At 36.6% G+C, this 72,089-nt stretch overlaps 4 protein-coding genes and 2 pseudogenes across 9 annotated transcripts in view; 5 read left to right on the top strand and 1 right to left on the bottom strand.

The window, feature by feature from the left end:
- The window catches only part of LOC116125081 (putative ATP synthase protein YMF19), a 2,657-nt gene extending 483 nt beyond the window's left edge, over nt 1-2,174 (top strand). The window contains exons 1-3 of the mRNA XM_031410812.1: nt 1-72; nt 1,939-2,031; nt 2,127-2,174. The exon at nt 1-72 is cut by the window's left edge and continues 483 nt beyond it. Coding sequence (XP_031266672.1) covers nt 1-72; nt 1,939-2,031; nt 2,127-2,174 — 213 coding nt within the window. The remainder of the gene's footprint in view (nt 73-1,938; nt 2,032-2,126) is intronic.
- Nucleotides 2,175-27,888: 25,714 nt separating this feature from the next.
- On the top strand, nt 27,889-29,497 carry LOC116125070 (probable pectinesterase 29). Its single transcript, XM_031410805.1, has 4 exons — nt 27,889-28,245; nt 28,403-28,615; nt 28,975-29,222; nt 29,341-29,497. Exons 1-4 carry the CDS (start codon nt 27,889-27,891, stop codon nt 29,495-29,497), a joined length of 975 nt encoding a protein of 324 aa, XP_031266665.1.
- Nucleotides 29,498-30,804: 1,307 nt separating this feature from the next.
- Nucleotides 30,805-45,448, bottom strand: LOC116125925 (protein arginine methyltransferase NDUFAF7 homolog, mitochondrial). 5 transcript variants are annotated; one of them, XR_004127403.1, is made up of 15 exons: nt 45,359-45,448; nt 45,196-45,275; nt 44,998-45,109; nt 43,425-43,507; nt 42,577-42,642; nt 41,409-41,509; nt 40,072-40,190; nt 39,661-39,701; nt 39,306-39,394; nt 38,559-38,730; nt 38,280-38,396; nt 37,565-37,609; nt 37,045-37,173; nt 31,226-31,411; nt 30,805-31,098 (listed from the first exon to the last, which is right to left on the bottom strand). XR_004127403.1 is itself a non-coding variant. In XM_031411642.1 (14 exons), the coding sequence occupies exons 1-14, from the start codon at nt 45,426-45,428 to the stop codon at nt 31,277-31,279; spliced, it is 1,359 nt and encodes a 452-aa protein (XP_031267502.1). In that variant the 5' UTR covers nt 45,429-45,448; the 3' UTR covers nt 30,805-31,276. The 5 variants fall into 5 exon arrangements, 1 of the variants encoding a protein (XP_031267502.1); XR_004127407.1 differs by having other exon boundaries at nt 30,805-31,045; XR_004127408.1 differs by having other exon boundaries at nt 30,805-31,038.
- Nucleotides 45,449-58,914: 13,466 nt separating this feature from the next.
- LOC116125060 lies at nt 58,915-59,820 on the top strand (annotated as a pseudogene).
- Nucleotides 59,821-64,855: 5,035 nt separating this feature from the next.
- LOC116125053 lies at nt 64,856-65,619 on the top strand (annotated as a pseudogene).
- A 3,863-nt stretch (nt 65,620-69,482) lies between these two features.
- Nucleotides 69,483-72,089, top strand: part of LOC116124805 (protein PHR1-LIKE 3-like) — a 5,113-nt gene continuing 2,506 nt past the window's right edge. For both annotated transcript variants that reach the window (XM_031410548.1, XM_031410556.1), the window contains exon 1: nt 69,483-69,681. In XM_031410548.1, coding sequence (XP_031266408.1) covers nt 69,483-69,681 — 199 coding nt within the window. The remainder of the gene's footprint in view (nt 69,682-72,089) is intronic.

The raw sequence follows: 72,089 nt of genomic DNA, 5'->3' as shown, positions 1-72,089 counted from the left end.
ATCTCTTGTTTCGGAGAAATAAGTGGCTCACGAGGAATGGAAAGAAACATATTCTATTTGATCTCGAAGTCCTCAAGAAAAATTCTCTTCTCCACCAAGTGAAAAACGTGAGAGAGAGTGAGGTGAGTGGCTTGGATTTAATTAATGTGTTCACCCCTTTTATTTTAATTTTAAGTTGCCTTTTATATGCAACAAAAATTAAAACCCTAATCTAGTTAGGAATAAATTTATTCCATGACTAGAACAATAAATCCTCATTACCAAACAAGGTAATAATTCACATGACATCTTACTCAAATTCAAATATGATTTTCATATTCATATATTATATTTATTAATATCATCAAATATTAATATTGAATATATTTTTAAATTCAAATATGAATTTCATATTTCATATATATTATCTTCACTAATATTAATAGTAAATAATATATATAATATTTAAATACATAATCTCACTAATTTTAATTTCAATATGAAATTAAATATAGGCAACGGCCTCAGCAAATTTAATTGCACTGTGAGATCACCAAAATGCCCTTTAATCTCAAAAGACAAAAATATCATTTCCATCATAAATGACAAAAATACCCTTTCTTACCAATTCATCCTTAATCTGTTTTCTATATGTGTGATCCGAAGGCTCCTCATCATATCGGCAGTGAGTAGTCTCGCGATTGACACTAATCAATCGTCTCACTAAACATAGACCAAGATTGGCCTCTAGCAAGGCATAATGACCACCCGATAGATTCAGATTTAGCGAAACAACTTGCCTATCAACGATATGGTTATCATGCAAACCGATCATTTCATCATCTGTTATATCATCGAGGCTGAGGTACAGAAATAGTGTCAACCTCAGTTATCTTCGATATATTTGTATTCAGTTACTAGACCAATGACCGAAATAATAAATTGGATTGAGCAACAACTCAATTTCACTGTGGCCACAGCTATAGTGTCATTGTCATTCACTGAATTGCGTCGTGAGATAACTTATCCCGTACCCGAGAGTGATGAATCCTTTGATGATCCACCATAGTCTTGATACACTTCTCAATGCAGTCAATCACTACCATATTGATAGCTTTGAATAAAACTACGTTAGGCTGGTGTCAAACTACATCAATCGGTGCGCAAAGCGCTTCGGTGATCTCAAGTCTAAGGATCATATGCACTACCATTCGTTAGAGAATTTATTCCATAGACACTGGGGTTACCATTCATACGGAATCCTTTGGTGGGTTTGTCCAATGAACTTGCCTACAGCAAGCACCCATGTGTCACACCAGGTTGTCGGCAAAAAACCTTGACAAGTGAGATCAGTCACTGTCTTTAGACAGAGTCGTTCAACACTATGATAGTCTTACTGTATTATATGTGTCCTTGGTCAGAATAATACTAGGGCTACGAACATATCTAGAATGGCCACCATATGTGATCATAGGGTTCTCGCTATTAAGATTTGAAATACTTGGTACCCTCGTCACAGTTCTACCATCCTAAGGACATATATCAATACACGCAATCATGATTTACATGATATAGAAGAAAATTGTCTTTTATTGATTAATAAACATTATTTCAGAGAGTCAATTCTACAATAATTGATTGGCTCTAGGGTATCTACTCCAACACAAATACCCTACAACAAACTTGTACCTTAAATGTGCGTGGGAAATTCAATTGTGTTTAAATGAAGAGAGGATGAATGAGGATGAAGTTATTAGTAGCATGGCAAAACAAATGATCCCAAAATTTGCAAAATATTGGAATTCTTATAGCGTTGTGTTAACTATTACAATTATTCTTGACCCATGTCTCAAGTTTCAGTTTGTGGAGTATGCTTACAAAAAGGTTTATGATTTAATTACTGCCCAACAAAAGATGGAGGTTGTTAAGCATAACTTGCATAAGCTTTTTCAAGCTTAGGAGGTTCAATGTTCCAAAGGAGTTCCCGCCACACCTTCAGTTGTTTCTCCTAAGAGTGGTCATACTCTTAGTGGGCATATAGATCATACTTGTGTAAGTCACTATACTTTCTTATATTCTTGCGATTAATAAAGTATTGTTTATTGTTTAATTTTAACTTTTGCTACTTAACTATTTAAATGGTGCAGGATTTTGACAACTATGAGAGAGAAATCCGAATTGGATCTTTATTTTGAAGAGACAAGGTTTGATCACATCAAACATTAGAATATGGATATCCTTGAGCATTGGAAGAGCAATTGTGATATTTATCCAATACTTGCCATGATGGCTCGTGATATCATAAATATACCGATAACATCTGTTGCTTCGGAGTCCGCTTCTAGTATTGGTAGCAAAGTGCTCAACAAGTTTTAAAGCTCACTTCGACCAGAAAATGCACAATCTTTGATATGCACTCGGACTTGGCTATACGGATATGAAAATAAAGGTAACATGTTAACATAATATTTCATATGTTTTATTATTTACATTTATTAATATTTATAGTTGATAATTGTAGATGATGATGTGGATGATGATCTTCTTCATGTGCCATTAACTAATCTAGGGATTGCGGAATCAAGAGACTCTACTATCACCCCCATTGTGGAATGAACATGAGCTGGCCAAGAATATCTTTAGTTGAACAATGTCAAGTTAAATTTATGTTATGTTTTTATATTTGTGTTATTGTGTTTGGTATTTGTTTTTGTGTATTAGTGTTTATGGATTTGTTTTCTATATGCTAGCCAGTCTTAAATTGATGAGAAATTGAGCTGGTTGCGAACTTTTGTGGTGAATTTAATTGAATTTGGAGTGGTTGATTGTGGGGTGTAACTGTAAAATATTAAAAGTACAAAAATTGTAGGGTAATTACAAGAATTGAAAACTAGAATGAATAATGCGGGTACCCGCAGGTCCACCCGTACCCAGAAAAGGTAGGGTGCGAGTCTAATATTTCTGGACTGTTTAGATCGACCCGTTTTGGGCCTGTACCCGACCCACCCACCCTTTTTGCTAGGTCTAGTCGTTCCTATCCGTTGTTAGCTTTCTTTCACCGGTCAAGCTAACAAACCCCTATTTCCTCATCTTATGGAAAATGTAAGTTTAGATGACAACTACTGTAAAATGAGTATCAGTCAAATGCAATTTGGCCGCCAGAAGAATGGCAAGGCCTTTCTATGTAAATTATTTTTTTATCCATGCTTGTAAAATTTGGAGCAAGAGAGGTGATAGCATCTACTAGATTCTAAGCTTAGTTTTCTTGCAATCTTTTTTGTTTTCCCTTTAGCTTGTGTTTTTTGTGCAGTTTCGCTTATTGGTGGTTTTGTAGTGTTCAATCCCCAGTTTACTTGTGTTGATGCGCGTTTTTGCACCAATGAAATGCAGGTGTGAAATGTTGTCCGAACCCGAAAGACACACGTGAATGTTATGGATAAAGAGATAGTAAATGCAATGGGGACAATTTTTAAAGTGGTTCGGATGCTAAGGTAGCAAGTCCTACGTCCACTGATGCTTATATAAATGATAAAGGTCAGGTCGCTTTTAGCAGACTGACTTTACAATAATGTTACAAGGTATCTAATGCTGAGAATTCTAGGAAAGAGAGAGTAATTAATCAAGTGTAAAATATGCCAATCCCCTTTAATGAGAGAGGAGCTCCCATTTTATAGTGGGATGCCTTGAGGTAATGATCACTAAATCTGCAAGTTGGTGGGATTATCCGTGCAAATCCTTCTTTATGTCACATTGCCTATCGTCCAGAGTGATTTGCGCGATTTAGAGCAGGGATTGGACACGTGGGAGTACCGCAACTCTTGACTAGCCTGACGCGCACCCACTATCCAGACGGACGCATGCGACGGTTGTTCCAATGATCTGACTTTTGTGGGCTACATGGACATGACATCAGCCCTTGTATTTTTTAGGCATAACAGAAGTCCCCCAGTTTTTAAGGTTTGAGGATTGAACCTTAGAAACTACAGGTCGTGCCGTAGCGGGATAATTTCTAGAAATTTTAGTCTGTTTGAAACTCGCATGCTCAAGGACGAGCGACCTGATTTCGTGTGATGTCACCTGTTTGTTCTGATGATAGGAGGGCATTTAATAAAGTAATCCCTGCGCTGACAGGCGTGTCCCTTGCGCAGTAAATGCCAGCCAATCACATTTAATGCCTTGCATGCTGAAACGATGCGCTTTACCAGGACATTAAATGCATTATACATTGGGATGGCGCACCTTATCAGAGCATTAAATGAAGATTTGAGAAGCAATTAATGCTCTGAGAGAGGTATGGCCGTCGTTTGAGCTTTTCAACTGGAAAGATGAAAGTTTGTTTTTATCCAGTCATTTCGTTCACCCTCCCCCGCTGATGAGTGACACGTGGCCAAGATCAACGGTGAGAAGCCTTTGCCGCCCAAACGTCGTTTCGATTCCGAGAAATCCAAACGCCGATTCACGCGCTATAAAAACCCCAAATCGTTCTCAGGCAATGTCACCAAAGCCTTTTTCACAGAGAACAAAAGACTTTCGTAGGCCAGGAACCTTTGTCTTCCAAACTTGCATTCTTCCAGCATTTGAAGCAGAACAGTCGTCATACTCCGAGAGGTAAGAGCTTTCCTGCTATTATTTCATTTCTTCCATGAGTTAATGGCGTCGGTCTTCCGGTAACCCATCGGAGATTAGACGTTTGCACCGGGTTCGAGCCACGAGCAGCGGCTCAAATCATGCTGCTAGGGTTTTCTTTAGGATTTAGAGAGTTTATTTCCTCCCACATCATCGTACGAAATAGCGTACGGAGGCCAAATAACCCTTCTGCTTGTTGCTCTCACAGACTGGCAAAATGAACCCTTCAGCCACTAGATCCGAGCAGGGAACTAGCTCATCCCCGCAGGGTGCTGCTAGCATCCTTCTCGAGTTTTCTCGGTACTTACCGAGGAAGAACTCAAGAGGGTAATAAGCCAATATGGCATCGAGGTGGACGTTTTCCATGACCTGACGCACTTGTCGCGATACCCAGCAAGCGGCCTAGCTGCGATCTCCGAGGAGATTATCAAGGGTGGAGGACTTATCCCCCTACACCCTTTCATCAAGTCATTTTTGGACCACTTCAAGGTCGCACTGATGCAGCTGACCCTGAACGCGTACGTCATTGCTGTTGCAATGTACATTGCATGCCAGGAAAACGGGTTGGGCGAGCTGACCGTCTTGGAGCTTGGCTGCTCATATTTTCTAAAAAAGAGCAAGGACAAGGATTCGTATTACTTGTCTAGGCGACCTACTATTCCCGACAGGATACACAGTTATCCCAGCAATACGGGGGCCTACAAAACGAAGTTTTTCTTCTTTCGTTACGATGGCCATTGCCGCTTCCAGGAATGGAGTAGGCTTCTTTCTCTTTGCTTGTATTTTTGCTTTGGTTTGGCGAACTTATTGTGTTCGCTCTAACGACCTGGTTTTTTCTTTTTGATGGTTAACAAGATGACCGAAGTAGGGCTGCTCCACGATCGGAGAAGAATCGTGCACTTCGGCTCCCTTCCTGAGGACAAGCGCGACGCGAAGAAACTTGTGACGACCGCGAATTTACGAAAATACGGTTTCTTTAACAAAAGCGCGTCGTTAGAGCCTCCACCGAGTAAGTTCTGTTAACTGATTCTTTTCCTGGTCGTGGAATAGAATGCCTTCACTAACCTTGCCTTGCATGCAGTAACCATACCACCGAAGGAGCCAGAGCAGCCTTGATGAAGGCCTATCAATTTTCCTCGGTCGAAAAAAGCTAAGGCGGCCAAAACTGCTCGAACAGTCCCCCCAGCTGAGGGTGCGACCCTGGGCCAACCGGCGTGACCTTCCGAAACTTCTCAGCCGCAGCCAGCAGAAAATGCACTAATGCGAACCGCGAAGGTCTCTCACCCATCACCTGCTCGCGCAAGGATGAAAACGATGGCTCAGTGAAAAAAGAGGAAGCAGATTTAGGCTGAGGAATCAGAGACCGAATCTGAAGGCGAGCAGCTAAGGAGGCCGCAGAAGGACGTCAGGAGGAGGTCGGGAAAGGAACCGATGGTTGACACGACCACTACTAAAGGTGCGAAGACAGATACCCCAGTGTTGGACTTGCTGGGGAACCCACCGGAGTTTCTGCAGCCAGTGGTCTACACCTTACCGGAATGCGGACTCTCGGAATCATTCGAGCAGTTCACAAATTTTGGCGATGTCGACCTGATGTCCACGTCGATCCAGTACATAAGCAAGGTAAGCGAACTGTCCTCGGCGAGGACTATCCTTAGCTTCTTTTGATTGGCTAACTTTATCTTTCTTTGTTCGCAGGCCCTTCTTTCCATGCGAATGTCTCTGGAGAAGGCTCAACTGGGCGCCGCGAAGGGGGAGGTTGCACTGAAGGGAGAGAACGAGACGCTCAAACAGAGCCTGGAAGCCGCTAAAACGAAGAGAAACTTATCTTTCGAATTGGTGAACTGGTTCCAGAACGAAAGGGACGCGGCTCTTCACACAGTAGACTTCCAAAAGACGTAGCTCGAGAAGCAGGGGGAAAAGATAAAAGAGCTGCAAAGGACCATAGCTAGACTCTCTAAGCAGGCCAGGGAGAAGGACCAGGAACTGAAAGCGACCTCCCAGCAGGTCACACGAGCAAAGCGGGAAAGAGAGGCTTCTGAGAAGCTAAGGCAAGCTTTTGAAGTTGAACTTCAGGAAAGTTAAGGGAAAGTTGCTTCCTTGACAGAGGAGATGCAGAAGCAGGCTGTGGAGGTTAAGGAGAGGGCTGCCGAATGGGCGATCAAGTCTATCTATGCCATGAGGCCAAGGAATCTGTGACTTGACATGTTCGACCTCTCGGAGGATTGGCATGAAACACTTATGACAATGGCGTGGGAGGATGACGAAGTAGCGACCTTCCAAACAGGTGGTTCGGGACATGCTTAGGACAAACCTCCAACCAACCAGCCTTAAGACGTCGAGGTCGCCTTTTTAGGAGTCAATTTAGGGTTCTCAGCCATATCTTTTTGCCTGCTGTACTCCTTATTAATAAAATTCACATTTTGGACTTATGCAATTTCTGTTCGTTTCATTATACATGAGTACTTTCTGATTTCTTACATTCATTGTGTCAAACATAACTCACTTACATGAAAAGGATCACATATAAAGATTGTTACAAACGCCTAAGATAAAATTTTACAAAGAAATGACTTACAAAAATCAGAAATTAATTTACAAGGAAAGCTAAGTTTGGAATTACTGATAGTATGGCCGAAGGTGCTTAGCATTCCAGGCTCGGGTTATCTTGGAACCGTTTAGCCTTTTGAGATGATAAGTCCCCGGTCTGATTACTTTATCAATGTGGTACGGACCTTCCCAGTTAGGCCCTAAAACTCCCGCACTTGGTTCCCTATTTCCGAGAATAACTTCCTTTAACACTAGGTCGCCGACCTGGAAGTCTCTTCGCCTGACCTTTGAATCGAAGAATTTCTTCGTGCGTTGCTGATAGGCTGCTATCCTTAGCGAAGCCTTGCTGCGATGTTCTTCAACAAGGTCCAGGCTCGCCCGTATGAGTGCTTTGTTGTCGACCTCATTGTACAATTCTCTCCGAAGTGAACCCGTTCCTATCTCAACGGGAATCATTGCTTCGCACCGTTATGCCAGTGAAAAGGGGGTTTCTGAGGTGGAGGTTCTTGGAGTTATTATGTACGCCTATAGGACTTCGGGGAGGTCATCGGCCCAATTTCCCTTGGCTGCGCCAAGTTTGGCCTTTAGAGTGTGTTTGATGGTTTTGTTGACAGCTTTAACTTGGCCATTTGCTTGCGGTCTTGCAACAGAGGTGAATTTCTTATGGATACCCAGCTCATCGCAAAACTGCTTGAATTCCGCGTTGTCGAATTGTTTTCCATTATCTGAAATGAAGGTGTGAGGAATTCCAAAGTGGCACACAATATTCTTGAAAATGAAGTCTTTGAGTTTTCTGGTCGTGATCGTGACTAGCGGTTCGGCTTCTACCCATTTGGTGAAGTAATCTACCGCGACCACAACATATTTGACTCCCCCTTTTTCGACTGGCATGGGACCGATGAGATCGATCCCCCACATGGAAAAAGGCCAGGGGCTAGTCATGGTTATCAGCTCGTGGGAGGGAACCCGCAGTATGTTCGCGAACCGCTGACACTTATCACACCTCTTGACAAAGTTGTAAGCGTCATCTTGAACTCGTGGCTAATAGTACCCTTGACCAACAACCTTGTTTGCAAGAGATCGTGCGGCGGTGTGATTACCGTAGATCCCTTCATGAATTTCCCTCATGATGTAGTCTGCTTCTTCGCTGTTTACACATCGAAGGAGAGGGGCACTAAATCCTCTCCTATACAGCTGGTCCCTGATGAGGGTGTAGCGAGCAGATCTTATTCGCAGGATCCTTGCCTCGACCTTGTTGTCTGGCAAGATCCCATTCTTGAGGTACTGAAAAATGGGAGTCATCCAGGAATCAAAATGTGTCACTTTCACGGCCTGTTCGATCGGACTGATACTTGGGGTTTCGACGAGCCGAACAGGAATGCTATCTGGTACCTCTAAGTCCAACGACGAGGCTATCCTTGCCAGGGTGTCCGCCACAGAGCTGCTGTCTCTGGGAAGCTGAGTGATTTCAAAATGTTTGAAAGGCTCGAGTGCGGCCTTAGCTTCTTTCAGATAATGGACCATGTTTTCTTCCTTGGTTTGATATTCTCCCAAAATTTGGTTGGCGACCAGCATGGAGTCGTTGTAGACACTGATCGCGGTTGCACCCATTTCTCTGGCCAACCGCAACCCGGCAAGCAGAGCTTCATACTCGGCCTTATTGTTGGTTGCTTTAAACCTAAATCGAAGAATGCCATGAATGCGAGCCCTTTCGAGGCTCACAAGAAGAAGACCTGCACCGGCCATTTTCCTGTTCGATGACCCATCGACATAGAGGCTCCAGGTCGACAGGTTCTGAATATTTTCTTGAATGGCTTCGCCAGGCTGTTGCTCACTTGGAAGATAGGAAAATTCTGAGATGAAGTCAGCAACTGCCTGCCCCTTGATAGTCGATCTTGGCTTGTACTTAAGATCGAACTAACTCAATTCCATGGCCCATTTGAGTAATTTACCTGATGCCTCTGGTTTCTGAAGGACTTGCCTAAGTGGGTAATTAGTCATCACATGGATAGTATGGGCGTGAAAGTAAGGTCGCAGCTTTCTGGAGGCAATCAGCAGGGCATAGGCTAATCGCTCCATCTCCGGATACCATATTTCGACATCCATCAAACGCTTGCTCACATAGTACATTGGCCATTGTGCCTTTTCCTCTTCTCGAATCAGAGCTGCACTAACCGCGAACTGAGAGACGGACATGTACAGAAGCAGGATTTCTTGTGGAAAAGGCTTGGACAGGAGAGGTGGTTTCCCGAGGTGCTCTTTTATGCTTTGGAACGCCTGTTCGTACTCGAGTGTCCACTCGAACTTCTTGTTGGCCTTTAGGGCATTGAAGAACGGTAAGCAGCGATCTATTAACCTCGATATGAAGCAACTAAATGCCGCTATTCGCCCATTAAGACACATGACCTGTTTTTTGCTAGTCGGGCTCTCCATATCGAGTAAAGCTTGAATCTTCTCGGGGTTTATTTCTATCCCTCGTTGGTTAACCATGTACCCTAGGAATTTTCCTAACGATACTCCAAATGAACACTTGAGAGGATTCAGTTTCATTCTATATAGCCTGAGGATGTCAAACATCTCTGCGAGATGCGCAATATGCTCTGAGGCAACCTGGGATTTGACCAGCATGTCATCCACATAGACCTCCATTGTTTTTCTGATCTAGTCGGAGAACATTCGGTTAACCAACCGCTGGTAGGTCGCGCCAGCGTTCTTAAGGCCAAAAGGCATAACTTTGTAACAATATAACCCCTGGTCTGTAATGAAGGACGTATACTCCTCGTCCGGCCCATACATCAGAATTTGATTGTATCCCGAGTATGCATCCATGAAACTTAACAGTTCGTGCCCCGAGGTGGCGTCTACAAGCTGATCTATTCTTGGCAGAGGGAAGCTGTCTTTAGGGTAAGCCTTGTTGAGGTCGCTGAAGTCGACGCAGGTTCGCCACTTGCCATTTGGCTTCTTTACTAGAACTGGGTTGGCAACCCAGGTCGGGTAGAGCGCCTCTCAGATGGACCCATTTTGGAGGAGGTTGTCCATTTCTAATTTCAAGGCGGTATACCGCTTCGGATCCATCGCTCTTCTTTTCTACAAAACTGGCTTAGCTTCGCTGTTGATGTTTAACGCATGGCAAATGATGTCCGGGTTGATCCCGACCATATCTGCGTGCGACCAGGCAAACACATCGATGTTTTCTATCAGGAAGCTTATCAGCTCGAACGCGAGCTGGGGATTAAGGCTGCTCCCAATCCTTAACACTCGGCTCGGCTCTTTCGAGTCGATTGATACTCGGAAAATCCCCAACTGGGCCGCTGGGAGGGGTTTCTTGAATTCAAGGATCTATATTATCCTCTACTGGGCCAGACTGTGGCTCGATCCGACTGATCGCCATAGCCTATCGGGGCATACATCGCGAAATGCCCTTTCCTTTACACGTCATCTGCACCACTTTTATATAGCAGTCGCAAGATGCACTTTGTGATCCATTCACTTCCCCTATCCCCGTTGGGGTGGGGAACTTCATCTTGAGATAGTATATGGAAGTGACTGCCTTAAAGCTTCTCAATAGAGGTCGCCCCAGGATTCCATTGAAGGTCGATGGACAATCCACGACCAAGAATTCAGTTACCTTAGTCACCTCGTTGTAGTCACCCAGCGTGACTAGGAGTTGGATCGTTCATTTGGGGATCAGGTGGTCCCTTATAAAGCCGTAAAGAGGGATCGAGGCGGGCTTCAGGTCAGCCTCGTCCAAGTTCATTCTTTCGAAAGCGGTCTGGAACAGAATGTTCACAGCGCTTCCGTTGTCCACGAGCATTCTGTGGACATTATGGTGCCTTATAAGGGGAGTGATTACCAGGGCATCGTCGTGAGGATGATGCAAACGAGCTGCCTCCTTCTAGTAGAAGGCGATCGACTCCTCCTTTCAAGCCTTTTGTGGTCACTGCGATGCGTTCATCACCCTGATCGGGTCGTGATAAGCTTCGCGAGCGTACCTTTCCTGTGCACCCCACGTGTTTCCCGTGAGGTGCAGTCCTCCAAAGATTATGTTAACGCTACTATACCCTCTGCGATCGCGACGCTTTCTCCTTTGCTCCTCTTGGCTCTTCTCCTTTGCGGGAGCGGAGTCATCAATATATTCCTTGAAGTGCACTTTCTTGATGAGCTCTTCGATTGCTTGTTTTAGAGCTCGGCACTCATCGGTATGATGCCCATTGTCCCGATGGAAGCGACAGTATTTTTTGTTATTTCTGGTTGTTGCAGGAGTTTTCATGGGTTCTGGCTCACCGAGCAGACTGGCCTCCTTGGATTTATTAAGAATGGCCGATACAAACACATTCAATAGGGTATATTGAACTTTGTTGCGGTCGCGATGAGGAACAGGAGCATGGAATTTTTTGTGCTCGTAGCAGGGTTTCTTCCCTTTTTCGCTAATCATCAACATCCCCTCTGCGATCAGCTCTTCTGCTTTCCCCCCGACCAGACATACTGCTCGATGCGCCGTGGTCACGATGGCGGAGTACCGCCAACAAATTTTCTATTTGGAGGTATTTCTCCGCAAGGTTATAAAATCCTATGAGGGAGACATCGTCCTCAGCTTGTAACTCTTTCCACAGGTTGGTTTGTGGGCGAACTCCGGCTATGATGAGAGTCCGAACAGACTCTTCGGGAGTATGAGCCACCTTGTTGAGCTCTCTGTGGAAACAGTCAATGTAAGACTGGAGGGATTCGTCCCTTTCTTGCCTTATATTGCTAAGGTAGCTCAAAGGCATCGAAAACTTCCGATTCGCTTGAAAATGCCTTAGGAACGTCATGCTCATCTGAGGTCACGAACTGATTGACCTCGCTGGGAGCGACCTTAACCATCGTTTGGCATGGGAGGTCAACGTCACTGCCAAAAAGCGGCATTTTGCCAAATCTGAGACCTGGTGAAGCTTTATCAGGTCGTTAAATTCATATAGATGATCCTGTAGATCGGAATTTTCATCAAACGCCCGCATGTCAGGCATCCTAAATCTTGGCGGGAGTGGAGCGGCTAACACTTCGGGAGAGAAGGGGAACGCAGATGCGACCTGTCCCTACTTATTTTGCTGAGCTCTTAGTCTATCAAGAGCTCGCTGCAGCTCCTCAATCTGTGGCAATGGAGCCGCTTGGGGGTTACTTTCACCCATGCGAGTTTGATTCTCGCAGTTAAGGTTGAGGAATGTCCGGAGGTTGGGTTCCTCTTTGCCTCGGCCGGCGGTTCCAGCCACTCTCGATACACGCTGACTAGAGGCGTGTGATGGCGATGAAAGGTGCGGGGTACTTTCACGACCTTCGCGGTGGTAAGAACCACCCCGCGAAGTGTGGGACCCTCTCGCATGGTGATGATCAGGATTACTTTGCTGGCGGTGATAAGAATCGTCTCATCCAGCACTTTTATGGGTATGCACCTGCGACGTGGCATGGGACAGCTCGGGCTGCGTCTTTCCACCAAGTCTCAATGAGACTGGTATTCTACTTGGGACGCGGTCGGTGTTGGCTGGCCCTTTGGAGCCCGTGGGCTTGCTTTTTGCCACTTGTTTACCCTTTCGTCTACTTGCTACAGTGCTCGCAGCACGAGCTATCTCCATTTGCCGCGCTTTCGCACAAGCTGTAGGCGTTTTTGGCAGTTGCACCGCCGCAGTTGACTTAGATGGTGCGCCTTGGTCCAAACGGTCCAACCTTTGGTTGACCGTCTGGAGAGTATTGTCAAACCTCTCCAGGTAGCTTCTTATAGCGGGGTCAAGTTGTGAACTTGACGGGATATCTTCCTCATCATTTTTCAGGGCTGAAGGCTTTTTGGTAGAAGCATCCCCCTGAACTTGAGGGGGACCTTCTATGCCCTGGTTGGTTTGCTCATGCTCTAGTTGGCAGGCCATTTGTTGCTGTAGGACTGGTAAGTTGGAGATTCTCCTGATGAAGGATGAACACTAAATCAGGCCCTCCTTCTAGCGTCAAACTGTTGATGCGCGTTTTTGCACCAATGAAATGCGCGTGTGAAATGCTGTGCAGACTCAGAAGACACACGTGAATGTTATGGATAAAGAGATAGTAAATGCAATGGGGACAGTTTTTAAAGTGGTTCGGATGCTAAGGTAGCAAGTCCTACATCCACTGATGCTTATATAAATGATAAAGGTCAGGTCGCTTTTAGCGGACTGACTTTACAATAATGTTACAAGGTATCTAATGCTGAGAATTCTAGGAAAGAGAGAGTAATTAATCAAGCGTAAAATATGCCAATCCCCTTTAATGAGAGAGGAGCTCCCATTTTATAGTGGGATGCCTTGAGGTAATGATCACTAAATCTGCAAGTTTGTGGGATTATCCATGCAAATCCTTCTTTATGTCACATTGCCCACCTTCCAGAGTGATTTGCGCGATTTAGAGCAGGGATTGGACACGTGGGAGCATCGCAGCTCTTGACTAGCCTGACGCGGACCCACTATCCTGAAGGATGCATGCAGCGGTTGTTCCAATGATCTGACTTTTGTGAGCTACATGGACCTGATGTCAGCCCTTGTATTTTTTAGGCATAACAACTTGCTTGTGCTTTTTGCTTTTGTTGCCCGTTGTTTGGGTCCATTGTGGCTTGTTTTCTTGGCTTTATAGATGTGTTTTGCTAGGCTCTTAGGATAGGATTGTTTTGGCTTTCTGGTTTTTTGTTTTTGCACCTCCTTGGGTCTGTAAAAGGGGTGTCTTTGCTGAGGGTTTTGCGTCCTCTTTTCTCTGTAATTCTTTATTCTTTTATAATTACCGGTTTTCACCAAAAATAAACCCTATTGTATGAATGTTTTTATGTATTTATATAGGTATGAATCTAGGTTTTTATTTATAGGTACACATGTATATAGGGTATATATGTAAGTATAGTATGTATGTATGTACCAATAAGTTAATGGGTAGTAATTTATTATTAATTTTGTGATTTATGATTAATTTAGAGTTAAATGTATAATTTTGTCAAATATATAAGGTTTTATATTTACAGATATTATGGGAATATTTAATTAAGATTATGGTTAAGGAGTCCTTTAACATGTTCTTTGATTATTTAATAAGAAGATAATAAAAGTCATATAGTCAGAGGTAGTTTATAATTACTCCCTCTACAGATGTGCCAAAAGTAGCCCTGGCAAAACGGGTTTAGACCCGTGGATCGACCTGTACCAAAATAAAAAATATAGGATACGGGTCTAATATATTGAACCTGTACCCAGATCGACCCGTATAACTAACGGATGATATGGGTGAACCCGCGGGCACCCATGGTACCCGTTTTTGCAAATCCCTAACCCCCTACCCTAACTTAGCAACTCAACTCTATCCTGCCTCTCATCTTTCTCGCCTCTCAATCTTCAACATAACATTCTCTTCCGCCTCTCAAGCTCTTATCAGTCAACTGGATGTGCATCAGAAGAGAGTTTCGGTGGTTTTGTGGAAGAGGAGGAAGTAGAAGAAGAGAAGGAGGTGACGAAGGTTATTGGATCGAAAGCGGGAAAGAGTAATTTAGGAAATGGGGCTAAAACATCACGAAAGAGGAAAAGGGTTTTGTATGGAGATGAAGAAGATGAGGATTATGAAGGAAAGGAGGAGGAAGAGGAGGATGAGGAGTTTACCCTTAATGAAGATGATTGTTTGGATGATGAAGAGGAATTGGTGGTCATGAAGAAGAAAAACAACAGTAGGAAGAATAAGAAGTTGGGTAGAAAAAGTCTGAGAAAAAAGGGTTTTGTATTAGGAAATTAATTTACTTTTACAAAATTAAGGGCTGTTAAGGCATCCAATTAATTACCCATCTAAGATAAATACAAGTCAACACATGGGTTCAAGTTTCAATGTGATAATTATGTTCAGTCACATAGTACAACTCCATCACTGGCTGTAGATGCAATTCTTCCATTATTCTAAATTGATTTTCAGGTTGTCACCGTAAATGGCAATTAAGTTGGCTTCTGTTAGAGGTCGAAAAAAGAGAAAACGTACAGACTCAGCAAAGCCTTTAGGAAAGAAAGGAAGAAGAACTCGTGGGTTGAGAAGGAAAGAAAGATGTGATGATGATGAAGATGAAGATTGTGATTTTCTTGATGATGCTCTAGTTGTGAGAGAAAAGAGCAAGACAAAATCAAGTCGGCAAAGGCAAAAGTATGTTGTACCTTCAGATTCAGATTTTGTGTCTTCTGGGTCATCTGATTTTGATTATACAATCTCAGAGAAAGAGAGAGAACAAGTGAGAGAAGCCAATGAATTGTGTGGGTATCTGAAAACTAGTTTAAGGAGTTCAGTTTCCTCAAAAAGGTGAAACTGCAAAAACTAAACGTGGAGAGAGAAAAAACGGGTCCACCCGTACCCATATAGGGTAGGGTATGGATCCAATATTTTGGATCCGTATTAGACCTGTACCCATTTGACTCGTATCTGTGAAAACCCGATCCGTACCCGCCCCACCCACCTGTTTTGCCAGGTCTAGTCAAAAGCCAAAAAGCATTAAGATGTCAAGATTTGGGTAGTAATCTGTAGTTTGGGGTTCAAAGGGTGGGAAAGTAATTTCGCAAAACCTAGAGTGGGAAATTGAATTTCGACCTTTAGAAAAATATGAGAATGCATGGAATGAGTATACGTATAGAGGAATAGGAATAAGTGAAGGAATAAAATTGATTACATTTTTTTTTTTTTTAACTTACCCCCAAAAAAATTTGATTACATGTTTTGTAACAATGAGAAGTGATGGAATGGAATAAAATTATGATTTTTGGATGAAAATGCCTTAGTTAAATTTTTAAATAACATATATTTGTTAGACAATAAAATTCCTTAATAATATATTAAACAAATTACACTAATAATTTAAAATATTTCATTAAATATTAAATTGAAATACAATATTATAAATATAAAAAAATATATCATTTATTATATTTAATAAATAAAAATATTGTTTTTATTAAATAAAAAATTCCAAACTGGTTAATGTCGATCAACACTCTCCAGGCAACAACTTTTGGACACACTTCTATGTCACCCAAGGCACGTGTGGGAACCACTGTTTGACGATTTATGGTTGGGCAGGTTCAACCATCGATACCACCGAAACAATCATGCGGCATGGCCGACAAATTTGGTCATCGCACATGACCTCTTGGTAGAGTTGACTTCAAGCATCTACTAGATCCATAGATGTTGGCCGACATTCCTTTACGTGCCTGCAATAAGGACACAAGTGAGATTCCGATGAAAAGTCACGTCAACAAGAGATGGTGATGGACATAGAAGACGACGATTGTGGTGGTCGACTGCTCGCGAAGTGTGGATGGCGATGGGGGTAAATGGTTATTTCAAATTTTCGATAATAGTTCAATTATTAATATATTAATTTGATAATTATTAAATAATATAATAAATTGGCAAAAAAAAAATTGAAACAGGGGCAATGATGGAATTTTTGGTCATTCCATGCTGATGGAATACCCTTCCTCCCAAATTTGGAAGGTATGGGGTTCCCCCAGTTTTGGGTTCGGGCATTCCATATAACCCAAGTAAACGGTGGATGAGAAACCCCTGTCCATTCCACCGTGTAAGAACTAAGAAGCAAAGTAAACACCGTAAATTTTTCAAGTTTGACACTATAGACCTTATATCTTTAAATTATGAGTTAATGACTTTTTTCCACCCAAATAAATAAATAATGGTTTAATGATAATTTTCCATTTACAGACTTTTTAAAATATCACTTTTCACATAAAAATACACTTTTTGATTCAGCAATAAACTTAGAGAAACTCAATCTATTCTTTTGGAGCTTTTAAAGATTGAGGGTGATGAGTCTTTTGGTGATTGTGATTGGTTGGAATTTGACTTCGGAGGGGGGTAACAAAACCTAATTGCTCAATGCAACGATTGACGGGTTAGCAGAAGTAAGGTTTAAGGGGTTTTGATGAGTGATAACTGAAAAAGCTAATGATGGTGGTGTGGAATCGCAACGATGTCAGAATCGGCCAACGATTGATGGGATCGATGAAAAAGTGTCATTAAATATACTTTATGGATGGAAAAATAGTATTTAAAAGTTTTGGAGTGAAAAAGTGTCATTAGGTAATATTTGGGTGGGAAAAAATCGTTTACTTTAAATTATAAGCAGAAAATGTGCTTACAGATTATAATTCACCCCACCTAAATGCCTAGTCACGTTGGCCCCACCTTTCATACAATGTAGACCGTCGGATCTCAACCCATCACCGATACACAAAATTAAACACCACAGCCCAACAAAACCCACAAACAAATAAAACTACATCCCAAAACACCTAGTACTCTCTCTGTTCTTCATTTTAACCCGCGTTTCACAACCAAACCACAAACTAACAACAATGGTGTCGGGTTCGGGACTCTGCGCGAAGAGAGTGGTGGTGGACGCCAGGCACACTGCTGGGCCGCCTGGCCTCGTCCTGGCCAAGGACTCCTGAATGGGCAGAAAGTTGTGGTCGTTAGATGCGAAGAGATTTGCATCTCGGTGGGCTCGTGAGGCAGAAGATGAAATACATGAGATTCTTGAGGAGAGATGACACTAAGCCTTTCATGGTCCTATTCACTCTTAGGGCTCCGGTAAGATCCTTTGGCGACCATTCGTGGGTATGTTTATGGCTTCTTATCTGGTGATGATTTGTGTGTTTGTGTGAAGTTTGGATTTTAAGTGGGTAGGGAAGTGGGCTCGTTGACATTTGTATGGTTTTCTGTGAAGTTGGTTTGTTATGTTGGTAGGGAAGTGGGTTGCTAGATTTGTGTGAAATGTTTTGTCTGGTTAGTTAGGGAGGCAAATGAACGTTAATGGTATCATCTTTTGATTATAGCTCTTTGGGCTTCTGGTTCTGGCTTGAATGAGCTTATTCTCGTCTGGAAATGGGATTAAATTTTTGTTATATGATTTAATTGTTATTTATTGATATTATACTTTACATTTAGGTAAGCAAGGTTTATTTTCTAATTAGATTAGGGTTTTACTTTTTCCAGTTGCTCAATCTAGTAATTTATGATATGAGATACAACTGTTGCTTTATCTATGGAGTTGGTGATTTGGTGAGCAATTTGTTTGCTAATTACTGAAGTGGAAACTTGGAAATCCCAAAGTTTTTTATCAGATGTGTGTGGGATGAATGAGTGTTGTTTAGTAGTTAATTCTGTTTGATTTGGCTTTAGAATGATTCCTCACAGACCAAACGTGGAGCTGCTGCCCTTGCTCGGTTTAAGGCTATGAGGGAGTTCACTCTAGATAAGATGAAAGGATGGTCTAACTGATGCTCTCAAGTAAGTTTCTGTATTGTTCTCATTAGGAAGTTATGGTTCCAAACCTCCTGAGAACTTGCGTACTAAATTTGGTTGCTTAAAATGCTAGGTGTTTGAGGCTTCAAAAGGGAACAAGTATTGCTTATTGGGCAGACTCTCATCAGAAGTTGGATGGAACCACTATGACACCATAAGGTGAGACTTTACCCTATTTCACATTTGGATTTGATTGCAGCAATAGTTATTCTTTGATTGGTTGGCTGTGACTGTGATCTTTTATTCTCAATCCTTCACTTGTTTGGTATGGGGTTCAGACTTGGAAGTAGTACAATTACCCAATGGTATGTGATTGACGCTTGTGCACAATGCTTGGCAGTTGCTATGCATGAATGTTTAGTTTCAATAATTTAGGGTGCCAACTTGCAATTGAGCCAAATCCAAGAAAAATTGTTTGCATTTGTATGATTTTGTTGTGTTTATATTTGGACAACCACCAAACTTGATAATAAAACTGGTTGAGTTGACCTGTCTATATAAATGTGTCTGTACTCGGTGCAATTAACCAATAATACAGCCCTTTATTTGTCATCCTCTTAGTTTTATATTATATCTATTGCATGTATATGTATATTATATTGTGGAAATAGGGAGAAGGTGAAAGTTCCTTATGATAAGCCGTACATAATCAGTTTTTGCATTCTACTTTTAGTTATATGGCCGTTTGGGGTATATCTGTTAGAAGTTTCCGTTTCTGGTTAAACTGCTCCGAATATGGTTCTTGTATCTTAACCCATAACTTTGATGATACACCTTTGGGATGGTGTCAATGAATATGTAAATTATATTTGAGATATACTAATGCATAGTGTCATTTCGCTATGAAAACTCTGTGATAGTTTTGCTTTGTGAAAACGCTCCGTTTTTTATGTTATCTGACTTTATGTTGTTCTGCTCTTTGTAGGAGCTTGAGAGAGAGAGAAAGGAGAGGGCTCAGGTAGCATATGAGAGGAAGAAGCAATTGAACAAACTGAGGGTCAAAGAGAGAAGGTTGCTGAGGAGAAGCTTGGTCCCATGTAGAGATCATTGCTCCAACAAGTATTGATAATTGAAACAATCATTGTTTTTGAAATGTCATATCGAGAATGAGTTTGTTGCCGTAATATTTTTCGTTTAGTTTGAACTTTGTGGGGTTATAGTTTCATTGTGGTAGTTTGAGGTAGATACTATGATATGTATGCAACGTGCTTGTTCAAATAGTTATTTATTGTTATCAAATTTCTCGATTTCGTGACTTATTTTAATATGCACTTTAGCTTGCATTGGATTCATAAAACTATACCTGGCCTTCTACTTGTGAAGTGGCAGTATATCATTGCAATAAACTGGGATATCACACAATCTGTTGTTAGGTTAGTTCATCATTGTTTTAAAAGTCAGACTGGACCCACTGTTTTAAAACCGGATCGGACCGATCGGTCCAACCGTGTGACGATCGGTCCCATGTCCGGTTCGGTTTATCTCAAAACCATTATAAGTATTGAACCATTTTAACTCGGATAAAAACCGGATATTCGTAAAACGTCGGTCGTAATATTAGTAAACCGTCGGTCCAATCGGACCGGAGAAAAACCGGTCCAATATTACAATCCCTAAATCCTAAGGCATTCTCACTCCTTCTCGTCTTCTCAATCTTCGTTCCTCTTTTCAATTCTTCTGTTTTCTCACAAAATTTCTAAGTAAACACTTTGTTTTTGCGAAAATTGTCATGATTTCGGCTCTGTCTTCTGTCTCTCTCGAAATCCCACCCAAATCGCATTTGAACTCTTTGAAATTGACGACGTCTTCTCCCTCGTCGGAAATCGACGACGACAGCTCCGTCTCGTAGAAATCGACGGCGATAGTATTGTTGACGATAGTCGTTCTCGCTAGAACAACGGCGATAGCTTCATTCGTGAGATAGCTCCATTCCTCGATCCAGGTACTCCATTCCTGTCCCTTTACATTAAGTTAACACGCTTTACATTTTTCAATCTAAAGGCAAACCATGCTAGAAGGTGTACAGCTATCGGGTTTTTAGTCTGAAATGTTAGGGTTCTTGTGTGTTGAATGAGCAATGATTTAGGGCTTTTTACTGGGGTCTTTCTCGTTGTAATCTGGGCAGATTTGTGAGAGGGTTGCATTTCTTCTGGAGGCTAGGATAGGTCTCTGATTTCTTGCAAGTTATAGAGAGTTATTGAGTGTTACGCTTGGGTTAAAGCATTGCTTTGTTTCGGCGATTTAGTGTGTAATTCTTGGTGTTGATTTCTTTGAATCTTGTTTGTGTTAGATTAATTTATGTGTTGGATTGATAGGTTAATTAAAAATAAAGTTAATTAAATTTATTTTAAAAAGGGCACCGGTTCAATCCAAGCGATTCTGGTTTATTTGTGATCATGCACAAAGTGTATTCATGCATCATTTGCTTTTTAAGTAGCAAACTCTCTCCCTGAAACTAACAAAATGGTGATGGTTTTTTCTCTTCTTGTGATTGCATTTCTTTATTTCATAAAAAAGGTAAATAATCATTTTACATGTTAATTTCTTTTCTTATTTGTTGTCTAAAACATTGCAGCCTGTTGGGATGATATAAACTCATTGCCAAGTTACAAGATTAGTTTTTTTTTGTTGAAAACTTATCAGATAAATAAAAAATATAAATCTTGACATCCTTGCAAGGTGCTTTTCATCAATGGTATCTTCTAATCTTTAGACCCTTCTATTTTCATTGTTTTTAAATTTCCCAACCGTTAACTGTAGTCAGTTGTATTTATTATTAATCGCTGATAAAATCTCTTTTACTATATTTCTTTATTTTGCTTCAGTCCTTTGACTATTCTGCTTCATCTTTATCAATATATTTCAGGTATTACATATTCACTTAGTTCTGTTGGTTACAATCTTGGAACTGTGAGTGTTTAATTTACTAGATGTGTGATTAAAACCAAGGTATGTATCATTGTCCAAGTATTAATGAAGGTTATACCTGGAATGACTTTGGACAATGCAGTTAATATCATGTAAAGAACACACTACAATGGATTGTCTGTTGTGATTATTTGTTCTCAAACAGATGCAAAGGATCATTGCATGCAACTAAGAGGCAATGGGCTACTGAGTTTTATTGAACCTGCAAGTGGTGGTGGTTGCTGAAGATGTAGCCCTAGTGAAAAATCCCCTGGGTTTATTCTTCCCACAAAGTCATATAAATATGTATTAACAGTTCAGTCTAATATTTTATTTTTTATTTTATTTGTAATAGGTTTTTTGTGTAATTTGCTTTGGAGTTTATTGTGTGTAAGCACAATGTTGATTTTGTTATAAGGTTTGGAGTAGCTAGTCAATATTATAACATTATAGCAAAATATAGTTCGACTAGTGAATTTACAATTATCATTTGTTGGATAAGCATTGGCCTTCGTCTTAGGAAAAATAGAAATCTAAAAAAAAATATTCTTTTTTTAAAAAATATGCTGATGTCATCATGATATGTGATGATGTCACCTATCCAATCAGCGGTCCAACTGGTTGGACCGATTGAACCGTGACCCGACCATCAAAACGGTTGGCCTTCCGGTCCGGTTTTTAAAACAATGACTAGACCGTCTGATTCGATCGGGACCTGATCTTAACTCCAATATGGGTTAATATAAAAACCAGAAATAATATAAAACCCGCTTTAAACTGGTAACAGATCGGATGAATAGTATCAACCCATTGGTCCGATCGGTTCGGGGATTAAACCGGTTCACTAACTAACAAATATAATCCCTAAAAAACCAATTCCTAAACTTAATTTGCTTCATTTCGTTCTTCTCTTCTCCAAACTGCAAACCGTAGCTTCCATTTTCATCTCCAAAGTGCAGCATCCACTTTCATCGTGACTTCGGCAGTACCGGCACCACGCGAGTAGGGAGAACAAACTAGGAAGGAGATCAAACTCATAAAGGTTAGTTTTTTCTTAAGTTCAAAGACTGGTAGAGTAACAAGCAAAGAAACAAACACCTATCCAACATCAATAACTTTTTGGATTTTTCTTTGTGTTGGTGCCTATGTCTGTTCCCCTCGGTTGAGAATTTTCTGTTTGGGTTTGCTGGTTGTATTGGCTTTTCCCCTCAGCTTCTTCTTCTCTTGCATGTCTAGAGTCTTCAGTTCTGTAGCTCTCTGCTCTTGATTCATGCAGTTGTGGTGCTGGTCTTTGCGTTTGTTGGGGGTTGCAATTCTTTGCGGATTTTTGCCGTTGTGGTGCCGGAATTTGGGCGCTCTTCAGGGGTGCTGGAGTCTTCTCTGCTGCGGCTCTCTACTATTGGAAGTCTGCAGTTGTGGCTTTCGGATTCCTTCGGTTTGGAGTTGCAATCCTTTGTTGGAGTTTGCTTTTATGGTGCTAGTGTTGGGCTCTTTTTTTGGGGCTGTGTTGTTTGTGTACAGCATGTGCAATTTTTTTTTTTTTGCTCTCCTGAAGTCCTCCAAAGGTTTTGTGCTGCCATCTTTTTTGTATAGACCTCTTTGAGGTTAGTTTAGGTGGTTGTTTTGGATTGTAAATCCGTGCCTTTCTTCTTGTTTTTTCTTCTATTTAATTTAATTTCCTTACTTTATATTGAATAATAAAAATGGGTTTAAAATTTCCAGGTTCATCTTTTATTTCTGATCTGAGCATGATGTCAATATGCTGATGTCATCGGTCCAACCGACCAATTGACCCGCAACTCGATCATCTTACTGGGTCTCTCATCGGGTTGGTTTGTAAAATAGTGGTTCCCATTAGGTATATAATGGCATATACTTTTTCCTGGTGGTTTTAGGAAGAGAATTGCCTCAATAGAGTAAGGGAGTGCACTTGTTGGGTTGGGTTGGGTAGGTTAAGGAAATAGAAAAAAAAGAAAAAAAAAGAATCTGATTAAAAGAGATACTAAAGTAGGTCAATATTGATTCAAAACTCAGGCCTTACCATCTATGAAATCTGAAATATGACTTGTGAAGAAAATTGGAAGTTGAGGTATGTCAAGTGGTGACTAAGTTGTGACTTGGGTAGTGTTTGGCGCTAGTGCAAGGCAGATTGAAGTTTTGAATGGGACCTTTTGTAGTATGATTGGTTTATAACTATGTTGGTCTGGGTTGGTTTATTCATGTTTTTTCTTAAAGCCGAAAACTAGCCTGATTACTTCAGTTTTTCAATAGAATAACTGATCAGGAATCTGGTTGGGATGATCAGATTGGTTTATTTGATAAAAGTGTCCATCCTAATTTTGAATTCACTATTTTAAAAGCCGGACCAGACCGTTTAGTTTGACCTATTCGACTGGGACCCGATCTTAACTCCAATCCTGGTTAATATAAAAACCGGAAATAATATGAAACCCACTTTAGACCGGCAACAGATCGGATGAATAGTGTCAACCCGCTAGTCAGATCGGGCTGAGGCTTAAACCGGTTCACTAACTAGCAAATCTAATCCCTAAAAACCAATTCCTAAACCTAATTTGCTTCATTTCATTCTTCTCTTCTTCAAACTGCAGCTTCCATTTTCATCTCCAAAGTGCAGCATCCACTTTCATCGTGACTTCGACAGTACTGGCACCACGCGAGTAGGGAGAACGAACTCATCAAGGTCAATTTTTCTTTAAGTTCAAAGACTAGGGCTGCAAAAATTCGGTTAACCGAACTGGATACATGCTTTTTGTAACCGAATTGATTTTTTGGTTCAAGCTGTATTGCAAACTGAAACCGGTCCGGATTTTGCATAAACCGGTTTGCAAACCGATCCAGATTTTTAGTTACCGGTTTTATTAATAAATTTTTTAAAATACATTACAGTCTCTAACTAACTCCAGCAGATACAATAGTCTGCTTCTCCCAAATTCATCCAAAGCCCCCACACGATTATATAATATATGCTTCTTACTGTGGAGTTCTTGAAGGAAATACCAATTTGAAATCCAGATACCCAATTAAAAGCATCTACTTCACACTTATTTCAAGTGTGAAATACGGTAAAGAGTATGAGCAATTGTTGGCGATTCATTACCCTAAAAAGCACTCAAAGCGTGCATCATTGTCATAAAAAATCAATAATTTTATTTAAAAATTTTAAAATGATACCATTTAAGTTCTTAAAGATTTCTTATCTGTAAGGGGCGGGGGTGAGTGGGAGGAGAAGATTACATATGATAATCCCATATATTGCGGCTGAATAGTGAATACTTCAACAAGGAACAAAAGATGCAAGAATAGTAAATAAACTGAAAATGCCGAACAGTGCATAAAGAGCACCAACATATCTGCACTTTGCTGAGGATTGATTCCTACACCATCTGCATATAATAAACAATAAACTCCAACCATAATCACATTGATGTAAAGCCAAAACAACTTCCCCAGCTGCTAAGGTTGCACCATGGCGCGTGCATAAAGAAGAAGACGGAGAAAACAAGCGAGTTTGAGAAGAGAGGACGGGAGGAGGAGAGACGAGTAAATGTAATGAAGAAGAAGACGAGTTTGAGAGGGCAGCGGCGGCTACTGGAGTTTGAGAGGAGTATGGAGTGTGAAGTGAGGGATTCAAACTAATAAAGATAATAAAGATTTTTAAAAATTAAAATAATATTATTATATTAGGATTATAGGAAAACCGGTTTATTAAACCGGTTACAAAAATTAATATAAATGGTAAACCGAATCGAAAAACCAATTTAGTCATTTTTTGAAACCGAAACCGGTTAACTGGTTTTTCCGTCCGGTTTCAATTCGATTTCTCAGTTCGGTTCGATTTCCGGTTTTTTTTTTTTTTTTTTTTTGCAGCCCTATCAAAGACAGAGTAACAAGCAGAGAAATAAACAGCAGAACACCCATCCAACATCAATAGCTTTTCGGATTTTTCTTTGTGCTGCTGCCTAGGTCTATTCCCCTATTGGTTGAGAGTTTTCTGTTTGGGTCTGCTGGTTGTATTGGCTTTTCCCCTCAGCTTCTTCTTCTTTTGCGTGTCTGGAGTCTTCAGTCCTGTAGCTTTCTGCTCTTGATTCACGCAGTTGTGGTGCTGGTCTTTGCGTTTGTTGGGGGCTGCAATTCTTTGCGGATTTTTACCGTTGTGGTGCCAGGATTTGGGTGCTTTTCAGGGTGCTGGAATCTTCTCTGCTATTGGAAATCTGCAGTTGTGGCTTTGGGATTCCTTCGGTTTGGAGATGCAATCCTTTGCTAGAGTTTGCTTTTGTGGTGCTGGTATTGGGCTCTTTCTTGGGGGCTGTGTTGTTTGTGTACAGCATGTGCAGTTTATTTTTGTTCTCCTGAAGTCCTCCAAAGGTTTTGTGCTATCATCTTTTTTGTATAGACCTCTTTGAGGTTAGTTTACGTGGCTGTTTTGGATTGTAAATTCGTGCCTCTCTTCTATTTAATTTAATTTTTTTACTTTATATTGAATAATAAAAATGGGTTAAAAATTTTCAGGTTCATCTTTTATTTCTGATTTGAGCATGATGTCAATATGCTTATGTCATCGGTCCAACCAACTGGTCCAACCGATTGACTCACGACCCGATCATCTTACTAGGTCTCTCATCGGGCTAGTTTTTAAAACAGTGATTTTGATACTTTTATAAGGGGTGCTTTATTATAATAGGAGGGTTTCAAGAGGATATTAATACTTTCTTATAACCAACCCTAAATATCTTAAATGTGTTTTGACATTTAATATTAATCGATCTTATAGGAACCGTCAAGGTTGAATAGGCCAATGTTCTGAAAACCGGATCGGATCAATCCAGCCGTCAATCGGCCTTTTTTTAATCCAAGATTTCAATTTTACTGTTCATTCAAATCTTTAATTTGATCTCTGGCAAAAGAGGGGCTACCAAGTGCCGGAGTTAGAGAGCTTTTGTAGAGTAGAGAACGGTGGTTCAAGGGGTAGTCTTGGATTGAATTTTCGATGTCGGAATTTGGCCAGAAAATTCAACCCAATATGGGAGTCACAACTTGCGAACGGAGGGTTACCAAGTGTCGGGGTTAGAGGGGTTTTGTAGAGTGGAGCCCGGTGGTTTAGGTGGTGGTGTTTGATTTAATTTTGGAGGTCGGAATAATCCAGAATTTGGCCGGAATAATCAATCGAATTGCGACGATGTTCGTGAGTCACGGTTGGTGAACGGAGGGCTACAAAGTTCTAGGATTAAAGGGGTTTTGTAGAGTGGAGGACGATGGCTCAGGTGGTGTTGTCGAATTGAATTTTGGCTGTCAGAATTAGTCAGAATTTGGTCGAAAATGTCAAAACCCAAACAGATCATAGGGGTATATTTACTATATTTCAAACTAGTAGGGACTAAAGGAGTTTTCAGGGGTGTGTTTGTAAGAATTTAAACTTTTTGTGCCATCGTTTCCAGCCATTCAGACTGTGAACCAGGACCTTGACTCGGTCAAGGCCCAGACCGATTTTCAGAACATTGGAATAGGCTAGGACACTTAACCATAAGTGGAGTAGCCGTAACTCATATTTCATCAAAAAAATAAAAAAATAAAAAAAAATAACCCACTACTATATAACATTAAGAATGAAAACCAACAACCTTGCCAGAGAGAGAAATGATTCTCATTGCAGTTTCTTGAATGATGTTCTTTTTCATCCTTGAGGTCTCTCCCAAACCTTTCAGTAACTAGCAAATTGCCAGTTTTATAGTGATTGGCTACGCACTCCTCCAGTTGACATTCATGGCTTAAGTTATGGCAGGCAAGAGAGTTACACAAATCTCTTTTACAAGACCTCTTGTTCTAGGATGAATACTTTACAGCTATTTTTCTTTATTTAATCAAATCTAATATCAATTATTTATTTATTAATATAATTACTTTTTTATGTCAATATGCATTAATTAGTTACCATTTTATGAATTCCAATATATGTATTCACCAAAATTATTTCCTCGAATGGCAAGAAAAAGACTTACCATTTTAAGATACGAGCCTCTGCTAGTTATTGAAATGCTTGGTGAGAGTCTTAGAAACCTGAAACCCGAATAATGACTTTATAGTTTGAAGTGACAGAGATTCTAAGAAAACTATATAATCTTGAAATGAAATAAAAACATTAAATTTATACTGTAACCACATTTGGACATGTTGGCAAGTTTCCTTCTAATTAATCGCAGAAATATTTCTTCACCTTTTGAAGTCTATGCTACCTGGAGATTCCAGATTATGTTTAAGATATTAGCCTAACATTCCAACAATCTGTAATGCATATATATAGAATGATATTAAATACCCAATTTACCATAAATATATGACTGACATTTCCTCCTTAAATAAATTTTTTTATTAGCTTAACCATGGGGTAAACTTCTCCAGGATCATATTTTGTTTATACAAAGCTGTAAAATGAAGTTTCTTCAATGTGTTTTTTGTTCATGTATTTTACTCTTGATGACTTGGCACTTGGCACTAGCAGTGGCAGATAGTATGATTTATAAAATTCCTGAAAATAAGGCAGCAAGTAATTGTGAAATAACAGTTGATCAGTCAGGCCACGGCAGTTTTTCCAGCATTCAATCGGCTATAAATGCCATTCCATCAAACAACAGCCGGTGGATTTGTATCTCCATCAAGGCTGGCATATACAGGGAGAAGGTGAAAATTCCTTACGATAGGCCATATATAATCCTTAAAGGAGAAGGCCAAAGAACGACTCATGTTATTTGGGGCGATCATCAATCAGTTGCAGAGAGCCCCACTTTCACTTCTGCGGCTGATAACGTCGTCGTCAAGGAAATCAACTTTGTGGTATTAAGGCCTTATAAGATTATCCATCTTTATAATGTTATTGAGTTTCTAGAGTAATTCTGTGGTTAATACTCTTGATCATACTATACTTAACAAAAACTACTATAACAGAACGTTATAACTAGAGAATTTCTGTTTTTATGTATATGTGCAACAGAACTCGTATAACAGTCCAAATGGTAGAAACAAGAATCCCAGGACACCGGCTGTGGCTGCCATGATAGCCGGAGACAAGAATTCATTCTATCAATGTGGGTTCTCAGGTGTTCAAGACACTTTGTGGGATGATCAAGGTCGCCATTACTTTGATCACTGTACCATTGAAGGCGCTGTTGATTTCATCTTCGGTACTGGCCAGTCCATTTATCAGGTACCTATTATTTAACTAATGTAGTTTAAATGACAAATGAAATGACTCTTGAAAATGCTCCTATTTTTTGAGACATTTCCAAGAGCCTTCTTTTCTCAAACCTATTGTTAACATTTTGAGAGCAGAAGTCTTAATTTTTCCTACTCTAACCCTTTACTATCTTTTATGTTATTTCCGAGGAGATTTTTTGTTACCTCGGAATTGATTTCATTTCTGAGATGTTTTTATCTCTCTCGGAAAAACATTGCCGGAAATAGGCATTTTTTGCTCTAATATATACACGTTTGACATACGTTAGTCAAGTCTTGTAAGATCTATAACTCATTTCTATCCGATCTTAATTGATGGTTTTCATGTAGAGTTGCGTGATACATGTACTTGGAGAAGCTTTAGAGACAGGATTTTCAGGTTATATAACAGCACAGGGAAGAACAAATCCAAATGATGCAAATGGGTTTGTGTTCAAAAATTGTCGTGTGTATGGAACAGGTTCAGCCTTATTGGGAAGGGCCTGGAGGGGCTATGCCAGGGTCATTTTCTACGATTCTGAATTAAGACAAGTTGTGAGTCCAGAGGGCTGGAATGCTTGGAATTTTCGTGGTCATGAGTAAGTTTACTAATGTATTATTTTTTTTATTTTTTTTTTTTCAAAATGGAAAATGAGACAGGATACAGGATTAATTTTGTGGTTAAATTATGTATATATATATATATATGATGATCAGGAATCAGTTAACGTTCGTTGAGTATGGATGCTATGGAAAAGGAGCTGATACCTCTGGTAGAGTGAAGTGGGTGAAATATAGCTTGGAAAACATGAGGGAACTGGTTAGTATTAATTTCATTGATAATGAAGGATGGCTAAGAAAGCAACCCAGTTAGGCTCATCAGATTGCTGCCTATAATGGTGAAGGTTTTCTCCTTTCATGGCTCCATCGAATTGACCATTTGAGGAAGAAACCTATACTAGAAGATTGTTTGTTTATGCTACAGAGATTAAAATTTTATATGTTTGCAAATGTGAGCACATCTCAAGTCAAATGAATATGTAAAGGCCCTACCAAAACACGAGGGAAACTTTCTTATTTTCTGCAAAGTTAACTACTTCAATGATATCAAGACAAAACACATCTTGTTTTTTCTTCTTCTTCTTCTTCTTCTTCTTGTTATATAACGCCATGTTTTAAAAGTCAACCCGGTCAGGTGACCATGTCCCTGGTTGTCTGACCAATGGGTCAAACCGGTGATATCATCATGCTTTACAGATTCTTTATTTTCCAATTTTCCTGAAACATTTTGCTTAGTTAATGGCAATAATCTTTTGTTTCTTTATTTCCCAATTTTTCTCAACTATTCAGATTCAGTTTCAAGTTAAATAGATTAACCAGGGCTGGACAAAACATTCCGCTACCTAGATTTGATTTACCCTTTTTCATGGTTTCCATAGTGAAAGATGCATTGGCTTCAAGAATCAAACTTTACAGAATACCCAGAAAGGAAAATCAGGTAAAGTTTATCAAAAATAAAAATTTCGCTTTTTAAGTCCCATCTAAAACAAACCCAGGAAACAAAATAAAGGACTCGAACCCAGATCAAGAAAGCCCTAAAAATAAATGTTTTCAGGAACCCATCTACGAGAATTCCATTTAGAGAAAAAAGCAAACCAGGAACGTTTACACAAGTGAGTCAGCGGATCAAATTCAACACATTTCAGGTGAAAATTCACTGAAATTAAATGCCCCAGAAAGGAAGAAAGTCAAACCCCACAAAGGAAGAAAGAAAGAGAGTCAAAGTCTAAACCCTAGACCACAAAACCCAGATCCCAAAATTTACAGAGAAACACACACAACGAACATGAGATCACTCTGAAATTGAGTGTATAAAAAAAATGGTTCGATAGAAAATAAAAGAAAAACTATTTTACATACAATTTAAAGGATACTTCCATTAACTTGGAAGCATCAACTCCTCAACCAACAAACAGATCAATACAAAAGTAAAAAAGATCGAAGAAGAAAAACTAAAGAAGCTGAATATCAAAATTTGATTGTGAAAGAACTGTGGTCGATCGAAGAAGAGATGAAGTTTGACCGTGGAAGATCGAAGAAGAAGATTGTGAAGAAGCCGTTGATAAAATGAAATTGAAAAGGGTTTAGTGATTTAGAATTTTATAATTACGGTTTACATAATTCAGTTATTCACATCACCATGTTCACTTATTTCAGTTCCCATTACTCTTTACGCCAAAAATGGTAAAACAAAGAGAGAAACACTTCCTTTTCATGTGCCCATCATAAGATTTTATAAAAAATGTAACTCTTTGTTGGAGTACACAATATCTTGCCTGGTATCTATATTAGAGTCTCTTCTCAGCAGGTGCCTCGCAGCAATGCTATGTCTGATTTCCCAGTTATTCATTGCCTCTGTGGACTTCAAATAAAATCCATTATTACTCTACTGCGCATGACTTTGTAGCAGAGAGACTGCATTACAGAGACCATATATCACTGCTTTGATGCTTCCAAAACTTTTGATTTGTAATCTCATTTCTGTTTTAATGATGATGATTATATGCAGGCTACCTCAGAGTCTATAGATGTGCTCAATTACCTCGGAAATAGAATATCCTCAGCATTCCAGGAATTTAGAATTTGTTGCTGTCTATTTGGTATTATGTGTTGGAACACTAAGATAGAATTTAGTATTCTTGAAGTCATCCAGAAGGGGGTTGTATCCATCCTTCGTTCTTGTCTTTGCAGGCAACCCGAACTCTTCCATGAATGAACATGTATCGAGCTACATAAAAAAAAATATAAATTTAAGCAAATCATACGCAATTCTGACCAGAAAATGCTAAACTATGCATGCAATAAAGAAAATGCCCCACATTAGCAATTTAAATATTATGGTTGTCACTTTGAAGAGCATTTAATATAAATATAATTAAATTAAATTAATACAACCAGTTGTCTGCAATACAGTTGGATTGAGAGACAGCTATAGAAAATTTTATGAATTTAAATTTGCACATCTCTCAGAAAGTATTGTTTATGCATGCATTATTTTAGTCAATATGGCATTGTAACGCAACTCCTGAAAAGACAGCCCTTCATCCATGACCATAATATAATAAAACTGATATGTGTCCCATCCCTATTAAAAATTGGTAATTTACAAAGGGCTGACTGTCAAAATTTGACACAAAATCTTTTTGTATCAAACACAGTTTCTCGATACTAAGAGTTGGATCTCAATACTAGTTGGATTGATAAAGCGGTGAGAGTTTTGATCATCGCTTGATCTATGTTGGAAACTATGTGTATATATATAGTGTAAAGGGTAAAGGGTATATTTGTAATTATTTAGTGTGTGTATATATTTGAGTTAGGGTGTACTGTTGACATTTAAGCGAAAGAGAGAAGTTTACATGGTATCAGAGCCTGAAACGCATAAACCCTAAACCCATTTGCGTGATTCAGTTTTCCGGCGAGTGCTAGCTTCTTCCCTGGGTTTTCCGGCGACATCACCCCCTTCCCTTGCGTTTTCCGGCGATGTCAGACCCCTCCCTTGCGTTTTTCAGCGACGTCAGACCCTTCCCTTGCTTTTTCCGACGACGTCTGACCCCTCCCTTGCGATTTCCGGCGACGTCTGACCCCTCCCTTGCGTTTTCCAGCAACGTCAAACCCCTTCCCTCTATTTTCCGGCGACGTCTGACCTTTGTGTCTATTTTCTGGCGACGTGTTTCTGTTTTCCGGCGACGTCTGACTCTGTTCTTCATTGTTTTCCTTTTTTTTCCAGCGAGTGCTGATTCTGAGTGTTTGTTCTCTTCCCTGATTGTTGGTTTGATACAGAAAATTTTTTGCATGTCTTTTGTTAGAAATATGGCTCTGTGTTTGTGTGAACATGGGAATGCTTTGTGTTGGCTTGGAGTTGAAAATGTGATACCAGAGTTGTTTTGAATTCTGGTGGTTTGAGTTGTTGTGCTTGCTTGGGTTGTTTGGTGTTGGGATTGTTGGGAATCGGTAGAATTGTTCTGTTTGCTTGGGTTGTTTGGTGTTGGGTTGTTGTGAATCTGTGGAGTTACGAGTTCTTTGCTAGACAGTATGGCCGCGGACGGTAAGAAGATGGTGACTGAAATTGTCACTTCCTTCACCAAAATTACTGATAGAAAATTATTGAAAAAAAAAATTATATTCAATGGAAGCGGATAATTCGACGATATGTGTCCAGCATTGATATGGGAGACCATTTAATCGAGGATCCACCTAAGGAAACAGAAGATGATAATAAAACTCGAAAAAGATGGCTCATGGAAGATGATAAGCTCTTCAATCAGATTCAGAACACTCTTGATTCGTCCGTGGATGATGTGATTGGTCACTGTGATACAGTCAAGGAGTTATGGGAGTATCTAGAGTTCTTGTATGCTGGTAAACAATACTTGTCTCATGCCCACGAATTGTTATTAAAGATATATCGAGCAAATATGCAAGAGAAGACATTGCTCGAATATTATACAGAGATAAAACAAGCCTTTGAAGACAAATGGTATGTGTGGCTGTCCTATGACGGGAAAATGATGCAAGAACAAGAAGAACAGGTGGTTGTGCAATGTTTTATGGCTGGGTTGAAACGGAATATGAGATAGCTCGTACACAATTTCTTACCGGTGAGACACTTCCCTCTCTTAAGGAGTCTTGCTCGCTTCTCAGAGTTAAAAGGGGAAGATCGAGGAGTGTTTAAGGACAAAGAAACCCTCAAGGATCCTAATGGTATCATGTGGCCCTAGCTAGGCAGTAGCACGAAGTCTGGTGATAGCAAAGGTAACAAAGGGACAAGTCGTGATCCTAGGAACAATCATGGTAATAGCCCTCGTACTTGCTTTCACTGTGGTGCTAAGGGTCATGTAAAGAAAAATTATTGGAAGCTTCATGGCAAGCCCCTGAATATGCAAGACACTCAGAAGTTTGCTCATGTTGTAACTAAGATGGTCTCTTACCCATCCCATCACAGGTTACTATCTCCGCAGCAAAAATTGCTCGTCTCACATCAGAATTCTTGCTCCCAATCCTCCATCCCATCGACCACCACTACTTTAACCCAGTTAGGGAATCCTCAAACTGCTTGTCCACTTCTAGTAGTAACTGGGTCATTGATTCGGTGCTACCACCATATGACAGGCGATACAGGTATTCTATCCTCATTCACCTTCTCCCAATTTGTCGTCGGTTACTTTACCTAACGGGTATACTGTACCTACCATTGGATGCGGTACAGCCCATCTCAACAAATCTATGTCTCTTCCTCTGTCTTGTGCCCTCCAATTTTCCCTTTAATCTTTATCAATTAGTCAAATACTAATGCATTCAATTGTGGGTGTACTTTTTTCCTACTCAATTGTATATTTCAGATCTTAGGACGAGGCGGATTATTGGTAGAGGCCGTGTATCAGGTGGCCTGTATATGCTGTATATGCTCGATGAGTCCCACTCCTGTCTCTCAACCGTTGCGTGTACCAGTGATTCATCTCTACCCATACTGCATGGTCGTCTTGGTCATCCTCCCCTTCCCATTTTGAAAAGACTGTGTCCTAATGTAGGGTCAATGTCACACCTTGAGTGTGAGGGTGTCAATTTGGAAAACACCATAGAGTGTCCTATAGCCCTAGGATAAACAAAAGAGCCACAACCCCTTTTGATGTTATACACTTGATGTTTGGGGTCCTTGCCCTGTGTTGTCAAAGTCTGGGTATCTATATTTTGTTATTTTTGTGGACGATTTTTCACGTATAACTTGGTTGTACTTTATGAAAAATCGTTCTGAAATATTCTCCATTTTGTACCTTTTATGCAAAAATACAAAATCAATTTACTCATCTATTAAAATTCTCAAAAGTGATAATGCCAAAGAATATTTCTGCTCCTTTCTCTTCTTTTGTCTACTAGAGGTATTATTCATCAATCATCATGTGTTTATACACCTCAGCAAAATGGAGTTGCTGAACGCCAAATCGTATTTATAGAAGTCGCTGTACTCTCCTTTTTCACATGAAAGTCTCTACAGAATTTTTGGCAGATGCTATCTTACAGCATGTCACTGATCAATCGCATGCCTTCTTCGTTTTGGGTGGTCAAATCCCGTTCTCCATCCTTTTCCATCACAGCCTTATTCCCTCTTCCTCCTAAAGTGTTTGAGTGCACGTGCTTTGTTCAAGATGTTAGACCTCATGCACCCAAATTTGAACCTATGTCCCTCAAGTGCATATTCGTGGGTTATTCCCGATATCAGAAGGGTATCGTTGTTTTTCTCCTGTCCTAGGTAAGTACCTTATCTCAGCTGATGTTTCCTTTTTTGAAACCACTCCATATGTTGAGTCATCCACCTCATCTACTTCTCTTGAAGCACCCCCTGATGATCTTTGTTACCACATTACCCATCATAGTCCTCTACCATCTATCCTCATCACCCAGGTATACTCTCGCAGGGTTCACCAACACCATGAGACACCTGCAGCAACATCTAATCCACTGCCCCTATCGACTGCCTCGTCCTCTGATTCGGTTCTCCATCCTCTGACCCTGATCATGATCGGCATGCTCTTCGTAAAGGTAAGCGCTCTTGTACCATCCTATCTCCTCATTTGTTTCCTATCACTCTCTGTCTTCATCTTCCAAGTCTTTTATTGCCTCTTTAGACTCTGTGCTTGTTCCCAACTCTGTGTCTGAAGCAAGCTCATGATGGGTGGCGACGGGCTATGGAAGAGAGATGTTGGCTCTAGAACATAATGATAAATGGGTTCTAATGGGGTTGCCAAAAATAAAAAGGCTATTGGGTGCAAATGGGTTTTCACAGTGAAGGCTACTCCCGATGGGATGTGGCTCGGTTGAAAGCTTGTTTGGTTGCTAAAGGTTATGCCCAGACGTATGGTATTGATTATTCTGAGACATTCTCCCCAGTGGCTAAAATGACCTCTGTCCGACCATTATTTCTCTTGCAGCTTCATATCGTTGGCCTCTTCACCAACTTGATGTAAAAAATGTCTTTTTACATGGTGATCTTCTTGAAGAGGTTTACATGGAGCAACCTCCGGGATTTGTTGCTCAGGGGGAGTCAGGAAAGGTATGCAAACTGAGGAAATCTTTATATGGCTTAAAGCCTCTAACGGGCGTGGTTTGGGAGGTTTAGCGAAGTGGTGACTCAATCTGGTTTACATAGGAGGCTTATGATCACTCTGTTTTATAAGCAATCGAGTTTTGGCATCATTCTTTTGATTGTTTATGTCGATGACATTGTAATCAAGGCAGTGATGATGTTGGCATTCAGAGTTTGAAAAACTGTTGGCTTCCAAATTCACACAAAGACTTGGGTACTTTACGGTATTCTCGGAGTTGAGGTCTCTCGGAGTAAGAAAGGGATTTTTCTCTCTCAACGCAAGTATGTGTTAGATGTGTTGACCGAAAGGGTCTAAGTGAGGCTAAGCCTTGTGACACACTCATGGTTCCTAATGTAAGATTGAATGCTGAGGATGGAGAGATGTTTGGTGATCCAGAGATACAGACGGATAGTTGGAAATTAAACTACCTTACAGTAACCGTCCAGATATTGCGTTTTCAGTGAGTGTGGTAAGTTAGTTTATGTCTTCTTAGACATCTCATTGGGATGCGGTCCTCCATATTTTGAAATATCTAAAAGGAGCCCTGGACGTGGGATTCTTTACAGTGACATGGTCATAATAAGGTAGAAGGTTTTTCAGATGCGATTGGGCAGGATCCTCTGTGGATAGCGGTCTGTGACTGGGTTTTGTGTTTTGTGGAGGAAATCTTATTTCTTGGAAAAGTAAGAAGAAACCAGTTGTAGCTAGGTCAAGCGCAGAGTCTGAGTATCGGGCTATGAACAAGTTACGTGTGAGCTCATATGGACAAGACATCTTCTTAGGAAATTGGGTTTGATGACCCAAGGACTATGGACTTGTGGTGTGACAACCAAGCAGCCATACATATAGCAAACAATCCAGTCTTTCACGAGAGGACACGCTATAGAAGTGGATTGTCACTTTGTACGAGAGAACTTGAACAAAAGTTAATTGCTACTAATCATGTTAAAACAGGGGAACAACTAGCTGACATCTTCACGAAGTCTTAGTTGGTAAAAAGGTAACTTATTTTGTAACAAGCTGGGCATAATAATATATACTCCAGCTTGAGGGGGAGTGTTGGAACTATGTGTATTATATATAGTGTAAAGGGTAAAGGGTATTTGTAATTATTTAGTGTGTGATATATCTGAGTTAGGGTGTACTGTTGACATTTAAGTGAAAGAGAGAAGTTTACAATCTAAAACAAGCAAACCAGTATAGGATAGAATTTGTTAAAATTTAATGGTCTTCACTATAAGCAAAATAAACTTAACCATAACCAAAATGAACTTACTGTAATTGTTCGCCTCTTCTTCCCTTGTTTAGATGATTTATCTTTCTGCATTTTCAGCCACCCGGAGCAATAGTGATCAATGCGTTCCAAAAGCCAAAAATCTGTGGGGAAAAAGATATCAGCATCACCCTGCAATGGAAAGCAACCAGAATCATTAATGAATTTTAATGGTCCTTTTCTGGCCCTAGGTTTCCACAAGTTCTTGATAAGATGGAACAATGTAATTGTCAAGTGAACTTATTTGCCAACTGGACTTGAGAATTGAGATAACATGGCAAGGTCCTTTTTCTGGTCCTCAGTTTCCATAGGGACTATACTGACCATTATACTTCAGCAATGTCATCTGGCCTCTTCTTAATCTTTTCCCATAGGTTGCAATTGTAAATTCATAATTTGTAGCATGATATCCAGTAAAAAGAGAGGAGAAAAAAGCACAGCTAGCAATTAATATTATCGGAGACATTCAAGGCAACTAAATATGAACATATCACAATAGTAATTGAGTATAGAAATAGCATACCTTTGCATCCAGGTAATTGCTATAATCTTTGCTGCGACCATCTTTCTGCATTTCAGAAGATGAATTAGGTCAAAAACTAAATTGCTAGAGCGTTATGTTTGATATGCTTTCCCTACTGTGTCCAGCAGGATACTAAGAACCAAATTATGATGCTAAAAGCTTACAGCTGCATTTCCAATTTTTGCATGGGGGTAAAAATATGAAGGTCCTACCATAAGAGCAATAGATGCATACATCCTGAAAATATGGATATTGAAGTTATAGCACTGTATACATAAAAGATTTAATTTTGTAAATCCCATACTGTTTAGTTATATTATAATGACAAAATGGTACTCATCATAATATATTTGCCACATAAATGTTTTTGTTTTGTAAATTTTGAATTTCATAAATGGATAGTGACTGATATACCAAAATCTAAGATAGAAATGAATAGTTGCAGGTTAAGGAAATGCTACCAAAGTATGGTTGTTGAAGCTAAAGCAGATATACAAGAGAAGCAAAGCTAGTCTAGAATGCCACAGGATAATCAGCTAAAGAACATTTATCCTTTTTCTTCCTTAATTAAGTATTCACGCTTTGCAAGTTGAACAACTAAATTACTTTGCATTATAACACATTATATAAACTTTATCTCATAGCCTAGCCATCATTTAAACCATAATACAAAGACCAACACACAGGTGTTTTAACAAGCATGTAAAGAACATACCTTGGTTGAAACCAGTGGAGCTCTTTCACCAGGTACCTTCACATCAGGCAGGAAACTAAAGTCTGAAGCAATTAAAGACATCTTTGGTACAGCCTCATGTAGAACATCAAGTAGTTTCTGCACATGAAAGAGCATTATTATTTCCATTTTCAAATATTTGAAAAAAAAAAAAAAAAAAAATCCCATTGTATATGTAATTCTTTATGTACTTTTGCTCAGTATTAAATAAAAAAAAAAATGAAAGTTCAAGAAACTGAATCAGTTAAACCATTTACTTACCAAACAACCAGTTGGAAGCCAACATCTTCGAGGTTTTGGAAAGACTTTAGACCAGATGTTCGTTAGCAAGCTGCTGCTTTGAGTAGTATGAGATTTGTCGAATTCCATGATCTCAATACAACGTGTAATTAGAGGGTCATTTAGCGGCTTATACAACTCAGAGAGTGCTTCCCTATAAATGGAGAAAACATGAGTCATTTAAGATTAAATTCAAGTTGCATCAGAGCTGATAGTACAATTGCAACACTTTATTAGCAGTCACATCAACAAATTAGATATAGAATCATTAAATCAAGCCTTGATACCCTTGTGAACCTTAAAAAATTACGATATATAAATAAGTAAAAGAATACTAGAATTATTATGCAAAAACTTTTGTGAAAATTGGATAACCCTTCTAACTTTCCACAGATTTGATATAGGAGTCAATGACATAAAACCAAACAAAAACTAAGTTGGTCAACTAATCAGCAAAAGGAAATCGTAACTATTGAAAGGGCCCTTTATTCATTCTCTTCTATGTAAGCTAGGTCATCTTGAAGTGGTCAATAATCAAGGATTGAAATCAAGATTTTCAGTTGACATGCACACATTGACAAAAGTATAGATTATTGTAAGAAGTATAACACTCATATCAAGAAGGCTGATATGAGAATCCACTGGATCTCTAATGATAGTCATTTTCCAATAAAGTACACAAACAGCAACAAAGGAATCTAGGGGTTCAACCAGCACAGTATTCCCTACCTATCATGTTGCTTCTCAACCCATACTTCCAGCCAAGGAGAAACTTGATTTTCTGAATAGATAAGATCATGTGGAAGATTATCAAGCACCTGCAAGGATTTATATCTACAATTGGTTATTAAGTACAGCAATATCAAGTAAATTCCACGTTTAACACAACTCGGATCTTCATTTGTCGCTATACATGGTTTAATTTTTTGGACATTACATGTCAGGCTAATACATCAGTTTAATCAAAACATGCAAAATGTTCCTTAATCAGTAAACTATTCCAGTATGTCAATTGACAGAATATTTATGCATAACATATACTCTTTCTCTATCAGTACTCTGTCAACAAACTTGAAGCTTATACCTCAAGCATTATCACCCAACATGGTTGTTGCATCACATCCCCTGTTACAAAATCAATGAAAAGAAGCTTTAATTTTTAACTCCCAAGATAAACACAAAACTCAACTGCATATTTGAAGAGAAACGTTAAAATTTCTGATGCTAGTCAAGAGAAAATAACAAGCTATACAATTTTTCTTTTCAAGTTTTTGCCAAAGTACAAAATTGGATAGAATAGGGCTGGTGGAACCCAAAACTTCACAGCCCTGCTATTAGTGCTCCCCATAGAGTTAAGGCTGCCCATCATAATTGAATGCTTGCTACAACTCAACCCGAGCAAAAATAAAATGAATAACTAACTACATCAAAAATAACAAAAAAGGGCAGAGGAAAAGACATCACTAATCAACATGGAAAAAGTAAGGGGCCTTACCCCATCCACTCCGATCAGCAGCATCACGACATTCTACTCTGAACTTTGATGAGTGACTATGAACTTGTCCAACAGTTTCTTTTTGTATCTCAGCCAATGAGGGGCTGATTTCCACTGAGCTACAATAAGCATAAAAATGCAGTTACATGATTGTAAAAGTGATACAGAAACCCTAATTTTTTATGAGTAACTAGGATTTAGCACTGGAATTCAATAAATGTCACTCATTCACAGATTTAACATTTCTCCAATGGTCTAATGTTTTATATTGAGGACTAATCAAGACAAATAAAGTCACACCTTGAGTTTTCAAAATGTACGTACATTTTGCTTGGAGCAAAAAGGGAAGGACAAAGAAGAAGGATAAGAAGGCAGAATGATTGGTTGGTTTCAGTTGTGATAAAAATCTTAAATGAACAGAAGTGAACCATCAGTTTAGCAGATATGAAAACAAAACTGAACCAAATAGTGCAAGAAATTGAACTGAACCATAAAATATAAAGTGAAAAGAAATGGATTGACTTGGGTCACCATTTTGAAGGACGAAACCATCTAACTCATGTTATGATATAGCGATCTGTCAAACTCAAATATTATGCACATGTAAATAAATACTCTATTCAAATTATTTGATTTTATAGTGTGTATATATATGACCAGAAATCAAAACCAAACTAAGTACAGTCTGCTTTTACCAAACTGATAATTTTGAACACTGAAGCGAAAACAAATAGTTTAGTTGAGTTTAGGTTTTGATTTAAATAACTCTCTTTCTATAGGAAGGTATAGTAAACCAAACAAAAATTGTTTTTCATATTAAGACATATGAGCAACTTTGAATGTGATAAACAAAGTAATAAAAATATAAGATTTGGGTTCAAATGGGTAAAAGGTTGAATTCATTTTTTACCCCTAACAGGTTTAGAAAAAATTGACAATCATGCTTAATCTCCATAAAGATGTCAAATGCCCACGAAATTTAAATGTTCAATGCATAATTCTCCAGGACCTCACAGGAGTCCCTAAAATACAAAACAAGGAAGAAGTAGAAGAAGAGAAAGGGATAATGAGGTGAACTTCAGAACATTATACAGTGAGACAAGTAAATAGTAGGCAAAACTATCAACAACAGGCATTTCTGGAGAGCATGAGCTCTTAAAGGGAGCGGCATTCTTAAAAGTTAAAAAGAAAGCAAACTTCTTGAATGTGGAGACTTATTCCCAGTGTTAGAATCCAACAAGTGCTCTTTCTAAGCGCAAGCTATGTGATATATATATATATATATATAGAATGACATCAGTTTCCAAGGAAGTCAAAAGATAAGTTAATGCACTTACATATAAGTCATATTATTGTAAACTCTTTCAGGTGCATTCAACTTTAAGTAATCCATTATGCCCTTTGCACAAGTTCCTGATCCACCACCAATTTCATATATCTGAGTGCACATTATAGAACAGCAGGAGCAATATTCAGAGACAATGAAATAAATGGAGATTTTTAAAGCATGGGGCATATAAAGGGGAAAATTTAACAGTATGATATGGCCAAACAAAATATAAGCAACTGAATTTATTAGTTCAAATTCTGGCATTAAAGCTGTATGTCCATACAAACAGCAAAATTCAGACAGAATATATAACTCAAAGTGTTAACTAACAACTAAGCTGTTCACACTTCACACCATTGGAGTTCAGCTAAAGTAGCATAGACTGAAGTCGAATTGGGAGACGTTATACATTATAAAATTACCAAGGCATGTCAAGAGCAGAGTATCATTACTGAAGAGAGTGTGAAGTCAAATAAGACAGTGAGAGCAAATAGAAGAATATTAATTAAGAGCTCTTGCAGCATACTTTAATCAATTCCAGCAATATAATAAAAAGTCCGACAGACAAGTCTAAGCAATAGCCATAGAAGCAAAATCTAAGCAATTGACATTAAAGTGCCAAATTAACTTATGGCGCTCACTACCAAAGCAATAGATGCATGGCTCACAATCTAAGCAATCGTATTATGGAGGAAATGACAAGTAGCGCAGCATAGATATTAACGCAAAATGGTATGGGGACTATATACAGCAATTACAATACTCAAGTAAAAGCTGGAACTAAAACCTAATCTTTGAATTTTATCTCTTACTTTGGTTTGTTAAAAGGAAAAACTACACTTCTAATGAATCTCAACATCTATAACATACTTCTTCATATTTTAATTCCTGGCGAAGGGCATAGACCCTCTTGATTAAGTAAAATATAGCCAATCATGAACAACTTTAATGCCTAGACTCTGATCAATTTCTAAATTATTTTACAGATTTTAAAAAGACCAAAGCAGTTAGAACATAACGCTCTCCTGGGCATTATATGAAATATGAAGAATAATAGATAAAAAAAAAAAAAGATCTTAATTGTCAGACTACAATATCAAAGCAACAAGAATTTAACAGGGTATGTGGCAATTCTAGATGACTTGCCTGCCAATAGATAAAGAAAGAGTACGTACTTTAAGAGGAACTGAAAGGTTAGCAGTACGCATTATAGCTCCAGCAATCCCATGGGCATACCAAGGCTACAAGAAAGTTCACAACAATAAAGAATTAGAAAGCAGAAACTTAGATGTTACTAAGCTGAAATGGATTTTTAGCACTGTTCCTACAAATGCAGCTTGGTTGAATAACTGAAAGCACAAGGGAAAAATGCATTCAATCGTGACCAATGTATTTAATGGCTAAAGAAAAGTAGAAGGCCAACAATGTATTCATGTTGTAGCTGATACAAGAAACACAAAGAGCTCCAAAGTCTTTCCAATCCAATTTTTATTTATGGTAACGTGGGCAAATGTTAAGGAAGGTCTTCTACTTTTCTTTTTTTTTTTTTTTTCCTCTTTTTACTAGAAATCAAGACCTTTGTTACCAAAAGTTTACAAAACGACAAAAAATTACGTGCTTTACGGCATTGATGGAATAATTTTTTGTCATTCATATAGACCTTTAGTGACAAAGGTCTTCCTTTGCATGTGCCTGAGGACAAAGTTAAATGGACCTATTTTATAATAAGACCCAAGTTGCGTAGCTAACTTGCTAAAAAGCTAAGAAAATCACCGGTCAAGATCATCCAAATTAAGCATTAAAAACTCCAGCACCTATTATGACAAACAAAAGGGGTAGACATGTTGACACAAGCAGGATATTAATATGAACGTTTCTTACTTCTTGAAAAGTGCTCATTAATTGTATATGATGGCACTTACCTCATTCTTGATAATAAGCAATCATAACACTAAAATCCTTAACTGTAAAAGCTTATTTGAGGGATTTTAATTTCTTTATTATGCGGAGAGAGAGAGATTACCTTGAAAAGCTCTACTGGAGTAAACCATGATATATCACTCTGCTTGTATATTTTATCCAAGTGTTTCATATAAGCTTTCCTGCCTAAAACATGCCCAAAGTTAGGAAAAGAATCTACATCAAACGAAATAGTAAATTGGAAATGATGTAAAAATGCTTCAGCAAGTACAAGACAAAGAATACTCTACAAATCCATGAATTCATGAGAAAATTTCATCAACTTTAAATTGAAACGGCTGACATGTAATCAATGGAATTCATTCAGAAAAGTGGCAAGCATATTAGCTACAGATCCAATTAACAAAAAAAATTATAAGTTAGATAACTCTCTGCAAGAAAAAAAACGATTCCTTCTGAAAAGACCTTGAACATTAATTTGGTGGACTCAATGACAAAAAGTATGTTGAAAATTTGCATGTCTACTCTAAGTGAATTTGATAGAACAATTAACTTATCATCTATAAAGAAATACAATTCCTCGCCCCAAGCAATGGCAGCTCATAGTGCAAAAGAACTGAACTTTAACCATCAAGCTAGAAAAAGCACCATTCACCAATTGAATTTTTTTTTTTTTTTTCAATCACTTTGTTTCGGCTGTACAATATATAACTAGGTAGTCAAAAGTGGATCCACAACACAATAATAATAAAATCTAGAAAATTTGACTCCCAATAAAAACAGTATTATTTAGGAAAAAGATGAGAAAATAGCTTAGTAAACTTTTGTAGTTACAATTTATACATACCATTTCGAAATCATATCGAACAGGGGAATGATAAAAGTTTAAATAAACATGTGACTCTTTAACTTAGATCAAATTTTGCACATGAATTTTTTTTTATAGTCAGTCTAGAATATAGCAAGCATGGCACTTTTTGAGCCTACACAAGTCAAATCACTTCCTTAAAAGCCAAAAAAAAGGAAAAAAAACATATGCGTACCAAAAAATTTTATTTATGTTGCATATGAAGGACGGATCTTAACCAGCTTCCTCATCTTGTCAACAGTTGATACCATCCATATGCATTCTTTGTAGTCTAACTCTTCACAAATAGTGACTCATCCACCTCAACATATTCATTTCATCTAGAATTATGTTCAAATATGTCATTTCTACACTAACATGGCATTCAATTTTTTTTCTTTTTATAGGAAACTAACATTGCAAATCAAATACCGCATCTAAGCTTATAACCTTCTCATCAACCTTAACATTAACTATACATAAACAATCCACAATCATCCAACACTAAGAAAGATTTGCCAATTTCACTCATTTATCCCAACTCTATCATGCATTTTTTTTCTTTTTTTCTTTTTTATTAACCTAGAAATCCCTTTAACCGGAATAGCAAACTAAGTTCAAAACTTGCAACACTACAATATTTGACAGGTAGGAAACTCAAGGCTTTTCTGCCACCTAATGGAATAGGCATTTTTCCATTAATACACAAAAGAAATGAACCCAGTTATGCTTACAAATGGCTAATAAAAATCATCAAATTTCCAACTTGAAACCCAGATGATAAATTACACAGTAAATAAAAAAATTAAAATTAAAATTAAAAAAATACCCTGAAGCTGATGGAACTTAATGCTGGTCTCAAGCACGCCAACCGACCTCGATCTCTGAGAGAAGTAGCCATGCGTAGGATCGTACAAAGCTGAATGTATGAAATCACGAACCTGCCCAATCCAATGAACCATAAAAACAAAATTAACTGCAAAAATTAGAAGCAAGAAAATGAAAAAGATGAAAATGAGAGACTCACAAGAAGGGGAGTGTCGCCAACAATGTGAGTGGAGAAGAGAGCTTGGAATTGAGGAGATAAGAGTTGAGATTGGTGAGTAACTGCAAAAATTAAGAAATGAAGAGTTCAAGAGTAAGAGAATATGAAAAGTACATAGAAATAAATGTAGAGAAAGGGATTATACTTGGTGTTATGGAAGTGGGTTTGTTGAAGAAGAGATGAAGCTTTTTGATGGGGAGAGTTCGAAACAACATTTGAACTGGAGATGAGAAACTATAAATCTATAATTGCCTTTCCGACTCTTAAACCCTTGCTGGGGTTTTAATAATTTTGTTTTCAAAAATAAAACATGAAAATTTATTTCTTATATATTTTATTAGATTTAAAAACTATTGTGAATTTAATAGCTTGAATAAAATAGTGATTAGTTAATATTTTAGCCTAATAATACAAATTGTATAATGAGAGATATTCTTAGAAAAAAAAGAAATATAAAGCATTTATTGTACATGTAACAAGTGTATTATATCTATAAAATATAAAATAATTGAAATGGAAACAACTCATAAATTGAGTGTCTCTTAATTAATTTTTGAGTCATCTAAATCTTTGTTATTTATTAAAAAATAAAATTATCCCAAATCAAATGTGGTAATTCACTATAATAATCAATATTTAGTTTGAGAGATTAAGTTTTTTTATCTTTGAAATTATATATTATATTTGCAACAGGGAGATATATTTTTTTGCCTTTTAGAATTGCAACATTATTATATATTTTTCAAGTGATGATATCCATAATAAACTATACATCACTTGAAATAGAGAGATTAAACCCTATTCCAATTGATGCCAATAGCAAGTCATAGCAAACTTTAGATGGCAACTACTTACAAACCCTAGACCAAAAATCAGAGATTGCATATGCTTTGTCTAAATGTTCACTCATTCCATAAACTAACAACCATATGCTTCCATTAAACATTATTTTTTTAGGGGTGATGGGTCCGAGTACCCTCAAATTCAAAGGACCGAACTGAACTAATCCGTCATCCTTAGATTTAAACTGGAACTTAAACATGGTTGATTTCTTTCCAAGATCCAGTTATTTTAATTATCCCTCTACTTTTTAAAAATGACAAATAACCCTCTAAAATTACAAATACACCTGCAATAGTTTAAAATAATTATAATTAGTCCATTTCGGTTCCGTTCCTGGTTCCTTAGGAGGAACAGAACCAAAATCGGAACTGGTCATTCTTGACTTAGAACCTTAAGCTCCTGAGCAGGGCAATTCTAGAAATTTTTGTTAGGTAGATCAAAATAAATAATTGCACATTAATATTTTTGTCCATATATATTCTAATTGGGTGTGGGGTCATGCCCACTTTCAATTAGAGTAGCATCCGCCACCTATGAGGCCTAGTTCCACCGTTCTTTTACACTCCCAAATTAATTTAATTGTTTAATATAACATTCAAGTTAGATAATTTACATTATGTCTACAATATCAATCTCAAAGTTCATCAATATGAAAGATTATCATATTATCCCAATCCTTGATATTATCCATTTCTTTGAATTTTTCTTCTGCTTAAACAAATAACCTAAAATAGACAACAAAACTGAGGATTAATGTCACATCCTACATCATGAGTGGATAGAGTCGAGATTTCAATTCAAAGCTTTGAGTAATCTTAATAAATAAACATTTTTTGGTGAATGAATTGCAGAACCCAAAAAGTGAACTTTTGTTCGAAGTGGAAAATATTTACTTGATTAGGCTCGAAACTGTTACAATTAAACTCTAAAAAATATTTGGTTACTATGAGGAACCCGATGATTGGAGAAATATCCCAAAAGGTTACATTAAGTAGAATTAAGCAATTAAAATATCTTTTATAATATGAATTATAATCATTCTATTATGCAATTAGAATTCTTTTGTGAGTCATTTAATTTCAAGTATAAGATTATATAATAGCTTAAATCAAAATCATTGGCTACGTTTGGTTGCATTTTGGGAATACAACTTTTAGTATTCCCAAAAAAGTTAAACAGTAAAATACAAAAAACTCACAATATTATTCAGCTTTTTTTAAACCTCTTAAATTTGTTAATTTAATTAAATACCCCTAAATATTTTTTAAAAAATTGCAAAAACACCCCAACAATCCACATTTACCAGATTTCGGCCACCACTGCCAGAAAATGGTCAGAATCTGATAGGATGGCGCACTATCGGCTGAATCTAGCCGATAGTGCGCCGATCTAGCCTTTTCTGACCAGATCTTTGGTCGTAACCAGTCGGTAACGACGGCCAACAAATGGTCGTCGTTGACCATCAACGACGACCATTTGTTGGCCGTCGTTGACGAGCAAATACGGCCAGATCCATAGTGGATTTGGCTGAAAAAGGCCATATCGGCGCATGACCGGCAAGATCCAACCGGTCATACGCCTATACGGCGACTCCGGCCACCCTCTAGCAGTGGTGGCCGGCTGTCCATATTTGAGGGTGGATTAGGGGTATTTTTGTTAACTTTTAATGTTTTATTATAGGGGGTATTTTATAAAAAAATAGACATAGAGGGTATTTTATTAATTTATAAATTTTACATCGTAATACCCGCCCAATTCAACTTTTTTCAAAAAACTTTTCTCAAAAACACAAAATTGTGAACCAAACGGAACCATTGTTATTAATAAATAATTTTGTTAATTAATTACTTTGCCTCTAACTCTGGGAGGTTTTTGTTTTCTCATATAAACAGATCTTACCCAACCCTATCAGTTACTGATTCCACCCTACGATCGAATCAACGTTAAAAGTTGACTATGATCTAGTAATGATTACCTGGCAAGTATCGTAGCAGATCCATATAAATAATTGATAGATAATGAAAGGTAAATTGGTGGGGTTGGGGTGAAATTTGAGGGATGGAATTGGGCCAAAGTGGTCCAGGCCCATTGGAAACTTTTGACTTGAGGAACGATGACAGTCATAACTCTTTCAATCAATCAATGTTAGCTTCAATTAAATAAATAAAATAACCCACTCACCTCCGATGTCTCATTATAGAGAGTGATGTTATGTTTGTTGGACGGGACCCTTGGACTATAAGCTTTTGGCATGCCAAAAAAGTGAACTTTTGTTCGTGGAATAGGCATTTTTCCATTAATACACAAAAGAAATGAACCCAGTTATGCTTACAAATGGCTAATAAAAATCATCAAATTTCCAACTTGAAACCCAGATGATAAATTACACAGTAAATAAAAAAAAATTAAAATTAAAAATTAAAAAAATACCCTGAAGCTGATGGAACTTAATGCTGGTCTCAAGCACGCCAACCGACCTCGATCTCTGAGAGAAGTAGCCATGCTTAGGATCGTACAAAGCTGAATGTATGAAATCACGAACCTGCCCAATCCAATGAACCATAAAAACAAAATTAATTGCAAAAATTAGAAGCAAGAAAATGAAAAAGATGAAAATGAGAGACTCACAAGAAGGGGAGTGTCGCCAACAATGTGAGTGGAGAAGAGAGCTTGGAATTGAGGAGATAAGAGTTGAGATTGGTGAGTAACTGCAAAAATTAAGAAATGAAGAGTTTAAGAGTAGGAGAATATGAAAAGTACATAGAAATAAATGTAGAGAAAGGGATTATACTTGGTGTTATGGAAGTGGGTTTGTTGAAGAAGAGATGAAGCTTTTTGGTGGGGAGAGTTCGAAACAACATTTGAACTGGAGATGAGAAACTATAAATCTATAATTGCCTTTCCGACTCTTAAACCCTTGCTGGGGTTTTAATAATTTTGTTTTCAAAAATAAAACATGAAAATTTATTTCTTATATATTTTATTAGATTTAAATTATAAGTAATGATTTTAAATAAAAACTATTGTGAATTTAATAGCTTGAATAAAATAGTGATTAGTTAATATTTTAGCCTAATAATACAAATTGTATAATGAGAGATATTCTTAGAAAAAAAAAAAATTATAAAGCATTTATTGCTACATGTAACAAGTGTATTTATATCTATAAAAACTAAATAATTGAAATGGAAACCAACTCATAAATTGAGTGTCTCTTAATTAATTTTTGAGTCATCTAAATCTTTGTTATTTTATTAAAAAATAAAATTATCCCAAATCAAATGTGGTAATTCACTATAATTAATCAATATTTAGTTTGAGAGATTAAGTTTTTTATCTTTGAAATTTATATATATAATTTGCAAGACAGGGAAGATAATAGTTTTTGCCTTTTAGAATTGCAACATTATTATTATATTTTTTCAAGTGATGTTATACATATAAACTATAAAATAAAGTGTTGTAATATCATTTTTTATTCTTTTAATTTTATTTATTAAATTAATTTTTATATCAATTTAATTAGTGTTACGCCACGTTTGTATTTACACATGAAATAGAAGGAGATTAAACCCTAATTTCCAATTGATGCCAATAGCCAAGTCATAGCAAACTTTAGATGGCAACTACTTAACAAACCCTAGACCAAAAATCAGAGATTGCATATGCTTTGTCTAAATGTTCACTCATTCCAATAAACTAACAACCATAATGCTTACATTAAACATTATTAATTTTAGGGGTGGATGGGTCCAGGTACCCGCTCAAATTCAAAGGAGCCGAAACTGTAACTAGATCCAGTCAATTCCTTAGATTTAGAGATGGGACTTGAAACATAGGTTTTGATTTCTGTTCCAGGTATCCAAGTTGATTTTAATTATCCCTCTACTTTTTAAAAGATGACAAATAAACCCTGTAAACATTACAAATACACTTGCAATAGTTTAAAAAAATTATAATTCAGTCCCAGTTTCGGTTCCGATTCCTGGTTCCTATAAGGATGGAACCAGAACCAAAATCGGAACTGGTCAATTCTTGACTTCTAGAACCTTAAGCTATCCTGTGAGCAGGGGCAGATCTAGAAATTTCTGTTAAGGTAGATCAAAATAAAAACTAATTGCACATTAATATTTTTGTCCATTAATAATTCTATTGGGGTGGGTCATGACCCACTTTCAATTAGAGTAGCATCCGTCCTAGCCTATGAGGGCCAGTTCCGACCGGTTCTTTTACACACCCCAAATTAATTTAATTGTTTTAATATAAACATTCAAGTTAGATTAATTTACATTAATGTCTACAAATATCAATCTCAAAGTTACCATCAATATGATAGATTATCATATCTATCCCCAATACCTTGATATTATCCATTTCTTTGAATTTTTCTTCTGCTTAAACAAATAACCTAAAATAGACAACAAAACGTGAGGATTAATGTCACATCCTACATCATAGGTGGATAGAGTCGAGATTTCAATTCATAAGCTTTGAGTTATCTTAATTAAATAAACACGTTTTTGGTGAATGAATTGCACGAAACCCAAAAAGTGACTTTTGTTCGAAGTGGAAAATATTTACTTGATTAGGCTCGAAACTGTTACAATTAAACTCTAAAAAATTTGGTTACTATGAGGAACCCGATGAGTTGGAAAATATCCCAAAAGGTTACATTAGTAGAATTAAGCAATTAAATATCTTTATAATATGAATTATAATCATTCTATTATGCATTAGAATTCTTTTGTGAGTCATTTAATTTCAAGTATAAGATTATATAATAGCTTAAATCAAAATCATGGCTACGTTTGGTTGCATTTTGGGAATACAACTTTTAGTATTCCCAAAAAAGTTAAACAGTAAAATACAAAAAACTCACAATATTATTCAGCTTTTTTTAAACCTCTTAATTTGTTAATTTAATTAAATACCCCAATATTTTTTAAAAAATTGCAAAAACACCCCAACAATCCACATTTACCAGATTCGGCCACCACTGCCAGAAAATGGTCAGAATCTGATAGGATGGCGCACTATCGGCTGAATCTAGCCGATAGTGCGCCGATCTAGCCTTTTCTGACCAGATCTTTGGTCGTAACAGCGGAGTGTAACGACGGCCAACAAATGGTCGTCGTTGACCATCAACGACGACCATTTGTTGGCCGTCGTGACGAGCAAATACGGCCAGATCCATAGTGGATTTGGCTGAAAAAGGCCATATCGGCGCATGACCGCAAGATCCAACCGGTCATACGCCTATACGGCGACTCCGGCCACCCTCTAGCAGTGGTGGCCGGCTGTCCTATTTGAGGGTGATTAGGGGTATTTTTGTTAACTTTAATGTTTTATTATAGGGGGTATTTATAAAAAAATAGACATAGAGGGTATTTTATATAATTTATAAATTTTACATCGTAATACCCGCCAATTCAACTTTTTTCAAAAAACTTTTCTCAAAAACACAAAATTGTGAACCAAACGGAACCATTGTTATTAATAAATAATTTTGTTATAATTACTTTGCCTCTAACTCGGGTGTTTTGTTTCTCATATAACAGATCTACCCAACCCTATCAGTTACTGATTCCACCCTACGATCGAACAACGTTAAAAGTTGACTATGATCTAGTAATGATTACCTGGCAAGTATCGTAGCAGATCCATAAATAATTGATAGATAATGAAAGGTAAATTGGTGGGGTTGGGGTGAAATTTGAGGGATGGAATTGGGCCAAAGTGGTCCAGGCCCATTGGAAACTTTGACTTGAGGAACGATGACAGTCATAACTCTTTCAATCAATCAATGTTAGCTTCAATAAATAAATAAAATAACCCACTCACCTCCGATGTCTCATTATAGAGAGTGATGTTATGTTTGTTGGACGGGACCCTTGGACTATAAGCTTTTGGCATTTGATTAACCACTTAACAATAATTGTTTAATTCCCATATATAACAACTAACTTTTCCAAATCCAATGGAGCTGAGTTGGAGCTTTCTTTTTTTTATATTCAACTTCTAAAATATCCTTTTTAAGTGGACGTCCAGTTCATTATCCAAAATAGGATTAATAACATTGATTTAATTTTATCTTTTTTACTGAGTGTCCGAACAATTTAGTGCACTCAACTGATCTTCTAGAATCTTGAACTATTCATCGAGTAAAATTATAATGGTCTCCCTATTACAACTATAGAGACTCAAATTTAGGAGACCGTATTAATACTCCTCTTACTCTTTTACTCAGGAGACTCGAACTTGAGAGATCATGTTATTTCTTTTACTATCAAGGGGACTTAACTTACGAAACCATAATAGATCCTCCTTTTTTCTTTTACAGTCAAACCACCCAGCTTATTTATGATATTTAATTTTACTATGAACATAACATTGTATTGCATTATTAATATTCTTAGAGTCAAGCTATGTAACACAAACTTTATCCGTTTTTAGGGAGAACGACTTATACTACCAAGATTTATCGTAACGACAAGTTGGTACCCAAAGGTTTGAAATGACAAATGGTACTTTCCGTCATGTCTGTTAGTGATTTCTGTTTATTACTGTTATTAATAGTGAAAACTAAAATACCCTTAAAAGTTTGAATTTTAGTTTTTATAAATTTAAAAATTTCAAAAAACCCCAAGTTTACAAATTTCACTAATACCCCATATATAAAAGTTTATAAAAATAACAAAAACACCCCCCACGGCAAGTGCCAGATTCCGGCCACCACCGCCGGAATCTGGCCGGAAAGTTCGTTACGACACAGACCCTCGGATCTGTGTCGTAACGCGTCGATCTGGCCTTTCCGGCCAATCCGTGGCTGATCTGGCCTTTTCCGGCCAGATCTGGCAGTAGATCTGGCCTTTCGCGGCCAGATCCGTGGCGGATCTGGCCTGAAAAGGCCACATCGGAACTTTACGACACAGATCCATGGGCATCTGTGTCGTAATGCAGTTTTCCGGCCAGATTCCAGCGATGGTGGCCGGAATCTGGCATTGGGTGGTGGGGGTGTTGTTTTCATTTAACAAACTTTTTATATATGGGGTGTTTATAAATTAGCAAACCTAGGGGGTTTTTTAGAAATTTTTAATTTTATAAAAAACAAAATTGAAACTTTGAAGGGCATTTTAGTCTTTTCACTATTATAAACAAAAATCACTAACAGAATATAGGAAGGTACTTATTTGTCGTTTCAAAACCTTTGAGTACACTTGTCATTACAGTAAATTTTGGGTATGTACAAGTCGTTCGCCCGTTTTATTAAGCAATCCAATGGTTTAAAAGTTCCGGACCTTGTAACTATCTTTATTTTTTTTTTTTTTTTTCGACCATTAATTGTCTTGAATCATTGATAAGAATTTGTATTAAAAATTTTGTTTAAAATAGCCTAACTCTATTATTATATAGTACAATATAATACAGCACCTGGAGGCGAAGCTAGGGTGCAGCTTTCCCAAGCTCAAGCTCTAAAGAGAATTTTGAAAATAAATGAATATTTTGAAATATATTTAAATTTAAAATTTTTAGATGATATTGATTTTTAATTAAAAAAATGATAATATTGTTAATAGTTTTATGATATTAAACTTATTAAAAACTTTTTTTTATCCTTTTTTTCTATTTTTCAAAATTCTAAAAATAAAAAAGTAGCAGAGGGTATCTTCAAAATAGAAAATATATTAAAATAATAAAACTCATTATATTATATACTACCTGTTTATTAATGAATTTCCTTGAAAACGAATTTCTGGTTACGTCCCTAATAGTCATTTTCCATACCAGATGGAGAGATGTATAACATAAAACTGTGTGATTAAAAGAATAATGTTGAATAGAAGATGGGGACATAAGTGTATAAAAATCAAAACTTGATTAGCTAAGAAAAATAAAATAAAATATGTTCCATAAAAAGGTAGTGAGGCTGCCTTTCTTTCATACATAATCATGCTTCTAACATTATATTATTGCTTCTTATGATCAATTATAATTTCTATCTCATGAGTATTAATTAATGCTAACGCTCTTGATCATACCATCCAATAATGAATCACTTACATTATTTAATCTCTCCTATATTTAATTAAAGATTAAAAGGGTGGGATGATGGAAGACTTTATTTTTTTATATTAATGGATAATTTTTCTTTAATACACAAAAACAATATGTTATTCTGAATTTCATATTTGTACTATTAATTGAATGTTAAAGTTATAATAATGAGTTGTCTTAAGCTTGACGTGTGTTTTAAGGATACACATTAAGACCATAAAAAAAATGTGAAAAAAATGTTTTTAATTGTCTCTTTATAAATAAAGCATATTAAAAATCAAAAATTTTTCTATCAATAAAGTGTGTGTTTGAAATTGTTGTAGCTTAAAAATAATCAGCTAGTTATAAACTACAATAATATAACTGTTTGGTGAACAACTTTTACAACTGATTAGTTTGAAGTTGATTATAAAAATATTATATTTATAAAAATATTTCTGAAACCTCCTTTTGTTCTTTGAAACAAGTTAATGTATAAGTTGATTGGCGATATATAAAAGACAAGTATATAAAATTTGTTTATACAATAAACTTAAAAGATTTAATTATTGAATAAAAATAAATAACTTTTATATATTGAAAAGAAAAACTGAAATGGTAATGGTTGTTGCAACCACCGGACGCCTCCCTCAATTGTCAATCAACAACAAGTCAACCACTGTTGACATGCGTTCAACGCCAAAAAAATGGTGACGTTTTGGCGTCATCAATGATCCAGTCGAGAATAAGAGAAGTCGATCAACAAGTATTTAGTGATTCCAATGGATTTTGAGATTCCATTTGGCCGCAAAAGGTGGCCAAATATTTCTCTCCATTTTGCGACCAAATGAATCATCGTAATATGGTGAAACCACTGGATTCCGACATATGGCACCACGATGGCACCAATGTGCCACCATTTATCGATGTTGACCGCCATCAATGATGGTTAATCAGTCGTTGACCAACGGTTAGCAATTGTAATGGACACCGACCAATCAACTATTTTGATTTTTTTTAAAAGAAAAATATTAATCTATCAATATTTTATTGAATATAAATTAAGTTAAAACATTGTTAAATATTTATTAAATACTTATAAAAATAAAAAATAGAATTACAAAATAATTTCAAGATGTAAAATGTCCTTTTTGGTCATTATACATGCCATAATCTATTTAACCAACTCAAAGCTATTTCAAAATCATGTTTTACCAAATTATTTTCAAAGCTAATTAAGAGCTTGAAAATACACATTTACTTAGTGGTTTATAGGGATTATTTGTGAGAAATTATGCTTAATTTGGTAAAGTTGCTTGAATAAATAGTCATATCGACAACAGAATAAGTGACAAGTAGAAACAAATGGATCGAGAATCGGAGTTGAATTTAAGAAGTTATGGAGCTTTGAAGTAAAGAAGAGATTCTAGATTACGCTTCAGTTTGAGCATGCTTCAGTGTTTCAACAATATCTTGAGATATAGACCTCAGATCAAGATGATTCTTTGATTGTTGGAAAGCTAATTAAAATGGATATATTTCATATGTTTACCACTTCTCCAGATTTCATCGTTATCATGCTAAAAAATCATCATCTCTGGAGTGCTGAGACATGATGTGGGATTTAGACTAAAGAAGAAAAGTTATCACTATACCGCAACACACTTTGTCCAGATTCGACTGCACCGCAGCACAGTGCCGAGGCACAGTCATGAAAGTTAGGAATTTTTCTTCTGTTTTTTATTAGGAAAATAGGGTTAAGAGTCCTAAACTAAATATAATTAAGGAAAATAAAACCCTAACCCTTGTGGGATATAAATATAAGTCTTTTAGCATTATTTCGGGAATTCTTTGGGGAGAATAAGAGAAGGAAAACCTGTAGAGAAGAAAAGTGTCAGAATTTCTAGAGCTTTGGTTCACAATATAGGAAAGTTCTTCTTGTTTCTTTTTTATAAACTCATGTTGATTAATTTAATAAGGGTGATTGTCTCTTTCATGTTTATTATGAACTAACTTTATTTTTCTAGGGCTAAGATGTAGCCCAATCTATTGATTATGTATTGATTTATTTATGTTGATTTTTATTAAGATTTTTTCATAAGTTTTATTATTATGCTTAATGCTTTTGATTCTTAGGGCCAAAGAATTGAATGAACTAATGGACTAGGTTGAGATCGAGAGATGATACTTAGTTGGTCTACGGTAGTAAAACCATAGGTTGAGTGAACGCTAGAGATAAGTTACCGCGACTTGTGAGGTTCTGGTAAACTCCATAGAACGTAATGATTTTCAATTATTTAAATCTGATTAGAGATAATTCGGGTTAGTAATTAGGAGTTAATTCAATAATTGTTCGAGAGAAATTTATTGAAAATTTAGGGAGTTTGACCTTTAAGAAGAGCTTAATAAAATTAGCATAAGTGATCGATACATATGAATAAGAGTTGGTGTGAAATCTATGCTCTAGGTCTAGTAATCTTGTTTTAACCCAAAGATTTATTTTAATTGTTCTCTTTTTAGTTTTTTTTTTAATTTTATTTAATTTAGATTTTCTTTAATATAATTTGGATTGATCAAATAGTAATAGAATAGTTAAAATTGGTAGTTGATAATAATAATTTCTTAGATTTGATATCGATATTTATACACTTTATTATATGAACCATTTGATACACTTGCGAAAATCAAGTAAACTAATTATTTCCTATAAAAGTTGGCAAAGGTATAGCAACTCCAAACAAGGCCAAAAAAGACTAAAATGTCCCAAAAGGTGGAAAGGAGCTCATCCAACCTCAGCAATACGTCTGGTTGGAGGGTAAAGAGCAATTAAAGCAAAAAGGTTGAAATGGGTGAGTAGTATATATGGTGTTGTAATCATGTAATGTAATGTGGTATGAGAATTCCAATGAAAATAAAAAAGTTGTCTTGTCAACAACTATAATTAGTAATATTTGTATCACTTTTTTTTAGCAACTAGAGGCAAAGCTAGGGTGCAGCTTTCCAAGCTCAAGCTCTAAAGAGAATTTTGAAAATAATAATAAATGAATATTTTTGAAATATATTTATATTAAAAATTGTTGAAAAATATAATATTATTAAATAGTTTTTAGATATTAAACTTATTAAAAACTATTTTTTTATCCTTTTTTTTTTTTTTTTTTGCTTTGTCTATTTTTCAAAATTCTAAAAAAAAAAAAAAAGAGAGCATGTGGGTATCTTCAAAATAGAAATATATTTAAAATAATAAAACTCATTATATTATATATAACTACCTTATTAATGAATTTCCTGAAAATGAATTTCGGTTCGTCCCTAATAGTCATTTTCCATACAAGATGGAGAGATGTATAATATAAAACATTGTGTGATTAAAAGAATATAGAATATTTAAGAAAAATGTTGAATAGAAGATGGGGACATAAGTGTATAAAAATCAAAACTTGATTAGTTAAGCAAAAAATAAACTAAAATATGTTCCCATAAAAGGTAGCGAGGCTGCCCTTTCTTCCATACATAATCATGCTTCTAAGCTATTATTATTGTCTATGATCAATTTATAATTCTATCTCATGAGTATTAAATTAATGCTAACGCTCTTATCATACCATCCAATAATGAATCACTTACATTATTAATCTCTCCTATATTTAATTAAAGATTAAAAGGGTGGGGATGATGGAAGACCTTTATTGTTTTATGGGTGTTGTTATAATAATAGGATAATTTTCTTTAATAACAAAAAACAATATGTTATGCTGAATTTCGTATTTGTACTATAATTGAATGTTAAATTTATATTAATGAGTTGTCTTTAGCTTGAAGTGTGTTTTAAGGATACACATTAAGAAGAGTAGAAGTACAAAAAAATTGTGAAAAATGTTTTTAATTCTCTTTATAAATGAAGCATATTAAAATAAGAGCAATGCTAGTTTTACAAAGAATAAACAAAGAAGGTATACAAAGACAATCCACACTTTGATTTTCATGATTTCTCTCTCTCTCTCTCTTCTCTCTTTTTCCGTTTTTTTTTTTGTTTTTTTCTTCTTGTTGATGTCACTTTGTAACACTCTTTGTATGGATCTTTATAAGTATATCATTTTTCTTAAAATAATCAAAATTGTCTATCAATAAAGTGGTGTGTTTGAAATTGTTGTAGCTTAAAAAATAATCAGCTAAGTTATAAACTACGCTAATAGAAGTATTTGGTGAACAACTTTTACAATGATTAAGTTTGAAGTGATTATAAAATAATTATATTTATAAAAAGATTTATGAAAACTATGGCTGGTTAACGAACCGAGCTGCTCGCGAGCGACTCGAGTCTGGCTCGTTAATGGCTCAATTCGTCTGATAACGAGTCGGCTCGACTCGGCTCATGAGACAAAACGAGCTGAGTTCAAGCCATACAAGGCTCGGCTCGTCAGGCTCGCGAGCCGCGCCTAGCTCGAAATAGCGGGGTTTTTTTTGATAATTTCCTAACTATTGGGATTTAATTGAAAAATATCAAACAAGTTTTAAAAAATAACAAAATGGCCCCGTTATTAAAATCCCAATTCGCGAAAAAATCTGTCAACAGTAGAACCCTTGCCGTAAAATTTGAATCAAACTCCTCCAAAGTAATGATTTTCGGCCAGGTCTTGTTTATCTTTGTCAGCTTCATGGGATCTTCGTGGGATATTGTTCATCTTCGTCAGACTTTCGGCAACCGTTGGATCTTCGTCATCATCGTCTATCATCGTTGGTCTTCATTAGAACTTCGTCTTTTTGTACGAGCTTCGTCAGATCTGAATCTTCTTCGTCGGATCTGAATCGTCTTCGTCAGATATGAAGTTTCTTCACGGTTCATCATCATCTTCGTCGGACTTAATCGGTGAGTAGGGGGTTTCTTCGTCAGATCTTCATCATCTGTATGGTCGTTTGTTTGGGGTTGGTTGTTGGTGTTTAAGCTTAACTAAAATTCATTTATTTGTTCTGCTCATAACGTTCTCAAGTCGTTCAAGGTGATGTGCTGAAGACTGATCTTCCCTATTTGACATATGTGTGGCAAAAATCCTTACCAGATTCCTCTCCCCTCATGTTCAATTTGCTATTTCACCAACAACTGCCTTCAGATGTGTCGTCATTATGTTTCAGAAAGAATTGCAATGAGACTGGGTGCTCAGCTGGCGACAAGCTCTACTATGTCTTTCTGTGAATACCCAACTCTATGCTCGGTCTCCCCCTCTCAAAGGCGGAAAGAGTAATTTTCGTCAACACCTAAGGTGATCTTCAGTAGTTCAAATTGAGCTAGAAAACCACGTCCCTAATTGAATCCGAAGTAGTGGGATGGATTTATAAGGATGTGTTTCATACGAAAGAATAAAACCCTGGCTCAATTTGCAGGCTAAAAAATGTCCTTTCTCTGCTTGAGAAAAACTTCAAGACCCTACAGGCACTAGGGTCTCACAGAGTACTTCCATATAGAAATTGATATTAGAATGGATATATTGAAATTGGGAAATTCTAATGAGGATCAAAGTACGGAGATGGATGGTGGAAGCGATGATGAAATGGAGTTGGAGAATGGTGATGATGAAGGCGATGCAGAAAGTGAGGTTCTGAGTTAAAAGATAGGTTGTGGGTGTGTTGAAGGAAGGACAATTCGAAGAGAAGAGAGCATCTAAGCTCACACAACAGGATGTTTTATATCTACTTTCATTATTTAACAAGGCTGGCATACGCTTCTCTTGATGCAGAGTCATAAAGAATTCATATATCTGAAGAATACGCAATTTTGTGTTGTATAGGAAGTAGTCCTTTGAGGATAGGTTTTGTTTTGTTCTTAATTCTTGCAGCAGTTGTGATTGAGTTTGGATCGTGCATTTATTTCAGACAATCAGACTGCTGTCCAACGAATTTTTGTAAAAAAAATGAATTAAAAAAAAAAAATTATTTGGAGATGGCTCGCGAGCCGGCTGAACTCAGCTTGCGAGCGACTGAAATATGCAAATCCAAATCCATTACCGAGCCGAGCCGAGTTACTAATTTTTGGCTCGGCTCGGCTCGGTCTCGGCTTGTTTGTCTTCCTTTCTCACGAGCCGAGATCATTAAGCCAAAAACTCGGCTCGGCTCGGCTCGGCTCGATAACACCCCTATTGAAACCTCCCTTTTGTTCTTTTGAAACAAGTTAGTATAAGTTGATTTTGTGATATAAAAGACAAGTATACCCTTATAAAATTGTTTAATTATGAAATAGAAGGAGATTAAACCCTAATTTCCAATTGATGCCAATAGCCAAGTCATAGCAAACTTTAGATGGCAACTACTTAACAAACCCTAGACCAAAAATCAGAGATTGCATATGCTTTGTCTAAATGTTCACTCATTCCCATAAACTAACAACCATAATGCTTACATTAAACATTATTGTTTTAGGGGTGGATGGGTCCGAGTACCCTCTCAAATTCAAAGGAACCGAAACTAGAACTAAATCCGTCAATTCCTTAGATTTAGAACTGGAACTTGAAACATAGGTTCCGATTTCTATTCCAAGAATCCAGGTTAATTTTAATTATCCCTCTACTTTTTAAAAAATGACAAATAAACCCTCTAAAAATTACAAATACACCTGCAATAGTTTAAAATAATTATAATTTAGTCCCAGTTCCGGTTCCGATTCCTGGTTCCTGTAGGGAGGGAACCAGAACCGAAATCGGAACTAGTCGATTCTTGACATAGAACCTTAAGCTACCCTATGAACAGGGGCAGATCTAGAAATTTTTGTTAGGATGGATCAAAATAAAAATTAATTGCACATTAATATTTTTGTCCATTAATGATTTTATTAGGGTGGGCTAAAATCTAGGAATTGTATATATTAATATTTTTTTTTTAAATTTGAGGGTGAGTCATTGCCCACCTTCAATTAGAGTAGCATCCGCCCCAACCTATGAGCGCTAGTTCCAATCAGTTCTTTTACACATCCCTAATTAATTTAATTGTTTTAATATAAGCATTCAAGTTAGATTAATTTACATTAATGTCTACAAATATCAATCTCAAAGTTGCAATCAATATGAAAGATTATCATATTTATCCCTAATGCCTTGATATTATCCATTTCTTTGAATTTTTCGTCTGCTTAGACAAATAACCTAAAATAGACAACAAAACGTGAGGATTAATGTCACATCCTACATCATAGGTGGATAGAGTCGAGATTTCAATTCATAAGCTTTGAGTTATCTTAATTAAATAAACACGTTTTTGGTGAATGAATTGCACGAAACCCAAAAAGTGAATTCATGTGAGTTTTGTTCCAAGTGGAAAATGTCTACTTGATTAGGCTCAAATCTGTTACACTTAAACTCTAAAAAAGATTTGGTTACTATTAGGAACCCGATTCTGGGATGAGTGGGGAAATATCCCAAAAGGGTATGTCAAGTAAAATTAAACAATTAAAATAAATTTTATAATATGAATTATTCTATTATGCAATTAAAATTTTTTTATGAGTCATTTAAATTCAAATGTAAGATTATATAATAGCTTAAATTAAAATCGTTGTTATGAATAAAGAATTTTGTTAATTAATTATTTTGTCTCTCATTTTTATAAGTCTTTGTTTCTCTTATAAACAGATCTTATGACTTATCCCAACCCTTATCAGTTACTGATTCCACCCTACGATCGAATCAATGTTAAAAGTTGACTATGATCCATATAAATAATTGATAGATAATGAAAGGTAAATTGGTGGGGTTGGGGTGAAAGGTGGAAAGAATGTAAAATTGAGGGATGGAATTGGGCCAAAGTGGTCCAGGCCCATTGGAAACTTTTGACTCGATGAACGATGAAAGTCGTAACTCTTTCCATCAATCAATCAACCAATCAATTAAATAAATAAATAAAATAACCCACTCACCTCCGTTCTCCGATGTCTCATTCTAGAGAGTGATGTTACCTTTGTTGGAGGGTACCCTTGGACTTATAAGCTTTTGGTATTTGATTAAACCACTTAAACAAATAATTGTTTAATTTCCCATATATAACAACTAATTTATGTCCAAATCCAATGGAGCTGAGCTGGAGCTTTCTTTTTTTTATTCAACTTCTAAAATATCCTTTTTTTTTTTTTTTTTTTAAGTAGACATCCAAGTTCATTTATCAAAAATAGGATTACTAACGTTAATTTAAATTTTTTTTATTAGAGTATTCGAACCAGCTTACATGTACCTCAACTGATCTTCCAAAATCTTAAAACTACTGACCGAGTAAGAATTCCAATGGTCATCCTTATTAGCAACTATGAGGACTCGAATTTTAGAGACCATATTATACTCTGCTCTTACTCTTTTACCTTTATTGAGACTCGAACTTGGAAGATCATATTATATCCTCTTTTACCATCAATGAGACTTGAACTTATGAGACCATGTTAGATTTTCTTTTACTCTTTTACAGTCAAGCCACCGAACTTATTCGCTTCTTTATGATATTTAATTTTACTATGAACATAACATTGTATTGCATTATTTAATATTCTTACGAGTCTAAGTGTAACACAAATCTTTATCCGTCTATTTAAGACAATCCAATGGTTTAAAAGTTCCGGACTTGTAACTATCTTTAATTTTTTTTTTTTTTTCAACCATGGAAGTTGTCTTGAATCAATTGATAAGAATTTGTATCAAAAAATTTTGTCTTAAAATAGCCTAACTCTATTATTATATAGTACAATATAACACAGCAACTAGAGGCAAAGCTAGGGTGCAGCTTTCCCAAGCTCAAGCTCTAAAGAGAATTTTGAAAATAAATAAATAAATGAATATTTTTGAAATATATTTATATTTAAAAATTGTTGAAAAATATAATATTATTAAATAGTTTTTAGATATTAAACTTATTAAAAACTATTTTTTTATCCTTTTTTTTTTTTTTTTTTTGCTTTGTTATTTTTCAAAATTCTAAAAAAAAAAAAAAAGGAGCATGTGGGTATCTTCAAATAGAAATATATTTAAAATAATAAAACTCATTATATTATATATAACTACCTTATTAATGAATTTCCTGAAAATGAATTTCGGTTCGTCCCTAATAGTCATTTTCCATACAAGATGGAGAGATGTATAATATAAAACATTGTGTGATTAAAAGAATATAGAATATTTAAGAAAAATGTTGAATAGAAGATGGGGACATAAGTGTATAAAAATCAAAACTTGATTAGTTAAGCAAAAAATAAACTAAAATATGTTCCCATAAAAGGTAGCGAGGCCTGCCCTTCTTCCATACATAATCATGCTTCTAAGCTATTATTATTGCTTCTATGATCAATTTATAATTCTATCTCATGAGTATTAAATTAATGCTAACGCTCTTTATCATACCATCCAATAATGAATCACTTACATTATTTAATCTCTCCTATATTTTAATTAAAGATTAAAAGGGTGGGATGATGGAAGACCTTTATTTGTTTTATGGGTGTTGTATATAATAATAGGATAATTTTCTTTAATACACAAAAACAATATGTTATGCTGAATTTCGTATTTGTACTATTAATTGAATGTTAAATTTATATTAATGAGTTGTCTTAAGCTTGAAGTGTGTTTTAAGGATACACATTAAGACCGTAGAAGTACAAAAAATTGTGAAAAATATGTTTTTAATTCTCTTTATAAATGAAGCATATTAAAATAAGAGCAATGCTAGTTTTACAAAGACATAAACAAAGAAGGTATACAAAGACAATCCACACTTTTGATTTTCATGATTTCTCTCTCTCTCTCTCTCTCTTCTCTCTTTTTCCGTTTTTTTTGTTTTTTTCTTCTTGTTGATGTCACTTTGTAACACTCTTTGTATGGATCTTTATAAGTATATCATTTTTCTTAAAATAATCAAAATTTGTCTATCAATAAAGTGTGTGTTTGAAATTGTTGTAGCTTAAAAAATAATCAGCTAAGTTATAAACTACGCTAATAGAAGTATTTGGTGAACAACTTTTACAACTGATTAAGTTTGAAGTTGATTATAAAATAATTATATTTATAAAAAGATTTATGAAACCTATGGCTGGTTAACGAACCGAGCTGCTCGCGAGCCGACTCGAGTCTGGCTCGTTAATGGCTCAATTCGTCTGATAACGAGTCGGCTCGACTCGGCTCATGAGACAAAACGAGCTGAGTTCAAGCCATACAAGGCTCGGCTCGTCAGGCTCGCGAGCCGCGCCTAGCTCGAAATAGCGGGGTTTTTTTTTGATAATTTCCTAACTATTGGGATTTAATTGAAAATAATCAAACAAGTTTTAAAAAATAACAAAATGGCCCCCGTTATTAAAATCCCCAATTCGCGAAAAATCTGTCAACAGTAGAACCCTTGCCGTAAAATTTGAATCAAACTCCTCCCAAAGTAATGATTTTCGGCCAGGTCTTGTTTATCTTTGTCAGCTTCATGGGATCTTCGTGGGATATTGTTCATCTTCGTCAGACTTTCGGCAACCGTTGGATCTTCGTCATCATCGTCTAATCATCGTTGGATCTTCATTAGAACTTCGTCTTCTTTGTACGAGCTTCGTCAGATCTGAATCTTCTTCGTCGGATCTGAATCGTCTTCGTCAGATATGAAGTTTCTTCATCGGTTCATCATCATCTTCGTCGGACTTTAATCGGTGAGTAGGGGGTTTCTTCGTCAGATCTTCATCATCTGCTATGGTCGTTTGTTTGGGGTTGTTTGTATGTGTGTTTAAGCTTAACTAAAATTCATTTATTTGTTCTGCTCATAACGTTCTCAAGTCGTTCAAGGTGATGTGCTGAAGACTGATCTTCCCTATTTTGACATATGTGTGGCAAACATTCCTTACCAGATCTCCTCTCCCCTCATGTTCAATTTGCTATTTCACCAACCTGCCTTCAGATGTGTCGTCATTATGTTTCAGAAAGAATTTGCAATGAGACTGGTTGCTCAGCTTGGCGACAAGCTCTACTATCGTCTTTCTGTGAATACCCAACTCTATGCTCGGTCTCCCACCTCCTCAAAGTCGGAAAGAGTAATTTTCGTCCAACACCTAAGGTTGATTCTTCAGTAGTTCAAATTGAGCCTAGAAAACCACGTCCCTAATTGAATCCGAAGTAGTGGGATGGATTTATAAGGATGTGTTTCATACGAAAGAATAAAACCCTTGGCTCAATTTGCAGGCTAAAAAATGTCCTTTCTCTGCTTGAGAAAAACTTCAAGACCCTACAGGCACTAGGGTCCTCACAGAGTACTTCCATATAGAATATTGATATTAGAATGGATATATTGAAATTGGGAAATTCTAATGAGGATCAAAGTACGGAGATGGATGGTGGAAGCGATGATGAAATGGAGTTGGAGAATGGTGATGATGAAGGCGATGCAGAAAGTGAGGTTTCTGAGTTAAAAGATAAGGTTGTGGGTGTGTTGAAGGAAGGACAATTCGAAGAGAAGAGAGCATCTAAGCTCACACAACAGGAGTTTTTATATCTACTTTCATTATTTAACAAGGCTGGCATACGCTTCTCTTGATGCAGAGTCATAAAGAATTCATATATTCTGAAGAATACGCAATTTTGTGTTGTATAGCAAGTAGTCCTTTGAGGATAGGTTTTGTTTTGTTCTTAATTTCTTGCAGCAGTTGTGATTGAGTTTGGATCTGTGCATTTATTTCAGACAATCAGACTGCTGTCCAACGAATTTTTGTAAAAAAAATTGAATTAAAAAAAAAAAAATTATTTGGAGATGGCTCGCGAGCCGGCTTGAACTCAGCTTGCGAGCCGACTTGAAATATGCCAAATCCATTACCGAGCCGAGCCGAGTTACATAATTTTTGGCTCGGCTCGGCTCGGTCTCGGCTTGTTTAGTCTTCCTTTCTCACGAGCCGAGCTCATTAAGCCAAAAACTCGGCTCGGCTCGGCTCGGCTCGATAACACCCCTATTGAAACCTCCCTTTTGTTCTTTTGAAACAAGTTAATGTATAAGTTGATTTTGTGATATAAAAAGACAAGTATACCCTTATAAAATTTGTTTAATTACAAAATAAACTTAAATAAGGATTTAATTTATTGAATAAAAAATTGAATAATTTATTTATAAATTGAAACGGTAATGGTTGTTGCAACCACCGACGGTGGTCAATTGTCAATCAACAACAAGTCAACCACCGTTGACATGCGGTCAATGCGTCATTGACGATCTAGTTAGGAATAGGAGAAGCCGATCTACAAGTATATGGTGGTTCCAAAGGATTTTGAGATTCTATTTGGTTGCAAATGGTGGCCAAGTATTTCGCTTCATTTTGCGACCAAATGAATCATCGTAATATGGTGAAACCATTGGATTCCAACAGATGGGACCACAGTGGCACCAATGCGCCACCATTTATCGACGTTGACCGCCATCAACAATGGTTGATCAGTCGTTGACCAACGGTTAACAATTGATAACGGACACTGACCAATCAATTGTTTTGATTTTTTTTAAAGAAAATTATTAATCTATCAATAGTTTATTTAATATAAATTAAGTTAATACATTGTTAAATATTTATTAAATGCTTATGAAAATAAAAAATAAAATTACAAAATAATTTTAAGATGTAAAATGTCCTTTTTGGTCATTATACATGCCATAATCTATTTGACCAAATCAAAGCTATTTCAAAATCATGTTTTACGGAATTATTTTCAAAGCTAATTGATAAAAGCTTGAAAATACACATTTACTTAGTGGTTTATGGGGATTATTTGTGAGAAATTATGTTTAATTTGGTAAAGTTACTTGATATTTTCATAATTATCTTTTATGGGATCACGGGTGTGTTTGAGTGTTTTTCAGGTTATTAGTGCTAAATATTATACTCGAATGAAGAGTCATATCGACAACGGAATGAGTGACAAGTAGAAACAAATAGATCGAGAATCGAAAATGAATTTAAGAAATTATGGAGCTTTGAAGTAAAGAGGAGATTCTAAATTATGCTCCAGTTTGAGCATGCTTACGTTTTTCGACAATATCTCGAGATATAAACCTCAGATTAAGACGATTCTTTTACTGTTGGAAAGCTAATTAAAAGTGATACATTTCATATGTTTACCACTTCTCCAGATTCCATCGTTATCATGCTAAAAAATTATCATCTCTAGAGTGCTGATGAATGATGCGGGATTTGGACTAAAGAAGAAGAGTTATCATTGTGCCGCAACACACTTTGTCTAGAATCGACCGCGCAGCAGCACAGTGCCGGGGCACAGTCACGACAGTTAGAAATTTTTCTTCCATCTTTTATTAGGAAAATAGGGTTAAGAGTCCTAAATTAAATAGAATTAAGGAAAATAAAACACTAACCCTTGTGGGATATAAATAGAAGTCTTTTAATATTATTTTGGGGATTCTTTGGGGAGAATAAGAGAAGAAAAACCTGTAGAGAAGAAAAGTGTCAGAATTTCTGGAGCTTTAGTTCACAATATAGCGAAGTTCTTGTTGTTTCTTTCTTATAAACTCATGTTGATTATTTTAATAAAGATGATTATCTCTTTCATGTTTATTATGAACTGACTTTATTTTTTTAGGGCTAAGATGTAGTCCAATCTCTTGATTATGTGTCAATTTATTTATGTTGATTTTTATTAAGATTTTTTTATAAGTTTTATTATTATGCTTAATGCTTTTGATTCTTAAGGACCCAAGAATTGAATGAACTAATGGACTAGATTGAGATCCAGAGATGATACTTAGTTGGTCTACGGTAGTAAAACCATAGGTTGAGCGAATGCTAGAGTTAAGTTACCGCGACTTGTGAGGTTTTGGTAAACTCCATAAAGTATAATGATCTTCAATTGCTTAAATCTGATTAGAGATAATTCGGGTTAGTAATTAAGAGTTAATTCGATAATTGTTCGAGAGAAATTTATTAGAAATTTAGGGAGTTTAACCTTTAAGAAGAGCTTAATAAAATTAGCATAAGTGATCAATACATATGAATAAAAATTGGTGTGAAATCTATGTCCTAAGTCTAATCATCTTGTTTAAACCCAAAGATTTTTTTTATTGTTCTCTTTCAAATCTCTTTTTAATTTCAATTGTTAATTTTATTTAATTTAAGTTTTTTTTTAATACAATTTGTGATTAATCAAATAGGAGTAAGATAGTTGATAATAGTAATTCTCTTAAATTTGACATTCGTATTTATACACTTTATTATTTGAACGGTTTGTATATATTTGCAAGAATCAACCAAACTAAATATTTCCTAAAAGTTTGGCAAAGGTATAGCAATTCCAAACAAGGCCAAAAAAGACTAAAATGTCCCAAAAGGTCGAAAGGAGCTCATCCAACATCAGCAATACGTCTGGTTGGAGGGTAAAGAGCAATTAAGGCAAAAAGGTTGAAATGGGTGAGTAGTATAAAGTTATAATATGGTGTTGTGATCATGCAATGTAATGTAATGTGGTATGAGAATTCCAATGAAAATAAAAAAGTTGTCTTGTCAACAACTATAATTAGTAATATTTGTATCACTTTTTTTTTTTTTGTCGTAAACTTGCTTGTCTTTTTCTCTCTTACTTTTTCATCAACTTATTCTTCTTCAATGCCCTGACCACTACTAGTGTTCATTTTGTGCACCTCCCCCAATCCAATTCTCTGCTTGCCCCTTTATCCCCATTTCCCTTCCCATTTCAATTTCTAAATTTATTTTTTATACTCAAAACACTTTCCTTCTTCTTTTTTATAAGTAAATTTTGTCAACTTTTCCATAAAGTTTGAACTTAGTACAGCCTCGTTTCTATTTTTGGAAAGGAAAACAGAGTGGGTCTTTGAAGGAGTTTTTTTTATAAAGAATATGATAGTAAAAATTAAGTTAATAATAAAAAGCAGAAAGTAATTACTAGTAGAACAAATCCAAAGATTAAACAATGGATGTCAATTTATTAAAAGACTAGGTGGATCTTAATTGTCAATTGATTGAAAGATTTATTCAGTTTAATTTTAAAACTTTGAAAATTATTCGAATTGTATACAAATTAAACCGAATGTCCTGTAAAAAACAAAAAAAAAAAAAAATGTTGTTACGTTAAAGTTACTTAAGTAATAGTATAAGACAACCCTTTCTTCGGTTTGATATAAAAAGTAAAAAACCAAGTGCCAACGGCCAACCAGACTACAAAAAACTAATACAGAGAGAGAGACAGGCAGACAGACAAAGACATTTCACAAAACACATCGCTGTCTCAACCTCTCTGCATGCCCTTTTCTTCTTCTTTTATTTCTTTTCTTTTTCTTTCTAACTCAACCGGACCCAATCCAACACCTTCTCTCTCTCTCCCTCCAATTCTTTCGGGGCTGACTGCCCCGACCCGCCGCTCATTCGGATCCTACATTCCTACTCCTCAATGTACTCCGCGATTCACTCGCTGCCGCTCGACGGCACCGTTGGTGGCCACGCCGACTTTCAAAGCCCGCTTGATGGAACCAACTTGCCCGGTGATGCCTGCCTAGTTTTAACTACAGATCCCAAGCCCCGCCTCCGGTGGACTGCTGAGCTCCATGAACGCTTCGTTGATGCTGTCACTCAACTCGGTGGCCCTGACAGTAAGTTTATATGCGAATGTAAATGCATGTTAATGTGTATATGGGTTTGTTTTATCTCTTGTTTAGAATCTTGAAATGTCAAAATTTTGAATTTTTTTTTTTTGAATTTTTGAGTGGTAGCAGTGTTTACTGGTGTTTGGAAATCGAAATCTTGAGGTGGTTTTGATTTTTTTTTTTTAATTTCTGGGTTTTATGTGTTTTTTTTTTCTGGGTGTTGTTTTAGTTATTGGTGGGAAAAAAAGTTTTGATTTTTATTTTATTTTTATAGTTTTTGGTGGGATGTTGTAGACTTGTCTGGAAAAACCATGGATTTTCTGTGGCTTTTGGGTTGTCAAAATGGATTTTAAAAATAAAAAAAATAAAAATAAAGAAGGGTCACTTTTCACTTATTTAGTGAAAAAAAAAAAAAAAAAGTTACTGATATTTTGGACTAGTACATACCAGTTATAATTGATGTTTCTCATTGTTATTATTATTATGATGGGTCAGGCTCTTGAGGTGGTTGACCTCATTAATGTCAGATGTTTAGAAGATTTATATCACATCAACTAATGTTTAAGGTTCTTCTTTTGAAGAAAGAAACCGCAAAAGTGGAAAAAATTTCTTTCTGGGTTATATAAAGTTTCATTTTTGAGTGGCTTATTCATTGACCTTGGCTTTGCATTTTTTCTTCTTCTGCTAATTTATGTGCCCTTTAATTATTCAAGGCTTATGAATTCATCGTTCAATTATGTCGCACTTGACTAGGGATGAAATACGGCCAAAAGAACAAATAAGGTTTTGGAGTGTTTTAGTTCAATAATGTTGGTGGCATGGTTTAGCTGTCAGACAAAGGAGAGTGAGTATGGTTTCTTGTCTTTGTCTGGAGAAGAATATTCTTACGTACATTGGGTTTGAGTAAAGATATTGTTCAACTGTTGTGTGGAGATCTCAATCAGAGCTAAATTACAAGCTTTGTGCCTGCAATAAAATAGCAAGTGATGCAAGCTATGAAAGCTTTCAGTTGCTATGTTTTTGAGTGACTCTTCTTCACTCAAAGTTCTAATATGATATGTTATACTAATTCTAATAGTTGCTAAGCTAAAGGTGTCTGCAAGTTTTGGCCTTATTGGACAATCATCCTTGATTCAGCTGCACACCAATCTTTGCTGAATTTATTATATTTCACTAGTTAATCCTAAGCCTTCTTTTTTTTTTTTTTTTTAATTCAATTTGTAGCCATAGAGTTGTTAATGAAGTTTCTGTCGGCACACAAGACCACCAGCTATATAAAACATGTGTAAAATGGTCTAAATAAAAGGTCAGTTGCTTTAGATGATAATTTCAAACACTTTGCTGGAGAGTCACCATCCTAAAGGAGACAAGAAGTTTATTAGGTTAGTTATCAATGGTGGAGGATTTTAATTTTAATTTTTGTTTTTTTTTGATAAACTAGTAATGTGTTTTGCCTAATATTGAACTCCCAGTTTTCAACTTTTTGTCCCAGTCATAACTGATAAACTGAGGACACCAATGCGCCTATGAGAATCTCCAAGAAACGGCAAATAAGCAGGGAAGGTGGTGGATAGAATTATGACAATCTCTGTGACTATTGTCATTTTGTTAACCTGAATATAGGAATTACTGAAAGTCATGTCTCAAAGAAAATGGAGTAGGTTATAAACTCCCTGGTGTGGAGCCACTTAGTTTTAATTTCCGACTATCATATTATCCATCTCTAGCTTTTCTTCTCTCATCCCCACCCCCACCCCCATCCCCTTTATTTTATTTTTATATTAATTTTTTTGGTGCATTTTAGTCTTGGAAACGTCTTGCGGTTGCGTTTGGTAATTTTATTCACCACTGCACTGTAAAAACTGTCTTCACTGCATGTGTACCTGCTGCACTATTGCCACCTGCTGCTGCCACCATCACCATTTTATTGTTGTTACCACACTATCATCAATGCCACTACTATCTCTGTGAGACGCATCAGATTAAGGACCAAAATTGGTGGTTGCTCATTTTACTTAGTATAACTCTACTTCCATATCCTGTTCTTGTCAAAGGGGATGAGGACACAAGTTCAAAAGGAGTTCTTTAACTGTACTGGTTATATCATGACTTTTTAAATTTTATTACTTAGGGAGGCTAATTCAAAGCATATTTAATGTTAATGGAATAATAGCTATAAATAGTCAATAATTCTTATGGATATGTGGTTCAAGGCTGACTTTATGAGATGGGAATCGCTCAACTGTATGTTGTTGAGGCTTGTGGTATGGAAAATTTAATAAATGCTTACAACTGTTGCTGGTTTTTCAAGTCAAATGGTTAGTTGAGCTTTCTCAGTAGGGAATTTTAACACTTGTCCCACGATTCCCTACCATCTGTCACACTTGTTTGAGTATTAGAAGTGTTCACTGAGT

This window comes from Pistacia vera, unplaced genomic scaffold, assembly GCF_008641045.1.
Source record: "Pistacia vera cultivar Batoury unplaced genomic scaffold, PisVer_v2 Contig104, whole genome shotgun sequence".
In the NCBI taxonomy this organism is placed as follows: Eukaryota; Viridiplantae; Streptophyta; class Magnoliopsida; order Sapindales; family Anacardiaceae; genus Pistacia; species Pistacia vera.
This window is presented reverse-complemented; position numbering and strand designations above follow the sequence as displayed.

Bases quoted from the DNA above. Each gene is read 5' to 3' on its own strand.
- LOC116125925 (XM_031411642.1), bottom strand. From the start codon at position 45,428: ATGTTGTTTCGAACTCTCCCCATCAAAAAGCTTCATCTCTTCTTCAAC. The intron at 43,508-44,997 runs GTATTTTTTTAA...GGCATGTTTTAG, and splicing joins TAAGTTCCATCAGCTTCAGG to GCAGGAAAGCTTATATGAAA. The intron at 31,412-37,044 runs GTAAGTTCATTT...TTTTTTATGTAG, and splicing joins AGAAGAGGCGAACAATTACA to CTCGATACATGTTCATTCAT.
- LOC116125070 (XM_031410805.1), top strand. From the start codon at position 27,889: ATGACTTGGCACTTGGCACTAGCAGTGGCAGATAGTATGATTTATAAA. The intron at 28,246-28,402 runs GTATTAAGGCCT...TATGTGCAACAG, and splicing joins TCAAGGAAATCAACTTTGTG to AACTCGTATAACAGTCCAAA. The intron at 29,223-29,340 runs GTAAGTTTACTA...TATGATGATCAG, and splicing joins TGGAATTTTCGTGGTCATGA to GAATCAGTTAACGTTCGTTG.